At 46.1% G+C, this 71,149-nt stretch overlaps 2 protein-coding genes across 2 annotated transcripts; one reads left to right on the top strand and one right to left on the bottom strand.

Annotated features, from left to right (window-relative positions):
* Window positions 1-8,575: 8,575 nt before the first annotated feature.
* On the bottom strand, window positions 8,576-17,237 carry ZIC5 (Zic family zinc finger 5). The gene is made up of 2 exons (XM_026708384.2): window positions 15,860-17,237; window positions 8,576-11,145 (listed from the first exon to the last, which is right to left on the bottom strand). The coding sequence occupies exons 1-2, from the start codon at window positions 17,232-17,234 to the stop codon at window positions 10,685-10,687; spliced, it is 1,836 nt and encodes a 611-aa protein (XP_026564169.2). The 5' UTR covers window positions 17,235-17,237; the 3' UTR covers window positions 8,576-10,684.
* Window positions 17,238-28,908: 11,671 nt separating this feature from the next.
* ZIC2 (Zic family zinc finger 2) lies at window positions 28,909-34,870 on the top strand. Its single transcript, XM_087938584.1, has 3 exons — window positions 28,909-30,512; window positions 32,592-32,755; window positions 33,313-34,870. Exons 1-3 carry the CDS (start codon window positions 29,447-29,449, stop codon window positions 33,610-33,612), a joined length of 1,530 nt encoding a protein of 509 aa, XP_087794710.1. The 5' UTR covers window positions 28,909-29,446; the 3' UTR covers window positions 33,613-34,870.
* Window positions 34,871-71,149: the final 36,279 nt, after the last annotated feature.

Here is a 71,149-nt window from a genome sequence, read left to right on the forward strand (position 1 = left end):
CTGATTTAACAACCGCAGTGATTCACTTATCAACTGTGGCAAGAAAGGTCTTTAATAAACGGGACCAAATTCACTTAACATATGCCTGGCTTAGCAACAGGAACTTTGGGCTCGCTTGCAGTCTTAAGTTGAGGACTACCTGTAACATATACTTCGGTACCTGATCTAGTTCAGCTATCAAGATCCCTTGGACCGGCCCCGAAAGTGTGAGTGGGGTTTTTTTTAACAACAAAAATGACAAACATAAACATAAAATAACAAACAAAACTTTCTTGCATAAGTGCACCATCATGCCTCCAGTCCCTGTCCTATTGTCCCCATTTATTGGTACCTATTTCCTGTATTCTTACTCATGTTTATACTTATACCTATTATCTTGTAAGCGATTGTCAAATCAAATCAATAAATAAAATAAATTATACAGTGTGTCGGTTGGTACATATTTCTTGTGCACAATATCTATAGTGTTTTCCTCTTAGATTTAAATTTACATTCATATTACATTAATCAACTTTCCATGTCATATATTATTATTACATCATTGTTAGACTTTGATTTCAAATCCGGTGGAAAGTGTGAGTGTGGAACGGGGTATGTGTGGTACGTGCAAGTTCTTGAGAGTAACAGGTGTATGGGCTAAAGAGCAAAACCCAAGGAGTGTAGTAGCGGTAACAATAGCCATTCGGGAGCCATTCTTACTTAAAAGCTGTGGTGAACTTCTTCAAGAGCATTCTGGAGTTGGATCCCGCGGAAAAAGATGCAATTCCTCTGTGGACTTAAACTGGCCAGTAGAATCTAAGGCAGGGTTGGCAGGGAAGACCCCCTAACATGGCAGGACCATTCTCGATCAGCAGCCCAGGATGTGAGTAACTCCAACATGAGTGAGAGACCCTTCAAATTGGGGGTGGACGCTCTCCATCCTCCGGGTGGGAAGGAAAGTGCTTGCCTCGCAGTCCAGTGACCCTCTCGCCCTGATGCGCCCCCAGATGCTCTCCTCCTCCCCCTGCTCCCTCCCTGTCCCGGCTCCCCTCCCCCTCCCTTGTCTCTTCCCCAGCCCCCCATCTGTCCTCAGGAAAGCGGCGCCTGCAAGTCTGAGCTGGAAATTGGTGCACCTCTGAGGCAGCCCCCGCGCCAGTCATTTCTGCGGGCAAGTGAGTAAAGGAGAACAAATCGGGGACAAAGGCGAGCGCTTTCCTTTCAGCCTGGTCGTTAGGGCAACCCCAAGTATGCCGGCCATAATAAGGACCACTTCAAAGGCTTTTCTCCCTCCGCCTCCTTCCTCTTCTCCACCACCGCAGCCGCCTCCCTCTCCTCCTTCTCTCCCCCCCCTCCAAAGAAAAACTTTATGTATGCATTTATTTATTTACCCGTCCCCTTTCTCTCCTCTTCCCTACACTCCTCTTTCCCGCGTTTATGGCGCACCATTCAAGCTGGTTTGTATTAGAGAAACAAAGGACAAACGTGCCTCAATAAAAGTGCCTAAAAAGAGGGAGGGGTGGAGGAGGAGGAGGAGGAAGAGGGGGAGGAAATGTCAGGAGAGGGGTGACTTCCCCCTTACCTTCGGTATTGATTAACCAGGTTTTCTGTTTTTGTTTAATGGATGGGGGCAATTGAGGAGTGAGGGATAAGAACCCGGGGTGAAGAGATGGGCTGGGCCTCTTTTGTGGAGATTGATTTGTTTATAATATACCCTTGATTTTTAGGCCCTTTACCCCGCCCCAGAGCCTGTGTGAGTGGAGCGGGTTAGAGATCCTGTAAAAGCTAAATATTTAAATCCAGGCCAAAAGAGCCTCCTCCACAAGTCTTGGCCCCCTAGAGATTCTCCTCATGCCCAGAGCCCACAAGGCCCCCGCTGGGGTGGAATGAGAGGGTCTCCCCGCTTGTTTTAAAGGACGGTTTTGAACGGGGGAGGCCAAGAAAGAGACCCCTCCTCTCTCTCTCTCTCTCTCACACACACACACACACACACACACACTCACTCACATACACTCTTTCTCTCTCACACACACACACTCACACATACATACACTCTCACACATACTGACTCTCTCTCCCCCTTCTCTTTCTCTCTCTCTCTCTCACACACACACATACTCACACATACATACACTCTCACACACACATACACACACACATATACATACACTCTCTCTCACACACACACACACACACTCACACACAACACACACTCTCTCTCACACACACACTCTCTCCCCTCTTCTCTTTCTCTCTCTCTCTCTCTCTTTCTCTCTCTCTCACACACACATACATACACTCTTTCTCACATACACACACGCACTCATACATACACTCTCTCTCTCTCTCACACACACACACACATTCTTTTTTCTCTCTCACACACACACTCACACATACATACACTCTCTCTCTCTCACACACACACAACACACACTCTCACACATATACACACACACTCTCACTCTCTCTCCCCCTTTCTCTTTCTCTCTCTCTCTCTCTCACACACACACAAACACACATACATACACTCTTTCTCACATACAGACACACTCACACATACATACACTCTCTTTCTCTCTCTCTCTCTCATACACTCACACACACACAATACACACTCTCACACATACACACTCTCACTCTCTCTCCCCTCTTCTCTCTCTCTCTCTCTCTCTCACACACACACACACACACACACACGCACACACGAGAGAGAGAGAGAGATGGAGAGAGAGAATCTGTGCGCGTCGAAGACCCGGCCAGATTTGAGGGAGCGCCAATTGACTTGAGCTAACAGGCCTTGAAACGCGAGGTCACCAAAACCGCCTCTTAATGGGATGTCGCGAATCGGCGCTTCGTCGGAGCAGCGCTGCCACTTTCCACGCCGAAAGAGCCCGCCTTTGAACTTCGCCTGCCCTGAATCCGCACTGGCGCTCCCCACCTCCAAAAAAAGAAAGAGGGGGTGGTTGTTGAGGGTTTCCCTAGGGTCCGTCTGTGGGAGGGGGGGGAGAAGCGCCGAACCCCCTGCTCTCCGAGAGAAACCCCGAGGAAATTGGAAACTGGAGGAGGAGAGAAGGGAAGAATCGGGGCCCTGATGCCCGGCCTGAACATCAGTTAGTTAGTGGGAGGGAGGGCGGCCTATCGATACTGCATATTAACTCTGCCTGCCGAAGCTGAGTTGCTAATGAAATGCACCTGCCTGTCCACAGAAGCGCTCGGTCCCGCGTCCGTCAAGGCCTACATGACACCCCTTCCCCGGATACACTCCGGGATCCGTTTTCTCTTTCTCCAACCTTGAAGTGCACCGGCGTTACAGGCCCCGCGCGCATGCCCAGCCCAGGAATTTGGGAGAACGGACGCTCGCTGGGGAAGATGGGAAGCAACCCAGCCGAAGGCTGCACCTCCACGGGGCTCCTCCGCAGCCCCTTACTGGATCCAAGGGACCGGGTGTTTTAGCCCGGCAGATGGATTCCATTTGTAGGTTTGCGCCGCCGCCTCTCTTCTGCCTGGAGCTCCTAACCCAGCGTAGAACAGGACAAGGCTGCTCCTGGGATTAGAAAAAAGTCTGTCTGCCTATATCTATCTCTCTATCTATCCATCTCTCTATCTATCCATCTCTATTTGTCTGTCTGCCTATATCTATCTATCTATCTATCTATCTATCTATCTATCTATCTATCTATCTATCTATCTATCTATCTATCTTTATCTATCCATCTCTCTATCTATCCATCTCTATTTTTCTGACTATCTATCTATTTATCTATCATCTATCTATCATCTATCTATCTCTATATCTATCTATCTCTCTATCTATCCATCTCTCTATCTATCCATCTCTATTTGTCTGTCTGTCTGCCTGTCTATCTATCTATCTATCTATCTATCTATCTCTATTTTTCTGACTATCTATTTATCTATCATCTATCTATCTCTATATCTATCTATCTCTATCTATCCAGCTCTCTATCTATCCATCTCTATTTGTCTGTCTGTCTGTCTGTCTGTCTATCTATCTATCATCTGTCTATCATCTATCATCTGTCATCTATCTCTCCTCTCTCTCTCTCTCTCTCTCTCTCTCTATCTATCTATCTATCATCTATCTAATATCGATAGATCGATAGATAGACAGACCTATATTATTCCAGAGAGAGAAAGAGAGAGACTATAGAAAAGAAAGAGAGAGTGTGTGTGTGTATGTATGTATGCACGTATCCCCTCATCCACGCCGAGGCTCAACCGCTGCTCCCGCCTTCCTTACGGTTCTCCTCTACCTCGGAGGGAGCGGAATAGCGCCGACCGTGAGCAGGAGAGAGGGACGCCTCTCTGCCCGCCTCTGAAGGTTTGCAGCGCTCTCCGTTGCGCTAGAGGCAGAGAAAGGGGGCGGCGGGGGTGGGGGGACGGGGGGACGGGACCAAAGGTTTGAACCCTGATGCCTTTTTTTGTTTTTAATCGTGGTCCCACTGACTTTGGGGAGTGTGGCCTCTGACGCCCGTCCAAGGACTCTGAAGGGCCCCCTGTGGCGTCAGAGAGACTGTCTAACCAAATCAGTACAAACGGGAGACCCCAATCGCCTCCTAAAAAGACCACCTTGCGATTCTCACCAAGGTGTATCTAGGACGGTGTACACGCACACCTATGCCCCCATGCAGGTCTCCGTCACGTGACCACCTTGCCTTTCTATGGAGGCCCTTCCATAGAATGTGGATAAGACAAGCAACCTGATACCCTGCAGGCGTTTGGGACTACAAAGCCTCTAACGCTAAGCAGGAGCGGGTGGCCTAAAACCTCTCTCTGGCTGAATTCGCCTTGTTTTTCTGGATGAAAGAGGCGGGGGAGGTTCGGCCGAACACATGCATTCAGAATGGTAATGCTAGCATTCTTCTCTTGTATTCACATTAACATTTCCTTCTTTTAATTGTTTTAATCTGCATGCGGGCCCGGACACGGATGCTTTCTTCTTCTTCTTCTTCTTCTTCTTCTTCTTCTTCTTCTTCTTCTTCTTCTTCTTCTTCTTCTTCTTCTTCTTCTTCTTCTTCTTCTTCCTCCTCCTCCTCCTCCTCCACCTTCTTCTTCTTCTTTTTCTTCTTCTTCTTCCTCTTCCTCCTCCTCTTCCTCCTCTTCCCCTTCCCCTCCTCCTCCTCCTCCCGGTCCATCACCTGACAGTTGCAAGAATCTAGTGTCTCCATTGAAGTCATCCGAGATCATTCAAACCTACCGGCGCTGGAGAGAGAGAGAGAGAGAGAGGTTTTCCTAAGGATATAAACAGTTTGTTTTCGGCTGGGGTCCATTCAAACACTTCCAAGCCATCAAATGTTGAAAAAAATAGTATCGGCGAGACGAAGAAGTCTAAGCAGCCGGTTTCTCCCTAACTCCTACACGGGTCTAAGTACCTCCCAATTAGTTCACAAATGCGTATTGCTCGGTGTCGAAATAGACTCGAAATTGTGCAATTCTGTGCACAGTTCCATAGCTGAAGGAGATGTGAACCGTAGTTCGGTATGTCGGGCCTGCACACATGGGAGAAGCGGATCTATTCACACGCTCAAGTCAGCTCTTGTGCCAAGAGTGGCAAGTGGGGCAGAGTTCAACACGGGCTTTGTTCACACAAGCCGCTTAAACCTGTTTCTTCAACTACTAACCACTCCTCCTGCAGCATATACTAAGCGAAATGGTCTGGGTGTGTACACAATACGAAACCACCCGTCCAGGAGATCCAAGCGAAGCCTAACCGGCGTGGTCCGGCGTGGCTACGAACTGGGCTCGGTTGAGGATGTCATTTGGAAAGAACCTGCGGGGGGACGGGGGACGGGACGACGCTCTGTGAAGAGCCCGGCCGGCTCTTAGTGGACGCGGCGACGAAGGAAGGCGTGGTAAGCAGCCTCTTCCCGCCCGGTGCAGAATCCGAATTGGCCGCTTGATTTGCTCGCCACGTTTATGAAATTGACAATTCGGATTCTGCACCGGGCGGGAAGAGGCTGCCTACCACGCCTTCCTTCGTTCCTTCCACAGCCCTTAAGAGCAAAGCCAACCCGCGGGGTTTATTGGCAAACGGGACGGGGGTTTCTAGGCTTCCTTCTGGCTGAAACCGAGCCATCCCGGGAACAGCCCCGGCGCACAAAGCAAGCGCGTTAGAACTCAGTGCCAGCAAAGAGCTGGACGGGGAGGGCGGTTGTGTGCAACCCGCCGGCCTTAAATCTCTCTCTCTCTCTCTCTCTCTCTCTGTCCACACACAGACCCACGCGCGCGCAAGAAAGTATCGCCTTCTCGCCAGTGCATCCTTCTATCTCCCTCTCTCTCTTTCTCGCTCTCCCTCCCTCCCTTCTTTCCTCCCGCTCCCCTTCCCTCTCTCTCTCTCTCCCTTCCTCTTTCTCCTTCCCTTCCTCCTGCTCCCTCCTCTCCCCCTCCCTCCCCTCTATTTCTCCCTCCCCCTGCTTCTCTCTCCCTCCCCCTTCTCTCTCTTTCTCTCTCCTCTCTCTCTCTCTTTCCCCCTATTTCTCTTTCCCTTTCTCCCTCCTTCCCCATCTCTCCTTTCTCTCCTCTCTCTTTCCTCCTGTCTCTTTCTCTTTCCCTCTTTCTCTTTCCCTCTTTCTCCCTCCCTTCCCGTCTCTGTCCCTCCCTCCCTCTCTCCCCCTCCCTCCCTCTCTCCCTGCCTCTTTCTCCCTCTAGCCCTCTTTCTCCTTCCTTCCCCGCCTCTCTCTTTCTCTCCTCTCTCTCTCTTTCAATCTGTCCCTCCCTCACTCTCTCCCCCTCACTCTCTCCCTGCCTCTCTTTCTCCCTCCAGCCCTCTTTCTCCGTCCCTCCCCGCCTCTCTCTCTCTTTCTCTCCTCTCTCTCTCTTTCAATCGCTCTCTCTCTCCTCAGCACCAACGCTTACCGAAGGCATAAATTTTGCGGAAGGCAGGCAGGCAGGCCCACCAAACGAAAACAAAACCAACTACGGGCCTGGCAACGGGCGCGAGGCTCCTTCCCTCCGCCCAGCGTGCCTTCCCTTCCCCTCCCCCGCCGGCAAAGAGACAAAAGTGGATCACGGCTAATTTAAAGGTTGGTTTGTGTGCGAGCGAGCCACGGCTTCTCCCCCGCCGACAAGAGACGGAGGCTTTGAAGGTAGCCAGTTCCTTGTCAATAAGTGCCTTTTGTCTAAGCCATATTCAAATGGGGAAAGCATGGCTCGCCAATCGCCATAGAAAGCTTAACCCACCATGAACATTGTCCAAGCACCAAGTCTTCCGTTCCGGCCAGAATCACTTTGAAGTGGGGCAAGATGAGCTGTAGTCAATTTCAACTCTATAGACTGGTGGGGGGGAGGGCCGTCCCCCCAGCAGAAAACGGGGAGAGAACTTGTTTTAGCTTCCTCATTGTCCGATACCTTTCATCTCTGATATATTTCCCATAAATGATTGGGGTGGGGGGTGGGGACTTTTTCCTCTTCTCCTTTTCACCACAAACTCCTCCTCTCGACTGCAGCCCCTACCAGGATGCCCAGTTCATGCCTTCCCCACCTTTACCTCTTTGCTCCCCGCTTTCTAAAAATAATTCCATGAAATCTCCTTTGCAAACCTCTTTTAATTTCCACCATTTCAACGCCTCGGCTGAAAAAACAAAGTGGGCGGCCCCCTGAGAATTACAGAACCAGAGAGAGTTAGGAAATAAGTTGGGAGAAGCGTTTTTGTGTAAAGCACATTGTAGGGAAAGGGAGATAGGTAAGGTCTAGCCAATCCCTCCTCTTTCCTCAAAATAAAACCTTAAACCAGTCCCCAAACATCTCCAAGAATCTCCGAGTTGTCTCCCATTGTTTAGGAATACCACTATAGTTAGATAGAAACATATTGCAATGCTTTATATAGCAAGTGGCATGTGTTGCTCATATTAGATTTTTCACCCATTCTTTGCTTAGAGCAGTTTGAAAGGTTAGCTCTGAAAGGTTAGCTGGTTAAATAAATTGCACCAAATTGCTTTACAATAGAACACCGCAGACCTTTAAAATAATATTAGTTAGGAACGCTTAAATCCTATTTCATATTTGTCCTTACTTCTTCATCCAAGGTGGGAAAAATATTGAAGAGCAGCTCATATTGTCATCTGCCCTCTTCATCTTTCTTCCAACAATAAAGCACAGATGTGAGATATAAGAAGAATATTTTTATTTCACTTAAACTTTTTTTTACTTATGTATGATCAGGTTAACAAATATGAAGGAGGTACTAAGTGTTATTTTTTTAAAAATGTGATAAAGCCATGGCACAATAAAGAATACTGCATCCCCAAAGATAACCTCAATTATTTGGAAGTATGTCCATTGGAACAAAGTACCTTCTTCCTAGTAATTGTGTACCTCTAAAGATGTCAAGTTTCACATTAAGCAAAACACGAGGGCTGGTAATAGTGCAATTTTTCTTTCCAGAAGGAGGACATGAAAATAAAATGTATAAATTAAAAAATAATGCATTTAAAATCAGCAAGACATTTTCCCCCCAAAATAAAGACTGCCAAAATTGAAATTACCTTGTGAAAGTCCATGCCTTTTTCATTGTATTTTTCTTAGTATCTGAACGGATTGCGAATAAAGAAATGGAAAACAAGAAAACAAGCAAACGTAGTTTAAAAGTGGTTTGTATTCAAGTTCCCTTTATATACTTATGGATATAGACATTAAAATGTCCTTTCCTTTGTATAACAATATGGTGAGGGCATTTAAAAGCTTTCAGATGGACAGTACCATGCACTGGACTAAAAAAACAAATATATCTATAAACTACCGAACACCAACACACTGCACAGCAGACATGCAGAAAGGGTCTGTTTTCACATTACATTATTCATTCAAGTAAGTTTGAAAAATAGGGTGAGGTTTCCTCTGAAACAAACCACAGAATTATAGACAGCTTTCACCAAAAGTATAATAGTCTTCTTTGGTGCGTTCTGTATGCTATAAAAAGGGGGAGGGAAATGCAATGATATCTAAAAATTAAAAAAAATAAATTAATTTAGCTGTACAAAATAAATCACTTCCACATACAATTTATAACAATGACAAGACTACATATTACAATACGGGCACATTTAAAAAAAAAAATTCCCACTCGTTTCTACAAGCCCTGGGAATCGGTAAGCAACCAGTTCCTTATTCAGTGGTCTCTGAGGATACATTAGTGCTCTTTAGAATATCTGTAGGGTGTTTATGACGAACCAACGTTTTGCATTTGAAATGTTTCACTAACCACATCAGAATTTGTCAGTGTTCCATGACCTTTCCCTTGAATAGCCTGGCAGTGAGGCCAAAGGCAATTTATTTTTTCTCCCACCCCATTCCGTTTATCCATTTATGACAATTTACTTTGGTCACTGAATCATTGCATATAATTACAGGTGGTGAAAAATATGAAATTGCTTATAAAACCTTTGTATAAAAAAGGGATGAAAAGCTGGGTCATGTAAAAAATATTCTTTCAGAAAGAAAGATGGTTTCTCCAGCATTATACCTCTTTCAAAAGAAGGGAGAAGTTTGATCCAATGCCTTACTTTGGGCTCCATTTCCAAACATTATTTTTCTCATAAATCTAATATGCTTCAATTCCGTGTGACTGGTTCACAAGTAAGTATACTTAGATTCATGGTCTCAACTAAGAAATAGGCAGGGGTGGATTATTTTTAAAAAGGAGAACTTGTAAAGGAGTCCTGCTAAAAACTAGCTGCCTATAAATAACACCGAAATCAGTGAGAAAGTTGCTTTCAGGTACCTTGAATGCCTAAAATAATAATAAATAATTGCAGCATTTACACTGACACCAGCAGTATTTTATTTATCTCTCTGTCCCAAAGTTAGAGCTCAGTAAAGTTTTAAAAATTAGAATTATTTTTAAAAAATGAACATATGCAAAACTAAAGACCTAAAGATATGGAAACATACTGATGTCCTGAGGCCAGCCAATCGATCAATGCAGATTGTTTATTCTGAAGATAAATATTTAGCATAAAGGAACCAAAAGAGAAAATCCAGCTTTTTGTGAAATCTTATTTAATTGGGATTGTAACACTCACTCCCTTCCCTCAACTGACCTGGAAGTAAGCACTATTTAAAGATCAATCTTCTATGCAAGCAGTCTTAGCATTAACCTTCAAGGAGCAATTATAACTAGGAATAGCCAGAGTTTCAACATTAGTGTTAGTCTGATGCAAACATCAGTTCAAGGATTATATTCATTCGCTCCCTTTTGAGATCTTGGGGGATTCCAAAGGCCATGAACTAAATACAGAGATTATGAATGCAAAAAAATCGTCTGGCAGTTTAACAAATGACAAACGTAGAGCAGAATAAATCTTTCAAAGATTATAACGCTGACTCCTGGCATCAAGAGCATCCATTCACTTATGCTGCATTCATGAACCACATTTCTGGCTTTGTTTTGGAAAACATTTTCATGTCAAGCTGGCTATGCGTACATTGCAAATCAAGCTAGGCCTTGAACCTCTCCTAATTTATCCTTAGACTGGGAAGGGTGGGGGCAGAAAAGTAAATGCCTGTCGGGTTATTCTTGAAATCTAAATTGGTTTAAAAAAAAAAGACTCTTCTTTTTTAATAAAATAAAAAAGATATAAGTCCAATGACTTAAATTAATTACATATACAAACACCATAGGGTTTCATTTAGTTAATAAATAGACCAAGTGAACAAACATGGCACGTGCATATGCCATTCTAGAGTTCTAATGAATAGTCCTTGACTCAGAGTTCCTGTAGGTCTCTTCCTCCTCCTCTTCCTCCTCCTCCTCAGAAGAGGTGGCATTACTGGATGGGGCATGGAGGTGGTTGGCCGCCCCACTGGCCTGGCAAACGTACCATTCGTTGAGGTTGGTGACCTGAGGAGAAAGGCTGGTAGGCTGGCCCCTTCCTGATGAGTCCTGAAGTGGGGAAAGAGGGGCACCCAGAGCTGTCCCCACAGGCTGGTACCCGTGAGATCCTGGGGGAGGAGAAGGTGGTGGGGATTTGCAGTGGATCTTCATGTGTTTTCGCAAAGAGCTTGGGTGGGTGTAGGACTTATCACAGCCTCTGACTTTGCAGAAGTATGGCTTGTCGCTGGTGTGGACATGGGAGTGTTTCTTTCTGTCACTGCTATTGGCAAACTTCCGGTCGCAGCCATCAAACTCGCATTTAAAAGGCTTCTCCCCTGAAAGACAAAAACATCTATCGTTGGTCTCCTTGTGAAAAGAAAGCATGAAAGCCAACCAACCTGCTTGCATTTACAGGTCAAACCAAACACCAGGATAATGGCGTCAAGCTCTAGCAAAGGAGGTTTAAAGCAGCTTGTAAAACAGAGAGGGAGAAAAAATGGAACATTACATTGATATTTCTCCCCCCCCCATCCTTTCTCACCACCCTCCCCCACCCTGCTGCCATGAACACACTTTTTCAGGATCATCATCATCATCATTGCCATCTCTCAATAAGAAGGCCAGCATATCAAGGTTTAGATTTGCTTCAAAGCACAATCCATACCACCCAGGAACGTCTGCTAAACGATGATCCAATACAACACGATTTTCAGATAAAGGCTTCCAGCGTAAGAGAAAAATTGCTCCTCATCTCCCCTTTGAATTCTTATTAAAAATTAAAAATTGGGGGTTAAAAGAGGGAGGGGCTTGTAAAAGCTACCCAGGGAAATTGACCTATCTTCAGGAAAAAAAAATATATTTGGCCATAATTTCTTCAAGAGCAGCTGTTTAAACATAACACTGAGTTTTTTTTTTTTTTTTAAGCCACTAAGTTCTCCGGCCAACTGCATTCTCAGATAGGAAGGGATTCATTTTCCCCCATTGCTTTACCACTTGCCAATGATTGGGGAAACAATCCAATAAAAGAGCAAAGCAAGTATATCCTCATAAAAAGAAGGGATCCACTGCCGAAGAAGGATCTCACCTCCAGCGGAGTGGGTGATGTCAGAAATCTAGAGTGACTCCCTTTCAGAGGGCTTAAATTGCAGCTTAATAATAAGTGCAACTTCAGGCTGTCTGTTCAGACATAATTGTAAGTTTCTCCTGTTTAGAAGGGATAAGATTCTCCTCTAAAAGACAGAAAGCAAAATAATCTGCAGATCTGTTTCTTGATGCAATTGAATTAAATAGATGGATGCCACAAAAGGCTCACTGACCTGCTCTGGAAGGTTAAACATTTTTTGTTGGTGACACTATTATTGTTTTTTTTAAAAAAAAGGAAGCCTCGTTTTGCTATTTTATGGGTAGAACTGAAAATATAATTCTTGCAGCCAGTAATAAGCCAAAGTAGCATCTTTCACCAGGTGGATTTTGCCACAAGAAGGAAGTCCCACCCTTCACTCTGCTTGGGTGAGGATGCCAGCTAGAACTGCGGGATTTTCGCCTATTTACTATTGCAAACAACCACCATCTGCGCTTTCAGGCGCTACATTCCTCGGGGAAACCTTTTTCCAATGCAAATATTTTCCGGCAAGGGGCCGAATTGCAAGCTACGCTGTTTCAGTCCAAGCAGAGCCTCCGAGTTCCAAGGAGAAAAGAGCAAAGGGGGCCTGCATAAGCGCACCAATCGTGCCTACTACCGTCCCTGTCCTATGGATTCCTTTTATTTTTCTTATATGTATCCATTTCAGGTATTCATAACTATGTTTATACTTATGCCTGTTATCTTATAATCGCTTGACAAATAAATAAATAAATAAACAAACAAATAAATAAACAAAAAACAAATCTGGCGCTTTCTCACATTCTCCAACGATGCTACTCTCCTAATATTACTGCACGGTCTGTAGAGGCTTCCCGGGGCCGTGTCAGCCCCTCACCCAGAGGGATTTCGGCAGCGGCCCGGGAAGAACGCAAGTTCGAGCCCAGCCAGTCCTGAAGCCTTCCCTGAAATCGGAGGCGAGGGGCCTCCCACAGGAGCTAAGACATTCCCACATCGAGACTTCCCTCACCCAACCCGCATTCGCGAGAGTTTTCCCTGGCGCATTTGGGTCAGGCTTTCCATCCATCCTGCTTGGGAAGGGGCGGGGGGGGGGAATACGTTGCCTTAGTCACAAGGATCAAATATCCCAACGCGAGACGCCTCTGGGGTTTGCCTTCCTTTCCGGCAAGAGACGCGCCATGGGAGTACCGGGTCGCTGTGGGAAGTTCCCAAATCGCGCCTTGCAGAGGCTCGCTTTTCTCCTTGGGAAACAAACCTACGTTCAAGCCCGGGAAGGATGAAGGGGATGGCCGTTGCAAGGGGAGCCTTGCTTTTCCTGCGCCCTGAGAAATCCAGCTTCCTCCCGCTTTCAGTCAAACGAAGCGACCTTGGGAGCTTGCAAAGCTTGAATGCAACACGTTCAACTTCGCAGCTACTACGATTGTTGGATGAGCAGGCACAAAAACAGCCGGGGAGGTGGTTGAAGCCTGGGAAACAGGCCTCAACAGGAATGCCGATTTACCATCAGCTGAACAAGTACTTAGAAGGCGAGGGCTGGGCAGCAGAAGCAAACCCACAACTTTAAAAGCCAGCCATCCATACATCCCATGAGCATCTGAACAGCCACATACAACAGGCATCATATAAATACACACACAACTGCTTAGAGAGGAGTTCCCTGCAGGTGGGTTCTAGACTCCACAAGCTCGGAAGACAAAACCTCTTGATCCCGGTGACCCACCCACATTTGATCCCCCATTATCTTGGGACACATACATTCGCCTTTATTCGGGAAGCATCTCTTCCTCCTCGGGAGCAACAGCCAGGAAAGGAGAAAAAGCCACTCACCTGGCCCAGCCACGCCTTCTTTCCGCCTAACCCTCAGCGTTGCCTCTTGCCTGAGCCCTTGGAGGAGGCCTACAAACAGCCTTGAGCCCTGCAACCAGAAAGGTATCAACTCCCTCCTTGGAGTCGGGGAACAAGAGAGATCCTAGCTGGCTCTCGCCTTCCGGGAAGGCTGCTCAGAAGAGAAAGAACGCACCCGCCACCAGGGCCCGCAGAGCCGGTCAAGCTCCTCTGCCAGCTGTTCTGTGTCCTCCTCCCTCCGTCCCTTAGACCTGACAGAGCAGGCAGAAGACTAGCAGACCCTTCTGGTTCCCCTACATCAGGGGGTGCCTAAAACTTGGCAACTTTAAGACTTGTGGACTTCAACTCCCAGAATTCTCCGGCTGGAGAATTCTGGGAGTTGAAGTCCACAAGTCTTAAAGTTGCCAAGTTTTAGGGACCCCTGCCCTGCATGCCTGGCGCCCAAAGGATTGCCTCCCCAGCCGGCAGCGAGACCTGGAAAAGCAGCCTTTAAAGGGGAAGAGCCCCCCAAAACTGCAGGTGGGGGGGAGACCAGATACATACACACACACACACACACACACACTTACCTCATGTCTCCCCGGAGCACCAGCAAGAAAAAAAAAGGAGAAACAAAAGAATGTCTGCACTCAAAGAGGGAAGGAAGGGAGAGCAGAATTCATTTATTCTCCGATCTGCGGGACCCACGCAGCTTCTCCTCCCACTCACCCCACCCCACCGCGCGCCTAAAGGGCTCCGAGAAGTCTGCAACAAGAACAGGAGGCAGCTGCGTGCAGCCAGATGGGTTTGGTGGGGGCAGATTCGCCACCTTAAGATAAATAAATAAATCGGGCCGCTCTGGTCGCCTGAGGCCCATTTGCTTTGGCGGCTGAAGAGCGCATTGCACCTCGTCCGCCCTCGCGCGCTCTCTCTTTGCAAGCAAGACGCGATAAATCACAAAAACAATTAGGTGAATTCCCCTCCTGTGCTGCTCACCTTCCCCATAAAACGTCTCTGGTGGATAATATCTGTCTACAGGCCACTATAAATTCCAAGCTGCCTTTTTAAGGAGAATCAAAAAGGCTGCCGCAGATCAAAACCAAGCCGTAAAAGTTAACAGCGCCGTTAAAGCCAATTCCAACTAAAAAGCCTCTCCAAAGCCCGGCCCTGTCCTTAAGCAGCCAAAGGCCCCCCGGGACTGGTCTCACCTTCCATGGGGTTCTTCTCCACTTTGGGGAGATCGTTGTAAACCTTTCCCCTAGGTCAGCATAGATACGGGCCTCTTTTTCTATCAAACGGCTCCAAAACAAACCAGAACCACGAAGGCAACTAGCTATAAGAATTATGCCTACATTTTGAACGTAAGAAAGCAAAATAGAATAGAATAGAATTCTTTTATTGGCCAAGTGTGATTGGACACACAAGGAATTTGTCTTGGTGCAAATGTTCTCAGTGTACATAAAAGATACATTCGTCAAGAGTCAAGAATCATCAGGTACAACACTTAATAATAGTCATAGGGTGCAATAAGCAATCAAATCATACTAGGAAACAGTCAATAGAATTATAGTATAAACAAAACATAGAAACCCAAACCAAGGGCTTACAGCTCCACCAAAGTCGCTTCTCTGGATTTCACGTGAAAGACGTGGCACATTTTCCCCCTCTCTGCACCAAAGAACACGGGGGATGGATGGGTGGGAACCCAACATTAGATTTCAGAAGAGAAAGTTCAGAGTGCGCCGGTTCTTGGGGGACTCCTGGGGTTTTCCCCACTTCCCCAGGCATTGGTGTCTTTCCCAGACCTCCTCAGCGCTCTTCGTCTGCCTGTTGAAGAGTGCTGTGGAGCCGGAAAGCTCGCCAGCTGCCCAAGCCTCACAGCCTGGAGCTCCGAAGCTGCTTTACCGCATCGCCAAGACACGCGGAGATGCGACGTAATAACAGGATCGAGGTATCAGGGGGGCTTCCGCTCGCGGCGGTGTGGAGCCATCGCGCCCAAGAAATCGCTTATTCGTGATAAAAGTCACATGCCTGAACCGACGCCGGGCAAGAGGAAAGGCGGAGAAAAGGGAAGCCGGGCTTGGCGAGGCGGGACCCAGCCCACGAGGGAAGAGGCCACCCACCTGTGTGCGTCCTTTTGTGGATCTTGAGGTTCTCGGAGCGGGCGAAGACCTTGCCGCATCCCGGGAAGGGGCAGGGGAAGGGCTTCTCGCCCGTGTGCACGCGGATGTGGTTGATGAGCTTGTACTTGGCCTTGAAGGGCTTCCCTTGGCGGGGACACTCCTCCCAGAAACACACGTGGCTGCTCTGCTCAGGCCCCCCGACGTGCTCCACCGTGACGTGGTTGACCAGCTCGTGCATGGTGCTGTAGGTCTTGGAGCAGGGTGGAGGGCGGCCGCCGCCCGCCTCGGCCTCCAGCCACTTGCAGATCAGTTCTTGCTTGATGGGCTGCCGCATGTAGCGAAGGAAGGCGGCGGCGGCGGCGGCAGCGCCCGCGTGGGACGGCGGCGGCGGCGGCGGCGACGCGTGATGCGCATGTGCAGGCGGGTGCGAGTGGTGGTGCTGTTGCTGCTGCTGCTGCTGCAAAGCGGCGGCGGCGGCGGCCGCTAAGTTGACCGGATAGCCGTGCGGCGCAGGGCCGTAGGACGCTTCGGAGCCGGCGGGCGAAGGGCGGAAGGGCTCGATGCGGCCGTAAAACTCCGCGGCGGCGGCGGCGGCGGCAGCCACGGCCAACCCCAAGCGCATCTGGCCGTTGAGCGGGTGATGCCCGCCGGAGGTGCCGGCGGGGTGCTCGTGCAGGCCCGGAAAGACGGCGGCATGGAGGTCGCCCCCAGCGCCGTAGGTGCCGGCCGAGGAGATGAACATGGGCGAGCTGGCGGCCGCCGGGGGCTGCTGGAGCTGCGGCGGATCCCCCCGCAAGCCCGGCTCCCGCCGCAGCGCCAGCTCCCTGTCCGCCGCCGGGTAAGGCTGACTAGCCGAGGCGGGAGCCGCGCCGTTGGCGCCAACTCCGCTCCCGGCCGATTGCAAAGAGGCGGCCGCGGCGAAAGTCGCTTCGGGGCTGGCTGGGCTGAGCTGGAGAGCCCCCGCCGCCACGTGTTCGGGCCCGAAGGGGGCGGTAGCAGCCGCGTCCGAAGAGCCCAAGTCCCCCGGGTGCAACGGGTGGAAGCCGCCGCCGCCGCCGCCGCCAAAGGAGTCGGCCAAGCGCAGGCTGGGACTCCTCTTACAACTCAGCGCGGGCTCCATGCCGCCGCCGCCGCCGCCCACTCGCCCATCGAGCCGCACGGGGGTAGCCCGGGCCTGGGCCAGCCCGGCGGGGGCTGAAGCCTTCCTCCCCCTGCCCGCTGCCGCCGCCACCGTCACCAGCGCCGCCGCCTTGCCAAACATGGAGCGATTAAGCGGCTCTTTAACTTCTTTTGTCTCCTCCGCTTCCCAACTCGGCTGCTCATTCCATCCGCTCCCCGCTCTGGCCTCCAGCGATTGGCAGAGCGCTCGGCACATTTGAGCGGCGCGGTTGGGAACCAGAGTTTGGAAATGTGCGCGGGTGGGATTGGAGGGAGAGCGATGATTGGCAGAGGCCAGGGCAGCGCGATTGGCTCCCATTCAGGCCGGGCGCTCAGCGGGAGACCGCCCTCGCGCTCCTGCCTGCGTCCTCCCCCTCCCTCCCCCCCTTTCCCCCCCCTCTTTCCCGCACTTGCTCCACAGCTCCTTCTCCCCCTCCCTCCCTCCCTCCCGAAATGGTTGCCCTCGGCGGAAAAGAGAAAGGGAGAGGAAGAAGGGGGGGAAAGTTCGCGCCTCGTCGCCGAGGAAGCGCCAAGCGAGCGGCGGCCGAGGAGGCCGACTGACTCTTGTCCCGAGTTTCGTGAGGAGGAGCTGTTGGGCTTCCCTGCCACCTGTAGGGCGCCGGGTTGGCAGCTGAGCCAGGCGCTCAATGAACGGCCCTTCCGCCTGCCTGGAGTCCGCAAACTCCGCTCTTGGATCTGGCACCGGCGCCTGGTCTAAAGTCTCGTGTTTACAACAGGTTGTTTTTGACGGAAGGCGCGTGGAGAACGGCGGCGGTTGTAATAGTCCACATTAAGTGCTGCCCCGTTGACACTCCGGCGAGAAGGTCTTATTTATTTCTCCTTGAAGGGCCTGAAGGAAGACCCCCCAATTGCAACGAAGTTTCCCCTAACGAGCCCATCCGGCTGAGACCGTCCGGCCTCGGTTCCAGGGAGAAGTCGTTGCGCCCATCCCTGAGAGAGTGGGCTTCCCCTTCCCCCCACGAGCAGAGATGCAATTTTTCCACGCGGGCACTTTGAAGGTCCCGTGGATACCCGTTTCTTCTTCGACCCTCCTTCAACCCAGGCACTGACCTACTACCGCCAAGGCCGCCTCGCGGCCCCAGAATAGCCGCTGCTTTGCAAGAGAGAGAGAGAGAGAGAGAGAGGCGGCGACGAGGAGAGGGTTGGCGAGCCGCTGTGGAAGACTGCCAGCGTCCCTTTCGTTAGAGAAAGCAAAGCATTCCTTTGCTTTCATCGCTGGGGCAGAAGGAATTCGTTTCCCAGTATTCCGTCTTAAACGGTCGAGTCTGAGAAAAGAAACAGATCCCCCTTATTTAGTTCTTCTCCACATCATCTCCTCCTCTTCCTCTCCTCCCCTCCCTGAATTAATCCCGCAAATGTTAAATCATTACTACCGAACGTCCAAATTGACCTCGTGCCTTTCGGGTCTCTTCCTTCCCTTCCAAACTTTGTTTTATCCAAACCGTTTCCTTAACCCTTCAGAGGGGAAAAAAAAAATAATACCTGAGACCTCAGCGTGGTCTTTTCTCCGCGTAAAGTTTGTCAGGCCCTCCCTTTTCAAGAAGTATATCTGGCCAGCTCAAAATTGTTTTCAGAAGCAGGTGGTGAGGGGGGAAAAAAACAAAAAACCGCAGGAACTCATTCTGGTCAGAAAGAAGGCGAGGAGGGAATGGCGGGCCCCCCAAACCTCTAGCAGCTCCTCCCCCTCCTCTTCCTCCACTTCGTTTTTTCTTACGTTGGTGCAGATAGATTATTATTATTATTATTATTATTTTGTAAATTCGTAGTTCTCATGACATTAGTGGGATTTGTCTCTTGGGGGTGGGTGGGGGTGCGGCTGAAGTGATGGCAAAGCAAGTCTCCACATTTGGGAACGGAGAGGACTTGCTCTTAAAAACAAAAACACACAAAAAAAACCCGGGGTGGATGAGGGATGCAGTATTGCGATTCGGAAACGGAAGAGGAAGGAAAGCGGCCTTTTCACAGTCGGCGTGGGGAACGCGAGGGGCCGCGGGAGCGAGCCTCACAAACGGGGCAGTTGCATTTCCTTTAAGAAAAGTTAGTAGGCTACTTTTAAATAGCGCGCGAAGAGACCGGGCTGGGTTCGCCGCGCGCTTAGGCTGGCTTTTTTATTTTCATTTTTTATTTTGGCGAAGGACCCGTATCTAATTTGCCTCAGGCTGACGCGATGCAGAAAGCGTCCCACGCCAAGTTCAATTCTCCTTGCAGTAAAAATGATCGACTTTCCTTGAGCTTTTAGCCTAGGGAGGGAGGGAGGGAGGAGACCCCTTCTACCAGGAACCGCCCCCACTTTCTCACTTGCCCTCAGGTCGCGAGATAAGGAAGGGCCGCCCGGGTCAGTCATTACAAGCATCTGTTAGGAACTGGCCACCCAGCGAGTAACGCGTGTCCTTCTCATTAAATATCTTCCCGAGCAATATCACCCGCCTTTCTTTCCAGGTAAAAGCAACCAGATCCAAGCAGGGACTCTATTCGCCTAGCAAGCGTGTTTAGGATTCCAAGTGTCGAGAATAGATAACACTTTTCAGTGATTCTTTCACCGTTGTGCTGTTCCATCTTCCAGTTAGGATGGGTGCTTAAGTAGGATCTTAACCGGAATGCTCAAAGTCAAACCTTTTCACGCAAGGGCCCAGGTCAATCGCACCGGCGCACCTGAGTTACAAGTACTGCAGCTGCGCGCAGCCGCCTCGAACCCACGTCCTTCTTCGCCCTCTTGTCCAGCACATCAACCTGATATGGAACTGCCCTCGATTCCCAGCGTCCTAATCCAAATTGCTCTCCCCGATCCATTGCTTCGTTGAGGGAGGGGCGGATGGGAGGTGTGTGTGTGGGGGGGGGTGTCTCCAAACAGTCGATGTTTCAAGGCTGGAAGGAGGGGTGAGGATCGTAACCTTGCCTGTGGGAGTGGTCGTCCGGTTTGGGACAATGTGGACGATAGCCAAAACTTCTTGGTGGGACCGATTGAATGGAAAGCTGCGGTGGAATGACAGACAGGGCACACAAGCTGTTTTTGAAGAGGCCTAATGACCCTGTCAACCCGCGTTCTGCATGCCTTGGGGATGTGAGATTCGCGTCTTGTACACCCAACCCCTGGCCAGGCAACCCAAGGGGCTAAAAAAGCCCATCCTGTGACCCAGACTGTCGTTTTTGTTATCTCGGGCTAAGCAGCAAATTAGGCGGAAGACTGCCCCCACCACCACCATTATCATCATCGTCATAATCATCATCATCATCCCTGTTATTATCTTCATCACCGCCGTGGTCGCTGATGGTTAGTGGACCAAGGAGAGCGTCTCGTCTGAGCAAGATAGTAGTAGCTAGGTAGACCTTATTCCGCAATCCTGGAATGAGAAGTCGGCTAGCTTCTGAATGCAGTAAAGCAGCGAAGGGCCGCGCCGTTATTATGAAGCAATTAGTCTGCAAAATCGGGCCTGTCTGTCCAGGATTCACTCTTCGAAATTGTACAAGGGCGAAACATTCGCGTTTTACTACTGTGGCCCATTCGAACCCTACCAGAGGAAATAGGTGATTTCGGTATTATAAGGGGGTATTTAATTCGGAAACACCTGCTTTTTCCATTGATTTCGCCAAATATAGTATATTCCCCATACCAATTACTGTAATGAGTCGCTTTGCTTTCTCCCTTCCAGTTTGTTTATTTGTTTTGTTTATCTCCCTTTCCCTCCTTCCTATTTCAGTCCACCGGCACGTTTCGTAAATCACCTCTCTAGAGTTCGTGTTTTTGTTTGCTTGCTGTTTAAGGCATTTGTTTGACGGTGGCATTATGCAAATATATGATAATGATCTCGAAACCCATTTGCAAGTAGTTGTCTTTAGTGCACACATGTTATTGATATTCGGGGGTGGGGACGATATTCCAGAATAGAGGGAAAAATGCCTTCTGGGGAATAATTAAAACGAGAGAGCAATTAACAGCTTTTCTCAAGATCCTTTAAAAAGCCCTGCCAGCAGAACAGGCACCACATTCTTCAGGCGCGCGTGCGTACACACTCTCTCTCTAGCTGTGTTAGTCAACACACTGGATGAAGTCAGTTGAAGTTGGGTTAGTTTTCATTTTGATTAAAGCCCTTCCCTCCTTCTTTCCTTCCCTCCTTTCCGTAGCTTGACATGTTCTGTGAACACACCCCAGCCGGTCTCTTTATGTTAAATGTGTTGTGTATGCAGAGCACAAAAAAATAATTCAATAATTGGGTTAAATACGTTGTGCAAATTTAGCATGGGAAACCGCTAGGAGAGCAGAAGAGATACCTACGGAGAGAACTTATTGTGTGGAAAGAACAACTTATTCAGCTACGATTTTTTTTTTAGATCCTGATAATTTTCAAGAAATTCGTACCATTCCTCTCAAATAAAGGAGTCTGGGAAAGATTGATTTTCTCTCCTTTTTTCCACAAGTACCTGTTGGTAAACGTAATGTCCTCACTCCCATCCCTTCTTCCACAGGAACTAGCATCCTGCACCTCTCAAAAGGCACACACCTTTTGTCCCAATGAAACCAGTAAATTAAGTAGCTGTCCCAGCCCATTTCTACACTAGTGATTTTACTGTGACGCCCAGCCGTTGCTATGGCGATCTATCTACCACTAATGAAGACAAGCTTTTCCCTTGCAATAGAAGATGTTATAAACCCCTCTTGTGGATTTTGAGCTTCATGGATTGTTTGGTTCTTGGTTCTGTCCCCTTTTCCCCCAAGCTCCCATTCAAAACATTGTCTGCTACTGAAAATGTAAGGCTTATCTAGACGATTTACAGTCCTGCAAGGTTCATTCAGCAAATTTCCGAGGTGCATTGGAAGGAAAAAGGAGGGAGAACCATTAATCTATGGAATAGCTTGCCTCCCAGAGTTGTGAATACTCCATCACTGGAGGTTTTCAAAAATAGACTGGAGACCCATTTGACCAGGGAAGGATAAGATTTCCTGCCTTGATCAGGATTCAACTAAAGATTTCTGAGGGTCCTTCCAGCCCTTTGATTTTATGTTCTAAAACGGTTACATTTTACTTGATCTTCTGTCACTGAGTTAACGGGTTAAATACATCACTAGAGGGCTTTTTTTTTAAAAAAAAAAACTCTTCAGGGTAGAACAAATGTGGGATATTCAGGTGGGTCCTTCAGCGAGATCAGAAAGCTGTTTCAAATCAATGGCTGGTGTATCCAAGTAATAATCAGTATGCCAAGCAAATAGATTTATTTTCCCAGCGAAAAACCACTGCTTCCTATGCTTTGTCTCAGTTCTGGATCAATTAAGCTGAAGCAAACACACACACACACACCCTTTTTTTTTCTTTTCCTCCTTTCACACAAAGGAACTTGTCTCCACCTCCATTCCAAACGCACACAGGCATACTTACCGAGAGTCTAATTTGTACAGTTGTGGTGGTGGTGGTTATCTGGCATGATCTTGCAGGTTAGATGCCAGTGGCAGACAGCTGCAGGGATTTATCAGAGCAAAGCCGAGCTGGAATGCAGGCAGCGACCCCAAGAAACTGCACTTAGCATTACAATCCTATGCACATCTGTTCAAAGTAAGCAGCGCCTCGAGTTAAAACGGGGGTTTCCTGTTCCATGGTAGTATATGGAATCTATTGGGTCGCACCCCAAAGAACTAATGCGGATGGGCTGTGAGCAAAAATCCTTACTTCATCAGATTTGCCTACTACGGAATTTCCTAAATTTCCTAAATAGATTCGGGAGGGATATGATATATTTATTTACGTGGGAGGAAATTCAAAAAGGTTTTCACTTGAGTAGGTTTTTCAGAATCAATTGAGAAGCTTTAGTTACGTACCCTTGTTTGCAAGTTAAATCCAGTACATATATAATTTTTAAAAAATACTTCCAAATAAACTCCATCAAATTGTGTTGTACATGTTCTATTCTTTTTTCTCAACCCCTTGGGGAGAGGAATACATGGCCTACCACGTACAAACAATATCCGTGTGAGGATATGGTATATATTTAGAGATATCACCCACAACTATTTTTAACATATGGAGTGAAAATAACAATTCTGTTATTCTCTCCCTGCTCTTAGCTCTAATCTGCTTTCCTGATGCCCATCAGAAAATTGAGGATGCTTGTTGGGCTGCAGAAAAGATGAGGGGTGTGTGTGTGAAATAACATACAGAAACTCACTTCAGCTTTGAATACATTGAGTGAGGTTGAGATTTCTGTATTTTCAAAAATGAAGATATGGCCTTAATTTTTTCCCCCCAAATATGGTGGTAAACATGGTGGCTGCCATTTTAGGTAATATTGCTTTACAGTGAAGCTAATTTAATTGGACTTAATTCTGAACGAGCTGATTGAAAAAATACCTTGAAGCTTTCTACAATATTTTAAAATAGGTGTGTGTGACTGCTCAAAAGTAACTGTATAGAATTCAGTGAGACTTAGCCATAGTTCAGTGAGATTGCAGCCAAAAAGTTAAATTCTTGCAGCATCCTCTCAGATTAGCAGCCAATATATTTTCCCCAATTAAAAGGAACATGATAACTTTTTAAAATAGGGAAATTATAACTGAGTTATTAAATGTATGGGATTACAGAATAAATACAATCTAGTTCTCTATATTTATATCATCTATCGCCTCAATCCAAACCAACTTTAGGCAACTAGAGATCAATTTAGCCATCTGAAACTAAACTGTCACATTCAAAGGGATACAGAAACGACATCAACATTTATAATAGCTTCCTGTCTGTCTGTACCCCTCTGTATCTCTGTTTCTAATATAGTCTCTTGTTTGGTGTGTATGTCAATGTGCATTTTACTTTTAGAAGGGCAAATGTTGTCAAAATTAAATGGTTGTCTCTGGTGATAATAGAGGTGCATTTCCTGCCCAGTCCCTTATTTTTCAAAAACCGATTTGAAGAAGCTTTTTTGAGATAAATCAAGCAGTGACATTTTGACGTCTTCCCTAAATGTAAGCAATATGGTTCCCGCATGCTTCCCTTCCTTATGAATGGCAGCAGAAAGGATCTGACCCAGCTGTAGCGAGGGAAGGAAAAGGATCCCCAAGCTGCCACTTGTTCTGCATTCCCAGAACAAGGCCAGCTGGCCAGCCCCACAGCTGGAGGGAGGCCACCAAAAGCAGGCCAAGACATGCCAAGGAAAACCTCTGTGCCTCTCTCATGCGTCTATAAAAAAGATCTGATTTTTGTAACCAAACAAGGTTCAGTCCTTGCATGGATTGCACTTCCACTCAAAGTGATGGATTCCATCCACGTTTTGCCTCTTCCTCTGTCGACATTTGACAAACAGACCCATGCAGCTTAGGTGGGTTTCAAGCAGTTCAGTACCTGGGCCTCTGGACCCCCTCTCTGACCCTCTTTCTCTTTCCCAAAAGCTTTGTGCTCCAAAGGGCCACAGTCTCTAGGCAAAGGTGAAGGATAAATATTCCTTGGATTGAAGTGGGGAGGTGAAACTGGCCTCTTCTTTGACCTGCTGGCTATTGTAAGCCTGGTTTTCAGCACAGCCTTTCAAAAGTTACACACCTTTGGCTGAGAATGCCATGATATAGAAGAGATTCTCCCAGAATGCTAACCAAAAAACAGTGTGTGTGTGTGTGTGGGGGGGGGGAGATCACAGTGGTTGTGATCCTGGCCACTCCAAAGGGTAGATTACAGAAGGATACTGCCCTCTGTAGATCCTTCTCTCTTCTGGTCTTCAAAAGTCAGAGGTTGAAGGGCCTAGAAATGGTTGGTCTTGAGTTTGGGAACCTCCTGTTGATGAGCCTGTTGAATTTGCAAGTGCCTGTGATACAATCCTAGGCAAGCAGACCTGAAGAAATTGATCTGTGTGTGTGTGTGTGTGTAGGAGGGGAGATCCTCCTCTACCAATTCATAGTAATTTGGAATGACTTTACAGGCTGAATTTATAATCTAAAAATGGAATGTTACCAGGAAATCTTATTCGTCCCCCTCTTTTCCCTTCCTCAAAATTCTGCTCCCACCACAATTTAAAACAAACGCACTGCACAAATAATGCAAACTCCAAACACTTTTATTAGGAAACCAATCTAATCAAATCAAGGAAAAAACAAATCCAGCATGGGCGCTCAACACATTATCTGACAGATTCAGATCTTAAGAATGGAATTTTTTTTTTAAAAAAAAGTTTGGGTTTCAATGGGAAACAAACCAGCCTAATAACAATAGACAGGCCATGTTAATCTGAGGCACATTCAATTGGGATGGGGAGGAGCCCCTAAGGAACATGGAATTAATTCCCAGGCAAGCAGCATTCAGTTTTAAGATACTTTATCTTTGGCTGAGTGGTGCCTATTGGAAAACATTTAAGAATACATTCCACACACTACCTTTTAATTTTTAATTCAGGCTGCAGGTTTACATTTGCAAATTCAGGGAAAACGGGGAGGCGGGAGAAGCATAGGCAGGTTTGGGAAGAATCAAGAAGAAAAAAGGTTTACAGCAAAGCAGAAGTTGGATTCTCCACACTTTGTTTTTTATTTATATATATATTTCTGTGCAGTGATATATCTATATATCTACATGCAGGAGCCTATCCTTTGGCCCAAGAAAATCTGTTCCCGCGTCAAAGGAAGCGAGGAGCTTCTGCAGAGACCCTCCGAGAGGCAAAGGGGTCTCGCGGGGTTCCCTTCCTATGATTCCAGGCGTCAATTTCAAGGAACAGGCATCTCAAAGTGGCGAGTTATGGGAGATACTAAGACCACAAAATATATCAAACCTTCTCATTCTGTGGGGGGTGGGTGGGGGGGAGGCAGAAACGGGAAAAGAATTAAACTTACAAGTCAGGGACGTGTTTTCCCAAGAGTTGCTGTGCCTCGGACTTCACTTTTCCAAGGAACTTTGCCTGCTGGCTTCTTTCTCTCCTGGTAAAGGCGGCGCTCTGAAGGCTGCACTTCGGCCAATGGCCCGTGAAAGAGACGGCAAGCTTGTTTCTAGGAGCTTCTCTCACTCCCCCCTTTCCTGGTCACCCCCGTGACATGGTTTGTTGGGGGGGGGGAGGAGAAGGTTTGGAGACAAATAAAGCGGGAGGGGGAGCAGCAGAAAGAAGGCCGGCGATCAAGCTTTGAACTTTCTGGAGGGAGAGGAGAAGCGAAGTTTGGAAGTAGAGCGCAGAGTTTGAGTCGAGGGAGTTTGCTGCTGGAAGGAACTATTCTATCCAGACACCCACCGTCCTGGACAATCAAGAGGGAGGGAGGGAGGGAGGGAGAGTAACCTTCACAACCCTTGTGGGCGCACTCCCTTCCCTTCTCGGGACAAAACAGAGGGAACCAGACGCCGTTTCCTCCTTCCCTTCCCTAACGCCGGGTGGACTGGATCCTCGAGCGGACGAATTCAGGCCGCGCACAACTGCGCCGCGGTCAAGTTCGCCGAGTACCTGGAGCTCGGAAGAGGCCGAGACCGGCTTCCCCGCTGCCTCCGCCGCCGCCACCTCTGGCCCGGATTGGTTTGCCCGCCGCCCAAGCTCCCGATTCCAAAAAAGGACGGAAGGGCGAGCCTCCGCAATACAGCCTGGCCAGATCAATAAACGAGAGGGCGCGTCTCTCGGGGTTGCCTTCTCCGCCCTCCTCCTTCCTCCACCTCCTGCCGCCAGCCGGTCAGAGAAGCGGAGGCGCTGGGCAGCTAGTGTGGCCCGGGGAACGAGGTAAAAGCCAGTGAAAGAAAGGGTCGAGGCGCCCGCTTTGCCCTCCCGAGGCGGGGAAGCAGCTGAGGGGCAGCGCTTGGTCTTCAAAGCCCTTTTCGGCTGTCAAAAAACGTAGCCTCGGCTCAGGGCGAAGAACCAACCCGGTGTCCGGGTTTACTTCTGGGTAGTTGGGGTAAAACACTTTTTTAATTTCATAATTAATTTCTGCGTGTGATTGTGTGTGTGTGGGCGGGGGCGGGCGGGCGAAATAAAGCATAAATAAAACAAAAGGATTTGTCCAAAAGTACTGTTAAATCCATGCAATATATTTTAAGTATTTACCGCCTAACTAATCTTCCTTCCAAAACCTGTTTAGAAACAGACTCATGCTAAATAATAATAATAATAATAATAATAATAATAATAATAATAATAATAATAATAATAATAATAATAATAATAATATGAACATAAGAATTGTAGAATTGTAGTTTCCTAAAATAAGTAGAATTTCAAATGAAGGACAGATTCCCGATTTTTCTAGAGCCGCACAAGCGGGTGATTTGTTTTCTAAATGCAAGAAAGAAGATGGCGCCATTACTTCTTGTTACTGTTGTTATTTCAGGATTGCCATTTTGTGGGGTCAATGTACGCAAATTAACAGAACCCAGTTACGGTCCTGGTCGGAGCTAATATTGGGGAATTTACACAGGATGTTTCGGTCGATTTTCAATCCTCAAGAACCAGCAGCCGAGTCTGACCCCTCTCGTCCCATCTCGCTCCTTTCACGCGCGCGCGCACACACACACGCACGCGCACACACGGATCTCTCAGCGCCAGGTTGCAGGGCCTGCCCGTCTCTCCGCGTTGCCCTTCCCCGACGTGCGCCTGGCTGCCTTGCCCACTCTTGGCCACCCCCAACCGGCCCTTCCTTGACACAAGGCACAGACATCTCTATTTGCACCCGTGTCTTCCGCGCAGCCCATCTCCTAGGAAGGGAGGGGCGGAGGTTTAGGAACCCCCGTCGGTTTCGACCAAGCCGTAGTAGGGCACCTTCCGAAGGGACAACCGCTGCCTGCCTCTTCCCGCCGAGCCATTTCCTACTAGCGGGCTTTTCCTTCGTTCCGTCGGAGCCCTCTCCGTAGCCAGCCGCTTCCCCAACCTTCTGCCACACCCCTTGAAAGTTCAGGGTGACGGGGTTCCTCTCCCCTCCAGGGAGACCGAAGTCCCCGGGGAGGTTCTGCTTCTTTGCTCCCTTCTCCGCAACCCAAGCTGCGGCCGGCGCTGGCTGCGGTCAGCGGGCTCCGATCCCCTCCTCCCCCTCCCCGCCAGCTTGTTCCCTCTGATCCAAAGGTTGCCGCTTTCTCGCCTTGGCTCGGAGGGAGGAGGTGCCCACCGGGTCTTGAAGAGCGCTGCCCGCTACCCGGGGCGAGAGAGAGGGGGGGGGAGAGAGAGAGAGGCGGATCGGAGCCAGGGACTCTGGAGTGGCGCTTAGCCCATGGGGGGGGGGAGCTCGGATTGATGGGCCGGAGCGACCAATGAGAGGGCGCCTGGAGAATGGCCTGGCTGCTGTTAAAGGGGCGGCGGGAGAGGAGCTGCCAGTCCAGCCTAGCGGCTAAGCGGGAGAGGCTGGGAGGGGGCGCGGGTGGAGAGCGGGAGATAAAAACCAGCCACCGCAGCGGCGCCCGCCTCAACAAGGAAACGAGGAGGAGAGGCGAAGGGAAGACCAAGGGAGGACGCGCCCGCCCGCCCCCCCGTCCGCGCGCGCCAAAGAGAGGAGGAGGAGGAGGAGAAAGGACCGGCTCTCCCCGCTCCCCCTCGCGGTTGGAGCTTGTTCATGGCGGGCGCTAGCCATGCCTGAGTGGGACCCGCGCCCGGCCTGAGGGGCGCACCTTGGGCACTTCCCACACCGCCTGCCTTTATTGTCTTCCGGACTGCCTTCTTTTCTCCTTTGCTTTTTTTTTTCTTCTTCTTTCTCTTTCTTTTCTTTCAATCCCCCTCACCGCCCTCCCTCCCTCCGCCCCCTCCCACCCTTCCCAACTTAAAGTGAGCGGTTGGGTGGTTTGTCGAGAGAGAGAGAGAGAGAGAGAAAAGGCGCCGGTTTCCTTCCTCGCTGAGGGAGCCGCTGCAAGTTTGGAGCTCGTCAGGCCAAGCGAATGGCGGGCAGCAGCGGCGAAAGAGAAGGAGGGCAGTGATCCCAAACAGGACCGGGGAGCGGGGCTGAGCGGGGAGGGGTGGAGAAGTGCGACTGAGGAAGGACGGCGTGTTTGTTTTCGGAAAGCGCGTGGCGTGTAAGGGAAAAAGCCGCCGCTCTCGTCCGCCCGCGCGTGCGCGCACTCCTTCTTTCCCCCCCCCACCCCCCGTGTACGTGCGTGCGCGCGAGAGCGAGCGCGCGGCTCTCCCTATATAGCTGCTCGCTTGTGTGTGCGAGAGGCTGTTGGTGTGGCGGTGGCGCTGACATCTCTTCGCCGGGGGTTTGTGCCTTGTGTTTTTATTTTCCCAGGGAAAAGCGAGACCTCCCCTCCCTCCCCTCCCCCCCACCGCTCTCTCTCTCTCGCTCTCTCTCTCCTCCTTCCTCTCTCCCCGGACTGCTCTTTGCCTTCGTCCCTTCAGGGCTGCCCTTCCCGCCCGCCCCCGCCTCAGCCGTTCAATACCCTTTCGGGTGGCCGCCTGCGTCTGGACTCGCCTCGGCAGCGCCGTTCGTTCTTTCGCTCCGGCGGCGGCGGCGGCGGCAGCAGCCCAGAGCCCCGGACCTTGGAGGGGGGTTCGAGCGGCATGCTGCTGGATGCGGGGCCGCAGTTCCCCACGCTGGGAGTGGGCACGTTCGCCCGGCACCCGCCCCCGTCGGCGGCGGAGATGCAAGAGCGCGAACTGAGCCTGCAGAACAGCTTCGTGGACTCGGCGGCGGCGGCGGCGGCGGCTCACCTGGGGGCCTTCAAGCTCAACGCGGCGGCGGCGGCGGCGGCGGCGGCTCACGAGCTCTCCCCGGGGCAAGGCTCGGCTTTCAGCTCGCAGGCGCCGGCTTACCCGCACGCCGCCCATGTCGGCTCCTACTCCGGGCCGCCTTTCAACTCCCCGCGGGACTTCTTGTTTCGGAGCCGAGGCTTTGGGGAGCCGGCGGCGGGCGGCGGCGGGCAGCACGGGCTCTTCGGGGCGGCGGCGGCGGCGGCGGCCACCGGCAGCCTCCATCACCCGCATGCGGAGCCGCAGAGCCACCTGCTCTTCCCGGGCATCGGAGACCAGCATGGCGCTCCCGGTTCCCCCAACGTCCTCAACGGGCAAATGCGCTTGGGCTTACCCGGAGAAGTCTTCGGTCGGTCGGATCAGTACCGGCAGGTGTCCAGCCCCCGAACTGACCCTTACTCGGCGGCCCAGCTGCACGGCCAATACGGCCCCATGAATATGAACATGGGCATGAACATGGCGGCCCACCACGCTCACCACCCGCACGCCCACCACCATCACCACCACCACCACCACCACCCCGGGGCCTTCTTCCGCTACATGCGCCAGCAGTGCATCAAGCAGGAGCTGATCTGCAAGTGGATCGACCCGGAGCAGCTCAGCAGCCCCAAAAAGAGTTGCAATAAAACTTTCAGCACCATGCACGAGCTGGTCACCCACGTCTCCGTCGAGCACGTCGGGGGCCCCGAGCAGAGCAACCACATCTGCTTCTGGGAGGAGTGTCCGCGCGAAGGGAAGCCCTTCAAGGCCAAGTACAAGCTGGTCAACCACATCCGCGTGCACACGGGCGAGAAGCCCTTCCCCTGCCCCTTCCCGGGATGCGGCAAGGTCTTCGCCCGCTCCGAGAACCTCAAGATCCACAAAAGGACGCACACAGGTCAGTCGGAGCGGGCGGGGAGGGGCCGCGGGGAGGGCAGGTCGGGCTTTTCCAAACAAAAAAACACACCTCTCTCCTTTCCGGCTCAAACTCAAAGAGAAAGGTTTGTTTTCTTCCTTCGCTGCGCTTCGCTCCTCCGTCTACGAGGACCACGGCTGGCAAACCCTTCCGATTAGTTTATCCCTGTGTTTTGTTTTGTGTTTTTTCCCAATAGTATGTGTGGAGTTTTAATTTGGGGCAATTTTTTTTTTTGTAAAAAAAGGACTATTTTGAAAGGTCCCCGCGAGTCTCGCTATTAAGTTTCGCACGTTCTCTATCGGAGTAAAAACCCAACGCGAGTTTAAGTAAATCTAGCGAGGAAGCAGGTACTTTTCCCCCTTGGAAGACCGAAGCACCGGCCGAGGCTTAGAGCTGAAAATGCGGCCGGGGTGTAAGGCGGCAAAAGCGAGCTGTAGCCCTTTCCGTCCTTTCTGAGCGTCACAACAAAGGGAAACTCGGAGATTTCGAGGATGAGTAGCACAATAACCACACAATTCCGAGGACCCCTGACTTAGAAATCGATCCGATTTATTTCTGGATAAATAGGGATATAAATCTGGAAAGTTGCCGAAATTACGCGCGTTAACTGCTTTTAGAAGGAATAAGATACGGCGCTGTAAACAGGAGCGTGAGGGAACTGAAAGTAGATTTGCTTTTCTTCTCTGTTTTTGAGCGAGGCTTTCGCAGAGCTACGCTGTTGCTTTTCACTTCATGTTAAGGGGATGAGAAATAACACTTTCTCATTTGGGAAGCCGCAGCCGCAGCCGCTGAAGCGTTTTTTTTTGCATTATCTTGTTTATATTATGCAACAACTGCCGGAAAAAATTAACGTTCAGGCTTAGAATCCTCTCAGGGGCCAAAATGACCCGCGATTTTGCAGCTAAATCCAAGCGATTAAATTTTAAAAGAGCGTCAGTTTCCAAGGGTTTTTCTCCCGGTCACATTTGAGCCTTTGAGACTTTCTTTTTCTTTTGGCTTCCTCTCTTCTTTTCAAGTCAAATATTTGAGCGATTTCCGGACATCAGTATTAACTAAGAGACTCTCTGGGCCTTTCTGGTTGTGTTGTTGACATGTTAAGGAGGAACGGAGGTGCCAGACAGGTTTTAACGAGGTTTAACAAACCCGAGGCATTTGATTTGCAGGGAGATGACCGGGATTTGGCAACCTAAAGGTTTTGCCTTTAAGGAACAATTTGCGTACTAATGGGATTTCTTGTAAAATTGCCCATCTCTCCCACCTCCAATTTAGCGGGAGGGGAGCGGAGGTTGTGGTATTTGAATTCTCACACCTACAAATTACTCGGAAATCTGGCAACAGGGTGAAAAAAGTCGAAGAATATTCCAAGGAAAGATTTTGGAGGTAGTCCTTTCCCACATATTTTACCCCGCCCTCACCCCTTCCTACCCACTGCCACCCAACACCCCAAGCACATCTACCAGGATTAACTTCCAGCGTCCTTCCATTAACGCAAAAATAATAATATTTTTTTAAAAAAAATACAATACTTTTTCAGATCTTGGTTCACGCCGTGCTGGATAGTTTTATTAAATCTGGATTGAGCTGGGAAGCTAATTTTGCTTCTAAGCTGTATCCTGAAATAGAAACAGGGCCGCGTCTTCTTGCTTTCAGCCGGGAATTTAGGATTTGAAACAACAGCCACAGGTTATCTTTCACACTCGTGATCACTCTCCGTCTGTTTATGTCTGCCTAGAAAACCAAGTTTGCAGCTCCTGGAACTTTCTCAGATCCCTGGATTGTCCATGTTTTACCTAAGTCCCGCCATACTGCACTGCCTTCTTTTACCCTTCTCAGCGCAAGAAAGTATCTGGGATTTTCAAACTAAAGTGCTTGGAAATAAGGTGGCATTTGATAATAATACCTTCCTTTAGGCCAGGCCTATTCTGCTTTCTCTGCAGCCACTCACTCACCCCAGGTCTTTCTGTTCCTGAAAAAGGACTCCTTCAATAAGCGGTGGGCTGATTTTTTATTTTTTATTTTTGCAGCAATTTACCCCACCACTGTTGTCGTTCCTTCTTGCAGGGGAGAAGCCCTTCCAGTGTGAGTTCGAAGGCTGTGACAGGCGCTTTGCCAACAGCAGCGACCGGAAGAAGCACATGCACGTCCACACTTCGGACAAACCCTACTTGTGCAAAATGTGTGACAAATCTTACACCCACCCCAGCTCTCTGCGGAAACACATGAAGGTAACCCCATTGGCGCTGGCCTGGGAAGGGGATTAGGAGAAACCAGAGAGGGAGAGAGCTAGTAGGAGAGAGGGAGAGAGAGAGGCCTGGGCTCATGGGAAGCCGGAGCCCCCCTTGAAATGAGGGTTTTCGCCTGGGGCAGAGGGAGCCCTGGAGTTGAATCAGAAAGGCCTGTGCGCTTCTGTGTTGTGATTTATATCAACTAAAGTTTCGTACAGGATGGGGCTGGGGTTCTCTGTGATGTCTAGGAGGATGGAAATTAACCACCTCCCTTTTAAGGAGGACTTTGGTGAGGACTCACAGCTTTAGCTCTGGGGAAGCTTTCTTTCCCTTCATTTATAAGGGAGAAAAATACTATTAATTATTAACGTAATAAAAATAGCACCAGTTGAACAGGGCATGGACACGACCCTCCATTTTAAAAAGGTAGTTTTGGGTTCAGCTGTGATCGCTTCCATCAAACATCTTTGGGAAGGACTCGATAGGTGGGTGAAAAAAATGCCAAATCCAATGTAAAACATCTAATAATAGCAATATTGTTTCCCTTTGCCTTATAGGTTCATGAATCTTCCCCACAAGGCTCTGACTCCTCGCCTGCTGCCAGCTCTGGCTACGAATCCTCCACCCCACCCGGGTTGGTGTCCCCCAGCACAGAGACCCAAAGTACGGCAGCTTCCAACTTGTCTCCGGCAGCTGCTGCGGCCGCTGCTGCAGCCGCCGCGGTGGCGGCATCTGCAGTTCATCGGAGCGGTAGCAGCAGTGGAACGGGTGGCTCCGGGGGCGGCAGCAGCAGTGGCGGCGGCGGCGGCGGGAGCCACAGTAGCCTCACCTCCAATTTCAACGAGTGGTACGTCTGAGGATGCCCAGGGCTGCTGCCACTCATCTTGGATCCCTGGGGGCCAAGCAGTTGGAGTCCAAGTCTGTTTTGCAACTCTCTGTTTTATCTCTAATTTACTCTTTTTTCTCCTTTTGCTTGAATTCAAAACATTCCAAACGAGAAAGATTGAGAGAGAGAGAGAGAGAGAGAAAGAGAGAGAGAGAAATGCAGAGAGGGCTCTTTAAGGAAAAAAGGAAGAATAAGAAGAGGAGAGGAAGGAGAAGGAAGTCTTCAAAGCAGCAAAGGGTTCTCCCCACCCAGAGACAGCCGCTGCCTCCACACTTGCAAATATTCCTTTTGCAGAGATTTGTCCCTCTGGGCCTCCAAGCGCCTTTTGTGAACAAAGATCATTGTGAACAAAGATCAGAGTTCGTCCATCTCTCCCAGTGTACATAGAGGAATCCAAGGTGGTAATCAACCTTTTCTTATTGTATAGAAATCGGTCCACTTTGTGAGCTATGGATTGCTTTTCCTTTCACCCAGAGCTCTTTCTGCCTCTTGAGCATCCTTCTCTTCTCTTCTCTTCTCTTCTCTTCTCTTCTCTTCTCTTCTCTTCTCTTCTCTTCTCTTCTCTCCTCTCCTCTCCTCTCCTCTCCTCTCCTCTCCTCTCCTCTCCTCTCCATCTCTCCCTTGTTCTTGAATTCACCAATTTTAAAGGGGGAGAAGGGAAAAACATGAAAGCAAATGGTTTTTTTCCCCCTGTAATTGTGGTATTGAATATTGTGTTCCCTTTAAAAGAGGCAACTTTGATTGTAAACTTCACTGAAATATAGATCTGAAAGATTTTTTTAAAAAGTGCCAAAGTCTCTATGTTGTTTTCAAAACGACCCAGATAAATTTCCCCCTTCTCCCAACACTTGTGAATGTATTTTCTGTTAGCTGGGTTTACATGTGATGTTTTAGTGCTTTTTGCTAGTTCCTGTTTGGAAATTTGTGGAAGGTTGGGGGTAGGGAAAATAAAGGTAGTGCTGTTAGGGTTTTTTTTTCCCATAATAACACCCTTCCTTGTGTAAATACCTATTGCCATATTTATCCATTTGTAATTAAATTATGGTATTAACTTGCTACAGAGGAAACAGTATTTATAAAAAAATGTTTCTTAACTATAAATATGTACAATTGTGAGCATAAACTGTTTCAGAATTTTTTTATTTGGAGGTTTATGTGGTTTCATCATTTCTTGTGATTTTTTGAGAGTAATGCATACAGAAATATAAATAAAATGTGTTGAAACTGCAGTCCATGATATTTTTAATCCACATATATCTTTCTCCTTATCCCAATAAATCCATACTTGGTTAGAGTGAAGCTATTAAAAGTTGATTTTTAAAACCAGTTAAAACCATCCATAATTATATAAATTATACTAAAGAAATACTACTAGTTTCTTTTTTAATGTTAAAACTCATTTTACATTTCAAAAGCTCACACAGCACAACCCCTCCCCAGAACTGCAGGCTGAACTTGCTATATGTGCATTTACTTGAGATGAAGGGGCACAATGAGCCTCACTACTCAGTAAACACACATATAGGATTGCCTTGCTCCAAACTTGGAGAAAGGCCCTTCTGCCCCGTCTGAATGCCAGCTCAGCAGAAGACTTAACAAGGGTTTCATTTCTCCCCCTTTGGAAATAAAAAAAATTAAAAGGAACAGAAGTTTGAAGAATGGCCTGTACCTTTTAATTGAAATCCTTCATTTGTTTGAGTTTTATATTTCTCTGGGCCCAAACTAACAATATCTGAACTCTTGGTTTATATTCATGCATTTATTCTCTCTAAGAATACCCCTAACTTTTTTGAAGTGGTGGGTTTTCTCTGTTGCTTTTTATATTTTTATATGATTAATGTTTAATGAAGCTAATTAGTTGGGCTGTTGGTTAATATTTAAAAGGAGAGTCATCCATTCTCAGTAAAATCGAAGCCTTCTTACATAATCCCAATAATAATTTCTTTCTCTTTTATTATTCTTATTTTAAATGACCTCCTGGCTGAAAGTCAATATTTATTCTCGCTGGGGATATTGTGCACAATTGACTGCAGGAGCACCTGTTTAGCTATAAGGGCCAAGAAGAATACTGACGGTATACAGTTTATGAATTACCATACCGGAGGAGCATCTCTAACCCCCTCCCACGTTATCACTATAAAGAATAAAATCCTCTTCTACCTGAGTGGAAATTTAAAGATGCCTTCCCTCTCCCCTTTAAAAAATATATATCTTAAATTCACTTAGGATACTAGGTAAGCTTTGGTGAGGCTTGGATACATTGGGTCCTCCGAGATCTGAACGCCAAATCCTCACTCAGGAAAGCCTCCCCCCCCCCCCGCCCCTCTTTCGAAGAATCTGGAGTGAAATCGGGCTTGACAGCTTGCAATCTTCGAAGGCCCGGCCTTTCCCCTCCCCAAAACCTCCCCGCCTGGACACCGAAAGCAAGCGCACCGTTCCTTCCCTTTTCTTAAGCCCTGGCCGACTTCCGCGATCCTTGGCAGGCGGTGACACAATTTCTGCACGCTGCCCAAGCAACCCGCAGAAAGATTTTTCTTTTCTTTTTTTCCTTCCTTCCTTTCTGGTCCTCCGCTCCAGGTTGCTGGCAAAGGCGACCTCTCAGCCTGTGTGGCAAGGAAGAGGAGAATCCTAAGGCGGGTCGATTTGCTGGAGTAGAAAGGCTCGCTTACTTCCCCTTTACTCCCGTGTGGGCTTTCTCTCCACCACCCCCCCCCCCGCTCCCCCAAAAAGCAAGATATTATCCGGGTGCTTTGCGGTCGAGGGTGAAACCCAACTGTCCGGAGTGGAGAGTGGGAGACAATCCACGCTCTCCTTCCCTTGCCTCCCTCCAGCTGAGGTTGCCACCCGACTTTCATTCTTCCCGTTGAATCGGGGCTTCTGCTCTCAGGCGCTGGATCCATTTCTTCCCATTCATTCATTCACTCACTCATTCATTCATTCATGAGTGTGCAATGCAAAAAAAAACAAAAAAGGACATTGAAGCAATCAAATGACATTTTGACGGTGTCATTTGATGGTGGCTCTCAATATTAAGAGACCCACCGTCTTCCTCTTCCTCCTTTCTTAGTTTTATTCAAACCAGGAGCGCAGGACGCTGATCCCCTAAGGAGAAGAGCCGGTGCCCGCTTGTTGCAAAACGGCCTACTACGCAGAAGCCGGGCGAGCCAGAGCTGAAGCCGGCTGGTTTGCACTTCGACTGCTTCAGCTAAACCAGGCCTGGGGGTTCCCAAAGCCGAGCCGGCTTAAGGGAGGCGAAAATCCCCCCCTCCGGCCCGCATTCCGGCGGATCCCCACCTACCACCACCCCGCGAAAGGCGGACTGGGCGAGAGTCCTTGTTCCGGGCGATGGCCGTGGGCAGCGAGACGCCCGGGCACCGTCCCTGCTCGTCCCGGCTCTCCTCTCCAGGGAGCCCCAGCCGACGGAGGGATCCTTTTCCCCGAGCCCGGATGCCGGTTGGAAGATCGGTTACTCCTGCAGGCGATGGAGAAGCTGCCTGGAGCAAAGGCCGCAGAGCTTCTACTCCGGGCGCAGCCCCCGCTTTGCAGGAAGCCCCCTTTTCCTCCTCCGTGTCCTTCCCTCCGCCCCGCGGGAGGGGAAGGGAGAGAGGGGAGTCCCGTCCGCCCCTTCCCTCGTGGGCCCCCATTCATCCCGCAGGACAAGCCTTGAACTTGAACTTGAGCTGACCTTGCCCGCTCCGGCATCCGCTTTCCCAAGCCGGCCAAAGAAAGAAGGTGCGGTAGAAAAAGAGAAGGCGGAGATGGCGGAGGCCGAGATCTCAGGCCCCACGTTTTCCTACCGGGAATGTCTCTTGGAAGAGTCCAGAGACGCCTTCGGGGCCTGGTCAGCCGCGGCCTGAACAATGCCGGGAGGGAACACCGGCTTAGTGGGTATAATAGAGGCGTTGTAAAGAATAGAGCGCGAATGACCTTCTAGGCAAGGCTTGAAAGACTGGGGTCTCCAATACACACACATACACACACACACACACACACACACACACACCCACGCACACACACACACACACACACACACACACACACACACACACACACCATCCCGAGCTTGGGGAATTTTATCCGCATCTGAGCTGGCCAAGCTAAAGCCAACGCCTTCAGATCTAAAGCCACCGTCTAAAATGGCCGTGAGTCCTTCTCCGAAGCTGCCATCGCCCAGATTAACTCAAGAGAGCTGCGTTGGCAGTTACTCCCAGGACAAAACTGGCGTGCGGTTCTGGGATCGGAGTGAAATGGCAGCGCCCGGCAACTTCCCAAGAGGAGCTGAGAGACCTGTGGATGAAAAACCACTTCGCTTGTTAGTCCCGGGTGTGTCTTTCTCGTTGGTCCATGATTTGGCTAAGGTCTTTGTCCCCTTTTGCTATCCTTCTTTCTTTTAAATTATTTGATCATAGTGGTTGGCGAAGGTACTTAACTTTTCAGCAGTTCATTGTAGGGATTCTTTAGGGATATGGTCCTCTGTTGTACTGATCAAGGAGGAAGCAGTAGCAAATAGTATGCAGGTATTTGGTTAGGCGTTTCCAAGCTGGAGAGTTTTATCCTCTGTCACAGGAAGCCAAAAAAACAAATCGTGGGTCATTTAATCAATAGCGTCTTATTTAATCAATAGCGTCAACTTTCCCTGGCTCCTGATATCAGTAATTTAAACCGATTTTGTATGGCTACGCAACAGAGGCCGTCACAAAAAACAAATCGCGAGTAAAAAAAAAAAAAGTAGCCCGAACATTCAGGTATAACTCATAACTTTCCTTGAGTTTTGAGTGATGTTTTTCGCATTTTTCCATTCTTCTTCATCGCCCCCCCCCCCCACCGCCCCAATCCATAGAGTCTTTTCTGGAGCTGTGGGTCATCTGCTTGTCGGCAAGGGAGGGAGATGTGTGATTTTTCCCTTGCTCAATTGGCCAGTCGCACTTCTAAAACTAAAAAACAAACAAAACACCTTGAATTGGAGATCAAAGAACTGCCTGTAAAAAGGCCGCTTGTTTAACCTCAGCGGGTTTGCCTTAAAACTAACTCCTTTCCCCTCGCAGATTTATCCTTGCAGGTTCATCCAGAAGGGAGCCTTGGTCTCCGAGTGGGCTGCAGAGCTGCGGCTCGAGAGGTCCTGCCGGAAAGATCCTTCTCCCCGGGAGAAGAATCGAGCATCCATTTCAAGGACGCCTGGACGCGAGTCCACTCATACCCGCCACCCTCTTCTTAAGCACGCTTACTTTGCAAAGCAGAGCAGCGAAGGGCCGCCGAGGAAACGCGCTTTGGGCCCTTGACCTCTCCTTTCAAGCCAAAAATCTTTCAAAGGGGTGTGTGGTTCTAAGGGCAGGAATGGGGCGCGTGGGACGGGGGGGCGGGGGAGAAGAGAAAAAGCATGGATTCCTCTCCGTGGCTCAGCGCTTTGGCTCGTCGGGGTTGCCCAAGCAGAGACCAGAGGCGCTTCCCTAGAGCGCGATCCGGCCGGCCTTAAAGCCTGTGTAGAAAGCCCGCGTCTTCGCGGTTGCAAGAAGAGGGCTTAGCAACTTTTGCGCCCCGACGTCCCTGCTTCGCTTCTTTTGGACGGCGTCCCTTTCCGCAGAAAGGGAACGGGAGCAGCGGGCCGCCACGAAATGCACCTCTGCTCTTTCGAAAGCTCCGACAGGGCGTAATGGTCGATCTGCCCCCCACGGATCGCCTCGACACAGCCAAGCAGGGTCGTGTGTGTGTGTGTGTGTGTGTGTGTGTGTGTGTGTGTGTGTGAAACTTTGAAGAGGGCAGACAGCACCAAGAAGGCGCATTTCCCACCTCAGAGAGAGAAGAAGAGAAAGGAAGGAAGGAGGAAGGAGGAAGGAAGGAAGGAAGGAAGGAAGGAAGGAAGGAAGGAAGGAAGGAAGGAAGGAAGAAGGAAGGAAAGGAAGGAAGGAAAGAAGGAAGGGAAGGAAAGGAAGGAAGGAAGGAAAGAAAGAAAGAAAGAAAGAAAGAAAGAAAGAAAGAAAGAAAGAAAGAAAGAAAGAAAGAAAGAAAGAAAGAAAGAAAGGCTTAAGTCTGATTCATAAAGAGGGGTCCACAATTCGACCCCATAACGTCACCCACCCACCCAGCTAAACTTCTCGTCTTGAAGGCGGCAAGATTGGTTTCCGGGGATACTGAACTACAAGACCCCGTTTGGCACATACGAGCCACTCCGGGGTATTCTGCGAAAATGAAACTCCCGCAAGAGCTGGGAGAGCCCCCACCCCACCCCCCTTGCCCCACTGCTTAGATCCCCTTTGAAGTCCTCCAGCCGCCGATGCTCCAAGGCGGGCGGTTTTAACCTGTTTTTTTTTTTTTTCCTGACCGCCGCCTAAAAGTTCTTGACCACCACGGGAAGGTGCCTGGGGGGCGAGACGGAGCTTCTTTTGGCTTGGCAAGGTCTCGGTTTGCAGAACAGGAAAGCGGGGGAGAGGGTGGAGGAGGGGGTTGAAAAGGGTGAAATTTTCATCTCCGTCTGAAAGAAAGGGCAGCTTTGCAGAGCCAGCCTGTGTAGAGCCGAAGGTTCCGTCCCAAGAGCCCCCTCCTTTCTCCCTCCCCCCCCCCACTTTCCTCGCAAGCAGCCACAGGGGAAGGGAAGGAGGCTAAAGGGCGAGTGTGTGCGCTTGGCGAGGCTTCAAAGACTTCCGAAGTCTAGGGAGGAAAAGCAATCCGCCGAAACAAGCCTCGCTGGCCCCAGGACATCCTTTGGCGGATTTTTTTTTTTTTGCGGGGGGAGGCTGGGAACGGTACGGGACTGGCTGCCACCGGCATCTCTGGGCCCCCTGACCGGCCACAACGATAGAATAGAACAGAATTCTTGATTGGCCCAAGTGTGATTGGACACACAAGGAATTTGTCTTGATGCAAATGCTCTCAGTGTACATAAAAGAAAAGATACATTCGTCAAGAGTCCAGAATCATCAGGTACAACACTTAATAATAGCCATAAGCCCTGGTGCTTATGGGGAGGTTCATCCTCCTCGCCCCCCCCCAAAAAAATAACTGTTGGGCAAATGGGCTCAGCTCAAAGTGCTGGGCCAAAGGAGAGAGACAATACACAGTCCTTGTAGCGGGTAGGGCGGTGTGTATTTCCATCCATTTACTGGTATTTCATCCCGCTCTATAATTATGCGGATTGTCTCTTAAAAGGGGGTTTGTGGGGGGGGGGGAGGAAGGAATTGCACGCCTCCTTGTTTCCACAGACACTGGTTATGGTTGGTTCTAACTCCGTCCCTTGGAAGTCGGTGGGTTAGCCTGGAAGACAGGCGGGCATTCCAACTTGCTTGCACACAAGCAAATTATACAAACGATCCTTGTTGCGGATACATCATCAGAGCAAGGCTGGCTTGAGATCCTCACGGCGATCTCTACTGATGCTGGATCTTCGCGGGCGCGCAAATCTTTCATCAGCCACCGTCCGCTTAATGATTTATTACGCACCGTTCGAGCATCGCTGCGACACAGCTACGAAGAGAAAGCTCTTTTATGGCCACAGCAATGATTGCATGATGCTCTTGTGGTCCTCCAGCAGCTGGTCCCACACTAGGGATTTCTTAAGCGTCATTGCTGTGCAAGGAGAAGCCCCTCTACCTTCTGAACGTAGCAACGATTGGCTGGCTTTGACACTTAGAAGTCACTAGTGGAGACCTGTCCAGTGACACCAAAAAGCAATGGCTTAGTCTGAAAGCGCGAGTAGAGCAAGGCCATCAAGGAACGAGGGAGCCTCTTTTTGGGGGGCGGGGGGGTAAAGATTACCCTGGTTCAGTTCCTGTATTTCAGAAAGTCCTACACAACGTTGGTCTTTTATAACATCACTGTGCCGCCTCTGGAGCGACGATGCACAATTTGTCAACAAGACGACAAGCACATCCACGAAGCAATTTACTCCTTAGAGGTGAAGTCCTATCCAGGAATGGTATCACTTTGGGACCAACCCTACCGTCAGAGCAACTCGTGCCTAGCTTTATGGCAGGGTGGATTTTGCCACACTGTAAGATGCTGTCGATCATTTCATGACCATACCTAGAGGGTCCATAGACTGGTCAAAGAAGGCAGCTTCGCCACAGCCTCGGAGATATTTTGGGTCGAAGCTTCATTGCTAAGGAAGGGGTGTTCTTGAAAGGAGTACGAGGGTGTGTGTTTGTGTAGGCGGGTCTGTAAGTACACCTATCTATGCATCTGAACCTCCTGCCTTCTTCTTAGAGAAGGCCAGTCTTCTGTTAGTAGGTCCCCTTCCTAGTTTCTGCGCCTCAGTTGCAGAAGGTCCCACAGACATAGCGCAGGGGTCTCCAACCTTGTCCACTTTAAGCCAAGCGGACTTCAACCCCCAGAAGTTCAAGTTTGACAGATCCCTGCCATAGAGTGAAGTTTCCAAAGTCAGATCCTCCTCACCGACCGACCGGTTTGGTTTTGATAAAAGAAAAAGAAAGGAAAACCCATCCCTTGGCTGTTTTCTTGGGTCTTTCCCTCCCCTGCCTCTTCCCCTACTTCCTTTGGGGAGGGAAGCGAGCAAGCACCGGGCGAGCGCAACGAGGAAGTCCATTTCGAAATCGACCCCAGGCCCACCTCCAAAAGATCGCCCAAAGGCTGAAGAAGGGAGTTAGGGGCTTAGGGACTTCTGCCCTCACTGTGAGTTGTGTTGGTGTGTGTGTGTGTGTGTGTGTGTGTGTGTGTGTGTGCACGAAGGGAGGCTCAGCCAATTTCACTTTACACACGTTGTACGCTGACAATAAAGGTAATAATAAAGGGGCGCCCTGAAGGAAGGGAAGGCTCCCTGGGGCATTTGGGGGTCACTCTCCAACTTCTTTCTCAACCCCCGGAACTGCTGCTTGAAAGACAAGAGCTGCCTCTTCCCCCCTCTGAAGACCGCAGGCGACCAAGCAAGCTTCCTTTAGCCCGTCCCGGTCTGACGGGGTCCCGCAAAGAAGGGGGTGCTCCCAGGGAGCCCTAAAAAAAAATCCCCCTTTTCCAGCCCCCGATCGGAAACCAGATCACCTCTCCGGCCTCTTTCAAGCGTGAGGCCGGTCGCAGCCGATCAAACTCTCGTCCGAGGACCGGGAGCTGAAGTCCTACCTAAAGCAGATTCTGCGGAGACTTCTCCGAGTATCTTCGCTAGGCGTTGCAAATTATGGCTGGGTAGGTAGGTCAACTCCCAGAATCTCATTGCCCCGCTTACGGCCAAGGAATCTTTCCTGGCTTATAGCTCTGCATCCAAGTCAGCCGGGTCGATCTTGGATGCTTGGACGCGTTTGGCGGTGTCATTTGCACAAATCTTTACTCAAGGCAGTGAATAGAATAGAGTAGAGTAGCGTAGAATAGAATAGAATAGAATAGAATAGAATAGAATAGAATAGAATAGAATAGAATTCTTTATTGGCCAAGTGTGATTGGACACACAAGGAATTTGCTTTGGTGCATAAGCTCTCAGTGTACATAAAAGGAAAGATACAAAAGCTCTAAGGGTTTGGGGTTATTGACTCAATGTATCCTTTGGTTGACAGCGTTCCTGTAAGTCGCAAGATGGTTTGTGGGAACAACAACAACAGCAGCAGCAGCAGCAGCAGCAGCAGCAGCAACGGAACTCCATAGCCCAAGAGTTATTTTTTATTGATCTCTGCCCCAAAACAAGTCCTGGCGTTAAGTCCTGGATTCTCACGCGGCAGAACCGGCAGTCTTCGGGAGGCGAAACGTTGGAAAGGCAGCGAAGCAATTGCCGGTTGCCGTCCAAAGGGGGCGGCGACGGGGATGAATACAACCACTAGACCAGGGGTCTCCAACCTTGGCAACTTTAAGCCTGGAAGACTTCAACTCCCAGAATTGAACTGGGGAAGTCCTCCAGGCTTAAAGTTGCCATGGTTGCAGACCCCTGCACTAGACAGAATTTAAGTTGGGGCAGATGATGATGATGATGATGATGATGATGATGATGATTATTATTATAGAAAGACTGATGGAAGGAGAGATCGTAGGAAAGCAAGCAGGCCAGCAGAAAAGGGGTTTCTTTTCTCCTTCCCTTGCTTGTTCTGATTGTTCTGCCCTTTTCCCATGGCTCACCGGTTAGCCCATTTTGGAGTGGAGGGGTGCCTTTTCCCTCACCGGCACCAGCCCCCCCCGCTATCCTTAGGGCATATCCAGGAAGGGGGAATCTCAGGGCAAATGCTGCGAGGCCCCCAGACCCAAAGGTTCAGCTTTGATGCTGGGTCTGAATTCGGACAGGTGCTTGTTTAGTGGCCATTCAAAGTTACAACGGCACTGAAAAAAAGTGACTTACGGCCCTTTTTCACCCTTACGACCTTGGTAGCAACCCTATGATCATGGGATCAACATTTAGATGTTTGGCAAGTGATTCATGCTTACGACCATGGCTGCGTCCCAAAGACAGGTGATCCCCTTTTGCGACCATTTGACCAGCAAAAATCAATGGGGAAGCCAGATTCACTCAACGACTGTCACACTGGCTAATGAACTGCCATGGCTAATGAACTGTCGCGACTCACTTCACACCCGTGGCAAGAAGGGTCGTAAAATGGGTCAATGCTCAAGTAACAAACGTCTGGCTTAACAACGGAGGTTTGGGGTTCAATTGTGATCCTTAAATTGAGGACTACCTGGACTGTAAGAAACAGACTCGGGTGCCTGCCTAGACCAGAGCTTACCTCCGGCTCCTTCCACGGCCACCCGACTTCCAGTCGTCTGTTTGCGACTAGATAAGAGCGGCCAGTCCCTGTTGAGGCTGAGCCCCGCAGCGCGTTTCTCCCCAGCTATCGCTTCCTCCTAGCCTGGGATTCTCCGGCGCCGCCACTTCGTGCTTTAGTAGGCAAACGAGGCCCGGATCTCAAAGCTGAGAGGACGTGGGGCCGGCCCAATGCAACTCGCTCCCTGAAAGGGGGAAGGGAGGCGGACAGCCGAAAAGGTGCAGCGGTGTGGAAAGGTGTCCCGGGAGCAGGTAAGAAGGCAGCTCAGGGTTTCCAAAGGAAAAGGAGGCGGTTTGACGGCAACCCTAAAACAGCGCAGGGCAAAGCAATAAAGGGGACCGAGCTTGACGCGCGCAGGAAGAAGGTACAAGAAGGATCGATTCTGCCTGAATCCACCCTTCACCGCAGAGACTTTGGTGGGGGGCAGCCGTGGGCAGCAACTTCAAAGCCGGCCGCTGCATTTTGCCCTTGCGAGGGGCTCTCACCGCAGACAGAAAGGAAAATGGAACAGCTTTGGCACTCGGAGCAATGGTTTTAGGTGGTGGTTTTGCTGAACTGTTGTTCTCCTTGTGGGGGGAAAAAAAATCCAAAAAACCCAAAGCCTCTCAACCACGCCCTTCACCCCCCCCTCAACTTTTTCTAACGGGCAGAGAGACAGAGACGGCCGCGGTCCTGAAATCCTCGATGCTGAGATTTAAAAGAAAAAAACTGGAATAAAGGGCGGGTCAAGTTCCCAGTTTTTCTAACTGTGTAAAACTGTCCAGTCCATCTCTTCGGCTTCCCGCTCTCTTCCCCGACCCCCCCTCCTTCTCTTTTTAACCTTGGAAGGGTAGCTGGAGGCTCCCAGAGTGGTGTCCGAGGCAGTGAAGAAAATCCTGGGTTTGGTTTGAATCCGCCGGCAGATCCAGCTCCTCCTTGGCTTCCTTTCCCTCCACCCCCCCTGAAAAAGTCGCCTTCTCTCTTCGACCTGCTCTCCTTCCGAGATCGGAAACGGCGGCATCCTTTCATTTTTCTGCCGTCCTCCAAACTGGAGGGTGGAAGCGGGAAGGGAGGCGGGTGGGGCGAAGCAGGGGACCATCCGAAAAGAGCCTTCCAAATTCAGCGAGCAGGACAGACGGGGGCGCAAACTGGGCACAAGCCCGCTCAAAAAGCGCCGTTCCAAGATTTTATTTTATTTTATTTTATTTCCAGAAATTTTTATTGCTGGGCAATCTGGATACCTGGAGAGGCAGATGGCGATTCCTGCCAGCCCTACCTGGAGAACGGGACACGGCCAGCCTTGCCCGGAGTCTTGGGGTGCTGAAAACCTCCGGGTCTTGGGGACAGACGGGGGTCTTTAGCCTCGCCTCGCCTGGCCTTCTCTGCTGGCTTACGTTTTTTTTCAGAGAGGTCAAGGCAACTTGTTCCTGAAGGATGACCTGCAGACGAGATTCCCCTGAAAGCAGTCGGCCCACTCAATGTGACCAAGTCAAACTTGGTGTATGTGAGAGAGAGAAGAGAGGGGAGAGAGGGGGAGAGAGAGGGGAGGGGGGGGGAGAGAGAAAGAGGGGAAAGGGGAGAGGGAGAGGAGAGGAGAGAGGAGAGAGAGGGGGGAGAGAGGAGGGAGAGAAAGAGAGAGAGGGAGAGGGAGAGAGAGAGGGAGAGAGGAGAGAAAGAAGAGGGGAGGAAAGAGAGGGAGGAGGGAGAGGGAGAGGAGAGAGAGAGGGAGAGAGGGAGAGGGAGGGAAGAGGGAGGGAGAGAGAGGAAAGAGGGAGGAGAGGGAGAAAGGGAGGGAGGGGAGAGAAAGGGGGAGGGAGGGAGGGAGAGAGAGAGAGAGAAAGAAAGAGGGGGAGAGAGAAAGAGAGAGGGAGAGAGAGGGAGAGGGAGAGGAGAAGGAGAGAGAGGGAGAGAGAGGGAGAGAAAGGGGAGGGAAGGAGGGAGGGGAGAGAGAGAGAAAGAGAGGGAGAGAGAGGGGGAGAAAGGGGGAGGGAGGGGAGAGAAAGGGGGAGGGAGGGGAGAGAGAGAGAGAAAGAAAGAGGGGTGGAGAGAGAGAAAGAGAAGGAGAGAGAGGGAGAGGGAGAGGGAGAGGGAGAGAGGGGAGAGAGAAAGGGGGAGGGAGAGGAGAGGAGAGAGAAGGGAGGGAGAGAGGGAGAGGGGGAGAGAGAGAGAGAGAGAGAGAGAGAGGAGAGGGGAGAGGAGAGAGAGGGAGAGGGAGAGAAGGGAGGGAAGGGAGGAGAGGGAGAGAGAGAAAGGGGGAGGGGAGAGAGAGAGAGAGAGAAAGAAAGAGGGGTGGAGAGAGAAAGAGAAGGGAGAGAGAGGGAGAGGGAGAGAGGGGGAGAGAGAGAGAGAGAGAGAGGGAGAGAGTTCACTAACTTCACTCCTGTTGGAGTTCAACTCCCCTGGATCACCTTATTGTAGGTGATGGGAAATATAGCCCAACAAATCTGCCAAGTTGAGAATAGTTGCTTTTGAAAAAAAATGGCAAAATCCACCTAAGTAAATCAATGCCCCTACAGTATGGAATGCTATCCAACAATTTACCAAAGGCAGCCTTGAGGCCAAATAGTACAGCACATGTACTGTGCTTCCTGAAGCCATATTTATGGGCTTTTTCTCACTGACATATCTGATTTATTCTCATTCACTTCCCAATGTTCCTTTTCTGTGTGACGGTGAAGTTGATGCAGGTAGATCATTCCCAGACTCTGACTAGGATAGCAGCAAATACAAGGGGGGGAAGATGGCTTTTATTGCAGAAGGGTGGACCGGAACTGCTTCCCTGCTTCTGATAATAATAAGGTCCCCTCTTTTCCTCCCCAGTGCCATTCTGAAGGGATGATGGAAGAGGGGTATACTGGGGAATCATTCCTGCCTTTATGAAAGTTACTTCCCTGATGACTAGCCCATGTTCTCCAGCATTGACACTTGTATTCGAAGTCTTCTAGTCTCACCATCATTTCCAGGAAGCTGTAATGAGGACAAGCTTATTGTTACCACAAGGAGGAGTGGCAAGTGGCTGCCTTAGAGGAGGCAGTGCGTGGTCAACAGAATCCAGACAAATGAAACCAATCTCCTTCAAGGCTTTCCTACTTCAAGGCCACTTCACTTCCTTTGGACCAGCAGTCTAGAATTGGGAAACCAATGTGTTTATTCCCCAAAGCTTTGGCGCCACTTGGAAAGTAATCTCACTTCCTTGAGAAAAAAAAAATGTGGCTTTGGCCTGTTTCTTCTAAGTCAGTATCAACGTGCCAGGTCCGGTGGTGCATTTTTTCAAGAGTCAAATATTGTTCCTTTTGCCTCCAACTGAACTCTCTTACAGGTGCTTGACCCACAGGAATGTCTCACCTGGTGTCACAGGCAGCTCTCCTAAATTCAGTGCCCCCCGTGGTGTGTGTGTGTGTGTGTGTTCAATATAAGGTGAAGAGGCAAAATTTACAGATCTGAAATGGGAAGGAATGACATCATTTTTGTGGAGCTCAGAGAAGGCAGGCTGTCCTTTGGACACACAGGGACGCCATTCAGAAAGATACCAGTCAATTTGGATTCACTAGCTGAAGAAGCTGATCTGAGAGTAATTCTTCAATAAACGATTTACTACAAGGTAGACTTTCAGGCACCACCTGAGAATTCGAGAATCATCCTCGTTTTTAAGACAAAAGAGGCAACGCAGACGTTTTGATGGTGGACATTTGCTTTTTCCGGATAGGTGAGTTGGACTTTTTAAGGAGCCGCGTCGTGAGTCTCTTGCATTGAAGGAAAGTTGAAGGTGGTTCTCTAATGGCTGGATCTCTCGCCTAGGATTCCCGGGCAGGCGGCAAGAGGATCCCTTTCACTGGTCACTTTAGGATCAACTAGACGCCTCTGCCACGTGGATCCCCAGTTGGAGTAATCCTAAGCCGAAATTGGAAGCCGAAACCCTTCCAATGGAGGCTTGGAGAGCTCGCTGTCTTCCAGGCCGGCCTCGTGCCATTATTTTCCTTGGCGGAGATTTCTTGGAAGGCAGGAGTCCTCAATCTTATCCCGCTCCCTCCCTTCCTTCCCTCCCCAGCCTCTCTATCTTGGCAGGTCGAGAGGTATTTGTCTGTCAAATCGGCCTGGCTTTAGCCAAAAGAGAGTGGGAAAACTTGGAGAGAACTAGGAAGAAGAAAAAAAAAATACTTGGCCTTTCTCGTCAGCTTCGAAATCTCCCAGCTTTCTTCTGCCCCGATCGCAGAACAACCTTCCAGCAGCGATCCTCCAACGCTAAGGAGTTAGGGTTTCCGGACCAAGGCGGCTAAGGATCGCGCCATGCTTTAGGAAGGCACGATTCAGTGCAAACCAAGGGCCCTCACCGGCTTCACTCGAGGTGCCCCTCTGCGCCCGATCCCAAACCCTGGCCTTGAGGAATTGGACGGCGGTGAACTTGTTGCAAACGCGGTGTTGTTTTTTTCAGGCGGGGTTCTCCTTTGACTTCATCCATCAGGGGGACCACTAAGAAATCTCCAGTCTGGAAAATGCGACGCATCGGGATGGCTTCTTTAAAAGGGTGACTGTGTGTGTGTGTGTGTGTGTGTGTGTGTGTGTGTGAGAGAGAGAGAGAGAGAGAGAAAGGTTCGAGTTGTCGACCAGAAACCAGAAAGGAAGTCGCGGCTTCCCCGTTTCCCTTTCTTCTCTTATCCCTTTCCTTTCGGTTGCAAAAACCACATTTTCCAGAAGGCGGATTCCATTACAAGGGAAAACAAAGCGGCGGTTTTCGCCTTCGGTGGTCCCTTTTTTTTTACGAGCGGAGACTCGCTTTGCAGCATCCCTTGGGAAAACAGCCCTCCCTCCTTGCCCCGTTTTAATTTTGCACGGTCGCTCGAAGCTAGTCTGTTGGTCCCGAACCAGTTAGGGACCCTCGCGATATCCTAACGCTCTCGGTCGGTTTCTTTTGAAACGCTGCCGACCCTTCGAGGTTGTGGTTCTCTTCCAAGAAAATCAAGGCGAACCGTCGCAAGGTTGCCTACCCTTCGTGGGTGTGTGTGGGTGGGTGGGTGTGCGCGCCCGCGCAATTCTCCTGCATTTGGAAAACCTCTAAACGGGGCTCTCAGAAAGTAGAGCTGGCGGGCAGAAAGTTTCAGGGGATTTCCTGATGATCGTTTCCTGGGCAGCATCTTGATTTATCCCTTGGCCTGTTAGGATCTCATTCTGGGCCGCCTGGAGACTTCGGCTGGACCGAAGTTCCCGGGGAAGAGTGCGTGCAAAGATGTCGTCTCAAGACTCCCCCTCCCTCCTTCCCCCCCCTCTCTTTCTTTTGGATCTCACTGGCGTCAGGGAGCCACCCCACCCCACGCAAACCCGTTTCCCTGGTACCTAGGAAAATTCCCTCCCCGCTCCATCCCATTCTGAGGGCATCGGCCTGGATCAGTGGTGGGATTCAAAAATTTTTTATCCCCGGTTCTGTGGGCGTGACTTGGTGGGCGTGGCATGGCCTGGTGGGTGTGGCTTGGTGGGCGTGTCAGGGAAAGGATACTGTAAAAAATCTCCATTTCCATCCCACTTCAGGGGAAGGATACTGTAAAATCCCCATTCTCTCTCCATCCCACTGACCTGCTTTCCAGCTCCGTTCTCCTGTGCAGGGCAACAAAAGAAGACCCAGCTGATCAGCGGGGATCTGGGAGGCAGAGAATAGATGGGAACAGTGCCAGTTAGAGGTGGTATTTGCCAGTTCTCCAAACTACTCAAAATTTCCGCTACTGGTTCTCCAGAACTGGTCAGAACCTGCTGAATACCACCACTGGCCTGGATCCTTCCTTGCCCTGCCCTGGTTCGATTCCCCAGCGTGGAACCACCCCTCCCCCCACTCCCGCCAGGCCTGCTTTCTGCCAAAGCCGCAGACGTCCCGAGTTGGGGGGGGGCATCCAAGCCTTCAGCCTCCTTGGCACCCCAAGCTCCCTCCGTGGGGTTGGCTTCATTGCCAAGGTTGCCTCTATTGTCCCGCCGAGGTCCATTGTGGGCCGGGCGGAGCTTTTTCCCCCCTCTTCTCCCGGCTCTTGAACAGTCCGTTGCGCAAACACAACAGGCAAGGAGCGCCAGCTGCCAGGAGAAGCAGAGGGAGCGGGCCAGCTCTATAATGGGATGGGGTTTGAATGGTTTGGATTCGCAGGGGTCTCCAACCTTGGCAACTTTAAGGCTTTGTGGACTTCAGCTCCCAGAATTCCTCAGCCAGCTTTGCTGGCTGAGGAATTCTGGGAGTTGAAGTCCACAAGCTCTTAAAGTTGCCAAGGTTGGAGACCCCTGGAATGTGTGTGTGTGTGTGTGTGTGTGTGTGTGTGTGTGTGTGTGTAAGCCCAGTCCGGGTGCGGTCTGAACTTCAAGTGGCCTCCCATTGAGGAACGACCTGGAGAAGAGGAGGAGGAGGAGGAGGAGGAGGTCGGCTTCAACGGGTCAAGGAAAGCGGGGATTGGATCAGGAAAGCGACCGCTTTGCTCCACCGGGACCGGGGTGGGTGGGTTCTGTGCCCGGACCGGACGCCTTTTGCAAAAAAAAAAAATGGCAAAGGGCGAACTGATCGTGAAAGAGTTTTTTTGTAGCTGCTCCTTCGAAAGAAAGGAGCGACTGTGCATGCCCTGAATATTAAAGGGGGCTGTTCACACGTGATATCGCAGCCGGATACCTATGACCCTCGTCCTCTCCCCCCGACTTTCGTGCGTGTGAACGGCGTTCGTGCTAGAGGAAGAGCGAAGAAGAACGGTGGTTAAAATAAGAGGCGCTCGAGACTCCTTTGAAAGCCGAACTGGCCCAGCTAAAAAAGCTATTTTTTACGAGAAGATGTCGATTCCTAAAGACACGAATAGCCCCTTGCAGGTCCCTGGGCGAGAACTGTTTGCCTTCTCTTCTTCTGGGGTAGTTTCCCCCTCCTTCCCATTTATCTTATGGTCCCAGGACTTCTTGCTCCCCGCTGTCCACCATATCAACTGGGCCCCCTCCTGGTTTGGCTTTCTAAGGGAAAAAACCACGCTGGTTTTGTGAATACATTTTCTAGACCAGGAAGCTCCAACCTTGGCAACTTGAAGACTTGTGGACTTTTAACTCCCAGAATTCTTCAGCCAGCTATGCTTTAAAGCAGGGGTCTCCAACCTTGGCAACTTTAAGCCTGGAGGACTTCAACTCCCAGAATTCCCCAGCCAGCTATGCTTTAAGGCAGGGGTCTTTGCTGGCTGGGGAATTCTGGGAGTTGAAGTCCTCCAGGCTTAAAGTTGCCAAGGTTGGAGCTTCCTGGTCTAGAATGCATTTCAAGCTAAAAAAAATCATCTTTTTTGTCTTTTGAAGGAAAGGCTCGAGGGCGAAGGAGCACTGTGAAAATATCCCAGGGAGTGGCACTCAGGAGAAGGTTCCCATCCCAAGTCCTTTAGACTGAGATCAAGGCAGAAGCTTGAACAATCTGGATTTTGGGAAACCGACCGTCTGAAGCGCTGTTATGGGGTCAATTCCCCTCCACTCTTGCATTTCTTAGAGAAACGCCCTTTCTGGGAATGACCGAGCAGGCAGGCTCTTTCAGAAGGGAAAGAGCTACACATAGGATGTAGGTAGTAGGTAGGTTTACAAAAGCCGCGATTCCAGGTAAGGGCATTTCGGAGAGACTAAACGCCCGAGGCTCCCAAAAAGCCAAACCTCCGGACCAACCGCCTTGGGAAGGTCGGATAAATTTTTCGTTTACAAAGAAACGCAAAATCCTTTTTTTAACTCTTGACTCTCAACAAGCGCTTCAGCCTAAACTTCTTCCTCGGAGCTTTGGATTTTCTCTCCGCCCATCCAAGATTGCGCCAAGGCCTGTTTCGGACGGGTTCCGCGAAAGACCTCTGAAAAACCCCAACCCAGAGCCCTGTTCGATTACTACCAGCCACAAAACCCGCAACTGATTTGCAAACCGGCTGGAAACGCAATGATGGGGTGGGGGGAGAATAGCGTTGAGAGAACATTTTCCTCCCTCCCCCCCTCCCCCCCACCGGCCTTTCCAGGACAGCCTCCAAGCCTCCAATCCGCGCAGTAGAGCAGCGACTACTCCCAGTCGCCGCCGGTGCGCCCTTGGCGGACTCGATCCTGCGTAATCAGGCGGCCTCCGGTTTGTTGCGCTCAGGAGGACGCTGGTCCGGCGCACGGTTTACCTGAGTGGAAAAAGCAGCTCCAGTACGCAATAGGAGAAGCTGAAGAGGCAGTTCCGTTTGCTGCTTGTCTTCCGAGATCTACAGGAGACGAGAAGGCGTGCAATAAAAAGGACGGGGTCGTCTGAAAATTGTGTGTGGATAGTCTGCCAGAATAATTTGGCTGAAGCAAGGTCAACTTTTTCAAATCTTGTGTTTTAGGGGTCATGGGACACATTTATTTTACTTGAGGGCATTGCCCTAACTAGGAGGGAGATATATATATAAACTTAAGATATATATATATATATATATATACACATACACACACACACACACACATATATACATATAGATAGATAGATAGATAGATAGATAGATAGATAGATAGATAGATAGATATAGATATAGATATAGATATAGATATATGAACAGATGAACACAATACAGAAGCCTGATGATGGCAGATGAGATTCTGCCGAAACGTTGCTACAACTTTAAAACCACAACTACAATGACGTGGGAAAATACTATAACAAAGCTGAATGCCATATATATATATATATATATATATATATATATATATATATATATATATTCACTAAATTTTAAAATGCTATCTATTAATGTGTTAATTACTCTCTCTAGAAGGCTGATGATAATCTACAAACCCTCTTTTTCATCAGCTAACAAATCTTGTTATATTTTCCCCCATTCTTTTCTTTTTTTAATTGTTATTTCTGGTACAGCTAAAAAAAAAAAGCACCATGAATCATGTACGCATATGTCTGTCTGTCTGTTTCACGATCTATTTTATCTTCAGAATTAAACAAGGAGGTGAAGTTCTTGCTTCTTAAAGCCACAGTGAATGCTTTGTTTATTCATGTCAGAAACATCACAAATAAAGCATACTATATGACATAAAATTTCACATATAAAATACAAGATTAAAATGGTGCACAAGTTAAACAGATCTTGCCCAGAAACTAGCAACATTAATTGCATTCTATCATGCTACCATGCGCCATGAGCTCTTCAAGAGTACGCTGATCAGGACACAAAGGGCAAATATATGTGTTGTTGTCTGCATGTTACAAACCAGAGGTCTCCAAACTTGGCAACTTTAAGACTTGTGGACTTCAACTTCCAGAATTCCTCAGCCAGCAAAGTAAAGCTGGCTGAGGAATTCTGGGAGTTGAAGTCCACAAGTCTTAAAGTTGCCAAGTTTGGAGACCTCTGTCACAAAGAATTGCAAAGGGCAGAAGCCACCAGATATTCCCATTTGTTCAGAGCGTCTTTGGATCTTGTTGTACCTGTGCAGTCTATTCAATGGTCTCCATACTTCCCAGCTTTCACCAGAGCCAGGTGCCCATTCCTCTGTTGGTGCCATCCAGTGTTGCAAGTTCTTTGTAGCTTTCCATAGGGTCTCTCCGCTTTCAAATTCTTTGAAGTAAGTCTTCTGTTGACCTAAGAGTACTACTCCTAAGGAAGCTTTTCCTGAATTTTAATCTCTGATGAGTTGGTTGTAGGCCATAAAGAGGGTGTTGTCTAAATATAGATGATTTAAGCCTCTCTCTCTCTCTACATGCTGATGCTTCTCTGTGAACAACAAACAGGGCAACGAAACTGAGGTGAAAGATCTTATCTAGAGTGGCAGGTAATAATAATGCCATTAAAAATAGTAAAACTGCCTTTGATTAACTGTCCTAATTCACGTAATTTACCCAACATCTGTTCAGTGAAATGATAGTCCAAGAAAAGTCGTGCTCGCTAATTCCTTGCTTTAACCTTCCCCAAAGAAGGTTAATCTCTGAGTGGAAATAGAACAATACTATTTATTAAAATAATCAGTGCTGTTATATCACTGAGAGCAACCTGTGAACATTTTCTTGGATATTTAAATATAAAGGCAGAAACTTCAGAATATTTTCCTGAATCTAACATCAGGAAGTGTCAGATATTCAATATAAAATGGGGAATTGGAATTCAAAATATAAGTTCCTCAACTATCAGAAGAAGAAAATATGGAAACAGAAATCACCTCACTTGTGGAAGTTCTATATATTTAATGTGGTAAGATAATCTATATACAGTAATATATTTATTATTATATATACCGGTAATTATATAATTACTAATCATATACAGTTAATTTTATGTATGGTTATTTTTTTTAACTTCTTGAAAGAGTTAAAATTAGAACTGGCCCTAAATATAATAAATGTGCTGTCCCAGCCCGTCTATGGGAATTGGATAATTACTTAGGAATTATGAGCTGTCCCCTTAAGGGAATGCATCATGGTAAATGTAGTTAAAGGTATCCTGGGAAATCTAGTTCATGTCATGTGGCCACATCTGTAATCCTGATTGGTCACTAATTGACCCTTGAGGGGTTGGGGGAGGCTTCCCTCCATTCTTGCCTGGACTCATGAACTGATAGCAGTTTTTCTACTGGTACGAGATGGGTTAGGAGATAACCATCTTTCATCTACAAGGCAGATATACAAAGGATTGGTCATAAAAGAAGAACTTTGTCACAAACGTGAGTTATGAGGATGCTTGATGAACCAATAAATGCTCTTTGTTATGGACGTCTTGTTGAGTTATCTCTCTGCATCTGTACAGTTTATGAATCCACCTCTGTACAAGATACAGAAAAGTAAAAGATGGTTATCTCCTAACCCATGTCATAAAAATAAATTTTGAAACAAAATTATTCTTATCACTGACCATTTTTTAAGAAGAGAAGGAAAAATGATTGCATAAACTAATTTTAAACTTCATTCAGACTTCTATTGTACCAGAGTATGATGGTGGCCAGATTCTTTTATGGGGTCAGATCTTTAAAAGTATTATTATTTATATAGTTATTTATTATCTTGACTGTGTAAGGGTGCCATTTACTAAATTGATTTACTATTATTGGATGCAGTATTTACTTTCCTAAATGTTTCTCTTTTTGGGTATCTTGTTTTTAATACAGTTTCCTTCCTAAGAAAACTGTCTTTAAGCCATAATCCCAGGCCAATAGAAAGTTGAGTTTCTATTATATGAGTGGACAACTGAATGCTGAAGTTCTGGTAATTTTCCCTTTCTGCTTATAAGCAATCAGTGGCATTTGATATATATCAAGAGCCAGATAACAGAATACATAGACACTAATCCAATCTCCCCTGACTATTTTAGTATTCAAGCTGGCTGGAGCTATGCAACTGATAAAACAAACTGTTACTATACTTTGCCAGTAAACACAATGCTTTAAGATACAACTTGGGTTTAACAGCATAATTTCAGGTATGAAATCTAGCATCATTGGAAGTTCTTTTATAGATTATTGATTTGTTTAGACCAAAATTTCATTCCTAACCAGCAACAGATTCAGGCTGAGTTCATGCAAACCACCTGTTTCCTGATCTTTTTTAACTGGAGCTCCTTGGATCAGTCACAGCCACAGCTGCTAACAGCCACAGTTAGATCTCTTCCGCATAAGAAAATGGTTGGCTGTTTCATTCATAGCTCTACCACTTTTCTATTAATGTTGAATAATAAAATAAAACAATTAGTCCTGTTAATGTCAATGGGACCGTAATGGGTTGAACTCTGCTTGAATTTTAAAAATGTAAACAATCTTTTCTTCTTCTAACATGTAAATCATGCTGGCAGCAATTCCATGATAATTCCTTTTTTCCCATTTGCATGTTGATTTTATTTCACAACTGAGAGAATGTATATTGATTAGGTCAAAAATAAAGAAAAACAAACATTAAAAAGACAGTAAGTAAAGGTAGACAAGTAAATAACAGTAGTAACCTTTTTAAAATGTTTATGTTCAACCTCCAGAATTAAGTAATATTAAAGGATCCTCATACTTCAATTTTCTTTAATTTTTGTTTACCCAGATTATGTTTTCTAAAGCACTGGGGGAACTCCCACACAGGAAACAGTTCTTAGAAGAGTAAATATCTCTGCTGAGTGTTCCACAAAGACGCTATTGTGTAGTCACTCTGTGCAGACAATGATACTAACAACACAAACAGTTTTGTTGAAAGAATTGGCATCCACTACATCCAGCTATGTATATGCTAAAGTACTGTATTTCAACCAAAACCTGTGGAAGGATTAAGCTTGCTAATTAAATACCTGTGTAGAATGACATACAATTTTACTAGGTGTATAGCCATGTTATATACAAATAGATGGCAAGGCTTTGCTATAAAAGATTTTGACAGGGAACTATTATGATACTATACTATTAAATATTTGCACTACATGGTGGAAGCGGACATTCCAGTGATTGCCCCTCCCAAGATTCCTTTTTTAAATGATCAGGTAAATCTCATCATTTTCTTTCAGGCAAAAGAAAGAAAGCATTTGGAGATAAGAACTGAACAAGTGCTTTTTTTCAGGCAGAGACAACTTGGTCGCCTCTAGATTTCTAGATCTACATCTCCCACAATCCTTTGCTATGAGATGGACCTAATGGGAGCTAAAGCTTAAAGCATCTGGATTCTGGAAGGCAGAATGCTAACCTTTGTCCTAACACATCCATGACTATATTGGCTGTGGAATATCTATGCTTTGAATTAGGGCAGAAACTTGTCCTCCGTGTGTATAATTCCCACAAACTCTCATGATTATTCATGCTGACTAGACTTCTGGACACCAATGATCCATAACATACAGAGGGCTACAAGTTCTTCACCTATACCGCAGACAGCACCTTGAAATATAAGCCATTTCCAATAGAAATGTCTTTGAACTGGGGAGCCTGTCTATCTCTAATCCAATAAGTGGAAGTGGCAATTGCCAACCTTCTAAAACTTTTAAAAAGTTTGAAAGGCCAAATTATCTAAATGTTGGTAGAGCCATGATGAGAAATTGAAATAGCAAGCGATAAAGGCTCTGATGCAATGGGCATTACAAGGACATTCTGTAAAGTCTTTGATGGGATTTCTTTTTCATAGTCTCAATCAAGACAACTGTTCAGTTTGAAAGATCAATTTAGTCTTTCTTTTTGGCAAATGCAACATCAACTAGGTTACTCAGCACAGTGAACGTTCTTTTCCTAGCTTGTTATTCTTGGCAATGGGTTTGACTTGTAACAGAAACAAAAGATTAGAAATAGAAGTTGGAGAACAGTTTGATATCAGTTACTGGAATTTCTGGTCTCACATTGATGTATTGCTTAATTTTAGAAACTTACTGTATATGGAGCCAGAGTATTGTTCCACCTAGCTTAGAACTATTGACTCCCAACCCTGATATAAGCCACTTTAAACATGTCAGATTTAGCTAAGTTACGTGTCTCTTAGATAACGGTTATACTAAGATTTCAACATATTATATAGATATCAAATAAATGTACAGACCTTCCTGAAATAGGAGATTCGAAATAAGTTTTCTTTCTTGAGCTCATGTTTGAAGTGTGAAATGAAATAGGAGATTCAAAATAAGTTTTCTTTCTTGAGGTCATGTTTGAAGTGTGATTCTTTTTCTTCTTTAATAGAGAGGGCATAACAGCATTCTCGTTAAAGACTTCCATATATGGGTGCGGAGGGCAGTTTAATCTTTCCTTTTGCTGCTGATAATCTGTGAGTCTATATAACATCTAACAAAAGAAAATAAAATTTCACTTATATGCTCCGAGGAATCTAGTTTTACCTTTGAGGGCTTCCATCATCATCAGCCATTTAGTCGTGTCTGATCTTCGGCCACTCTATGGAACAGCGCTCTCCATGCCTTCTGTCTCACACCGCCTCCTTCAGATTTGCCATGTTCATCCCAGTGTTTTCCACTATAGTGTCCAGCCAACAGGTATTAGAGCAGTCCCTTCTCCTTTTTCCGATGATCCCTCCCAGCATGATTGACTTTTCAAGTGAGTCCCCTTGCATGACACGGACAAAGTATGACACCCTTTGTTTGGTGATCTTGGTTTCAAGTGATATTTTTGATGTGATCCAGCCTACAACTTCTTTGTTTGTGATTTTTTTAGGTCCGTGGGATGCATAATAGTCATCTCCAGCACCATAATTTAAAAGTATCCACTTTTCTCCTGTCTGCCTTTTTCAGAGTCCACGATGGCTTCCAACTAAGTTCAAATCCTGACAGTAGAAAGTTGTAATTCATGTGAAAACAAAGGTTCAAGTTGCAGACAATCCTTCTTTAAGTGTAGAGTCACCTCTTCATGTATATCAACAGAGAAAGCAGACGTGAGAAAGAGCTGCTCAACCATTCCTTTTATACTAAACTGAACATCTGAACGTAAGGTTGGACAGGCTCACTGATAAGCATTAAATATGGGCCACTCCACTGACATCAGATCCATGTGATAAATACAAGGAGATGTTGTGAGGGAGAACAGCTGTAGAACAGCATTAACATGGCTAATATTTTTAGTTTAATTTATCTTAGAGGGATGTTGTAAGAATTAGTTTGAAAGAAATAACAAATAATTAGTATACCTTTAATTTCATTTATTTCAAGTTTAACATTAATGTTGTATTGCTGTTATTTTTATATTTTTTCATCCTCCAGTTTCATATGCAAAACTCATAATTTGCTACAAATTTCTGTTTCACAATAACAGAATGGAATGGTGCTCCTTTGTTGCCTGGTCAGGCCATATTGGAATGGGTTAAAAGAAAGATTTCTGTGGAAAAAAGTTATCCCATGCTCATTTGATATAAATATATATCAAAACTCTAGCAATTTTTTTTTGTTTCATAATGCTCTTGCTGTTCCACACTGTGCTCCCACTGTTTCCAATGTACCCAGACAAAAAAATCATAATTCCAGAATCGCTTTCCAAGGAAAAAGGATTGGGATGGCAAATTCCATAAGTAGAGCAAAATAAGATTCAGGAAAGTAGATATTTTCTAAATAAACTGATGGTTTAGAACATGCTTAATCCAGGAATTTGTTTTCATGACCAGAATTGAAGGGTGAATGGAAATACTTTCAGAGACATACTGGTACATCCCATTTCAGTTGTGCTCCAAGATTTCTTAATGCTGGTGGCCTAAAAAGCACATATCATAGTTAAATCACTGAGAATTGTAAGCATGATAATCTACAGTCCTTGGTGAAGATGAGAAAAGGTATTTTTCACTAACAACTAAGACTGTATATCTGCCAGTGTGACATTTTCCATACTGCCATCTGTTATGCTAGCACTGAGTAGGTTTTCTGGTAGACCTCTAGATAACATATAGTAAATCAGTGTTTTGACTTCCCAATTATTTTTAAATGATATCAACAAAGATCTTGTCTCTTATGAGAACATAAATGATTTTATGAGATAGAATATCTGGGTGAATTCAAATTATTCCTGCTGCTTTATGCAAAATCTACAAGTGCTTCTCTAACATTCCTGAGTTTTTACGGATATACTAACCATACATCAAAAACAAATCAGAAACAACCAACATACTATCACATGGAATTACCATAGCACACAAACAAACTAAAGGTCTCCAAAACATATTAAGTGACCCGAAAGGCTCAGGAGTCCAAGAAAAAGTCATCCACATTACAACATACAGTCTAAGGACTGTAATAGACACTATGTAGAGCAGACAGATAGCAGAGTGCATCCATGAACATCAACTAGCTGTCAGAAGACACAACTCCTTAACCTCACAGCTCATGAGCAGACTCAACCAAAATTTCAATTGGGAAAGTGGAAGCATCCCAAATCAAGCTAAATCCAAAACTGCTAAGGAATGTCTGGAAGCTTGACTTTCAGACAAATCAACCATCAATAGATGCCTAAAATATACATATTTTTACACACCATTCAAAAGAGAGAATAAACATGCTAAGAAGAAAACAAAAAGACCAGGACATATTCTCTGCAGCAGGCAACGTCCAGTTAAGCAGGGATTAACACCAGGCAAACAGTCTCCAGTCAATAAGAGAGCAATAACCTAATCAAAAAACTACTAAGGCCTCCTTGCTGATGGATGATAGATCACGACTCTCTGTGGCTATGATCCGTGCTCTTTCGTTGGAGAGCCCCGATCATTATGATTAGGGGCTGAAGCTGCCTTGGAGAGGCGGTGGAGTAAGGGGAAGCCGCAAGCCAGGTTGAGGGGAGCCACATCTCCCCTCCTGGGCTTGGTCTTCCCCCCCACAAAGACGACTGCAGCGGTGGTTTAAAATGGCCACCCCGAAGAGGAGGACTCAGCTGGATTAAGCTTTGTGCAGGAGGGAAGAAAGAGGTGGATAACATCTGAACCGGGACAACTGGGCAATACAACTAAACAAAAGTACCCCGGGATTAAGGTAACATGGAATTTTTAAGAAAAGAAAAGTGAGCAGTGAAATTACAAAGGGACAGGAAAAAACATAAAAAATATTTTTTAAAGCTAAGCGGGGCTTTGAACCAGGAAAGGAAGAAGCGGGAACTAAAGATTTAACTAAATTGGACTAAAATATTTTGGCAATAAACAGGCATAAAATAAAACTGGACTTAAGATTGTCAATAAATAATAATAATAAAGTTTACAAATTGGAGACTGGACTGTGCTGGAATATTGAGGTTCGAAAAACCCTAAACAAAAAAATAGGGGGGAAAGGTGAAGACTTTGTATAATGGACAGTGCCACCTTTTGACAAAAACTTGAGCTCAAACAAAACAGAAAGCATCCTGTTTCTGAATGAACTTGTGTGGATATAACACTAAAGAAATATTGAAACAAAGTAAGAATCTTAGAAAGTGAAAGCAGAACCAGAATAAAGAAAAAAGCAAGGAAAGATTGACTGTGGGATTGAATGATGTTTTTGGTATAGACCCTGGGCTGGAATAATTGAGAACTTTAGAAAATTGAAAGAAGAAATAAGGAAAGTAAAAGTAGTTTTTTGTGGACTTTAATGATCATAAAATACAAGAGTGTGTAATGATGATATCTCTTCAGGAATTAAAAATGGAACTTAAAAATATGAGAGAATTACTACAGGAAAGAGGTGAATCACTTTGCTCTGTGTTAGAAAAAAATGGAAATGGTGATTGAAGAACAAGAAGAAAGATTTTCAGAGGAGGAGGAGTCGACTCAAGGAGAAGACATTTTAAATAGACAATTAACACAAAGAACACTACAAAGAAGTGGGGAAAGAAGGAAGGTTTAAAAGTTTAGATTTAAGAAGGCAATCAAAAGGGGGAATACCTGTGAAGTCAGGAAAGGCAGAAAGACCCAGCAGAAAAGGGGAAAGGAAGATATTAAGAAAGAGAGGGATATAAACTATAATGAGAAAAGATATGGGGAAAAGGGGGAGGAGAAGCAGTAAGAAACAGGTGAATGAAATAAAGAAATACGGAAATAGTAAAACGTTGAAAAGAAATTGTTTTTTCAGAGATAATGGTTGATGAATTAAAAGGGATTCTGCAGGGTGACGGGGGTTATAAGAATATTTCTGCAATTAAAAATATTTAGAAAATAGGGTAATATAGATACTGATAACTTTTATTAAAAATTAAGGGGGGGAAATATGCTGCGGAATCCAAATGAAAGGATGTAATGATTATTATTGTACCTTCTTAAAAATAATGGTTTATTGGGAATCAAGATGAGGGAATAAAGGTATATTTTAATCAATGAGGTGTCACACTCAAAGCTGTAAAAGTGGGGAAACCTATACTTGTTTTTTTTTTCTTTAGTGTTAAAATTTGTATTAATCTAGAATTTATAAGAAGAATGGAAAGGAAATATGACAGATTAAAGAACCAACTAAATTAGTTAATATAGACTATTAAATCAAGGAGAGATATTGGTAATCTTTTTTATTATTATCAGTATTATTATTATCATCATCATTATTATTAGGCAAACACATATTGTTTATCTATTTTTAAAATAAATATTAAACGATTATATTTGAAATCACTGAAATGAAACAAAAAGATGTTTCGATTGAGATTAATGAAAGAGGCTAGAATTAATGTGTTTGTTTCTCTCCTTACTGAAAATTTGGAAGGGAAAGGTAATAATAGAATTAAGTATGCATATATTAATGTATAATTGCTGTCATATTTGTGTGTAAAGGTGATGACCCGGAAATATGTTGTCCACTAAAAAGAGATTTTTGCTTTTAATGTGAAAAACTGAATAAAAATTGTTAAAAAAAAAAAAGAACTACTAAGAAGACAACCAAAACAGATAGAACAACTGTTTGTACATAAACAGGGACCAAACCCCAATGCGTTCACACTGATGATATTTCTCAATTGGTAAAGAAATGTCTGCAAGCAAAGACCTAAGCTCAGAATGAACTCTTGCTTCACAATTTGATCTGAGCTACATACATTCTTTTCTGTTAGCATGTATCATATTCAAAGTATTTTTTTTAATGCCAAGTGAGGTTCTGGAATATTTCAAAGATACAACACAGCTTTGATGAAATTCTGCAAGAGCTTTAAGTACAGGAATAGAGTACTGAATCATTTCTCTTTATTGCAAACTTTCAGTAGAAAGAATATTATTTTGTTTGATTTGTCACTCAATTCCTGGATCTTTGACTAAGGACAAGCAAGTCACATTGGAAGTGCCTTTTGCCCTGCAGCTGAACCACTGGTCCAGATGGAGGTCATGCAGGAGTCAGATTGTGACCGTTTTGAGAGCATCTGTGCCTGAGTGGACAGAGGCAAGACTGCTTCAATGTGAACTTGGGACCATTTAGACCAGAGATATCTATGCCTAGAGAGGAGGACCCAATGAAAAGTCCCTTTATTCCATTCTTATTTTTCACACCCTTAAGGGCCAGGCAGTTCTCTGAAAGACAATGAGAATACTAATATAGATCAAGAGCCACATTAGTCTGTAAGGACAGAAAACTTTTTAAGTGTCACCAGAAAGGGATTAACTGGCTTCTTTGGCATGAGCTACCATTGGCAGCAGCCTATTTCATAAAACGCTCAAAGCTGACACTTTACCAGATGGAGAATAATATAAGTATGATGTCTTTCCGATTCATTTGCTGAAGCATGAATGCTAACAAGGGCTTCTAATCAATTAAATAATTGTACTTAATTAATAATGTTTTTAACTAATTAAGAAATTGCATTTAAATATGTTTGTATACGAACAAATCTCAAAACAGTTTCTTTTGCTTGGAAATGAAGCAAAACATAACAAAAGCTAGCTCTATTTTTATAGACTTTTAAATATAGGTTCTTTTCTATTCCTCATGTGACATTATTCATGAAACAAAATGGCCCTTAGCCTTCAGCTTCAGCAATTATAACTGATTACTCAGATTGAACTGATTACTTTGCCAATTAAAGATTAATGCCTTTATGTTTGCAAGTATTAAAGCATAACAAGTGGCACTTATATAGACAGCAGGAAGGAAGAAGAGACAAAGACTGAGATCTTTTGTGCCAATAATGAATGAAATATTTAATTTCGCGTACTGTTTCTGTTAGTGATTAGAAATTTAATCATCTGCAAATATGTCCTACCATATACAGTATGGGCTGCAAATGTCCAGACAAACACTCAATGGTTTGACAGAGGAATCCCTGCCTCTTTGTTACTACATAGTGGTAGTCCAGATTTCTGTAGCTAAGGTAGGGATAGAAAATGGTACCTATTTAGACCAGCATATATGCTTGTGATTAATATAAATGGAAAGAGCCAGCGCTCTGCTGCATGCTTACAAAGATATACTAGGTAAAATGCACATTGGGCACACTGATGTAACTGCTGACATAGCTTGTTTTGACCTCTTGTTAGAGCAGTGTTTTGGGGACTCTTGGGGATATCCCCCACAACACTTTCAGGGGTCCTCAAAATTAAAATTATTTGCCAGCCTCTGTTGAAATATAATACAATATTGAAATCCCACCAAACAATTTGAGAAGTGATAGTAGCAATGTGTGTGTCAATTTTCACTTTTAATAGCATAAATGTTTATAAATGTAACAAATACAAAAAAAAAACTCTTTTGGGATCCTCTGACATTTTTAAGAATAGGAAGGGCTCCAGAGAGAAAAACGTTGGAATAGACCAAAAGGTAAAGCTGCGGCAGACATTCCTTAAAGGACTGTGTACATTGTTACTGAAATGTAGTTTTTTTTCTTCTATCACAGGGGTGTCAAACTCGTGTTGTCATGGCAGCATCGTGTGATGTATCGGGACTTTTCCCTCCTTCGCTAAACTGGGTGGGGGCGGGGCCATCCCGTGATGTATCCAGCTCGTGGGCCGCGAGTTTGACACCCTTGTTCTATCATGTTAAATTGTTAATGTTTAGCATCCTACTTGGACATCATTTTCTGTATGTTTTAAGGATAAATACATTAATTTTGTCACAACAGTTTTGGAAAAAGATGAAAACGCAGGAGTATGAAACATTCAAGGGAAAAATTTGCCAAGGTTTTTTTTTTTTTTTGGGGATACCCTAAATCGAGTTTCAGTGTTTTGCAAATGTGACATTGTAAGTGAAGTAATCCCAGAAGAGTTCCCAATTTTGCTGCCAAAAAAAGTACCTTTGCTTCATCCATTCACTGCAGAGTGTGACTCTAGTGCTTCAGGTCTGGGCCCGAAGTCTCTTTGATTAACATTCTAGAGCGGATCTCCTAACTAGTCATTAGATGGTTCACTGATCCTTAACTGCAGATCACTCTCTTATTTGGACTGCATTTCCCTTAGGTTTCAAAATAATTAGTCTCATGGCTATGGATGGGATTTCCTGTCAAGTGATACGAATATTGATGGAGCACCTCAGCCTATACTGATTAGCCATTTATTTATGCTACATACACCTTTTTATTTCGTATTTAGAGAATCAATATTACCTCCCTCAATTCAGCTTCTATGGTTAAAATATTCAGGCAAATCAGAAGCCAAATGAACAACTTGGTTCGCCTTATAGCTTTCAACTAAATAAGATTTGCTCAATTGCCCTCCCAACCATAAATATTTATATAATATACTATCTCCTATTAGAACAACAAAGAAATTTTAGATTATAGCTCTGGCTACTTAAACAGGAATTGATCTACCTGCTTTCTTTCCTTTGGTTATTGTTTTGTTACTTAAACTATGGTACAGATAGTCTTAGTAGCCACTATACTGTAAATCTGTTTCTCGTTACCTATTTAAATACTGGTGTTTTTGGATATATAGTACTATATTGTTATTTCAATCAGTACTCCACAACCATATTTGAAATTTGGACAAAGCTATTATCTGGAACTGTAGGCGTCATACTGTAGATAGCTTAATATAATAGTAACTGGGTATCTGCATATATCACAACATGCTGTGATTTGTTTTCAACCTGGTTTGATGAAGAAGTGAATTGTGAGAACGTATCAGGTCCCTGAAAGAATTCAGGATTTTCATGTGGCTGCCGGTTGTGATAACAGTAGATATGGCTAAAATGTTTCTCAGGAAAGTTAGTCCATCTCTAAATTTCACAGCCCTCTCACTTCAAAATAGAAAAATATTTATTCCTCAACTTTTATCTTTCATTGGCTTGGCAAGCATTTCCCCCCAGTTTTAGACATCTAACGTCCAATTCTTAACTTCCCCATAGCCCTCAGGAAACAAGGCTTGCATTGATGCTCACAATTCTTCACAAATTAAATTTCACTCCCCTTTACCTTTCTTTTTCATCTAATTTCTACAACATGTCCTGCCCCAATACATCTGAATTGAAGTATCATGGCTTCATTGTAACTACACCAGAAGCATCATAGCCATTTTCAGATGGATTGACATGACAACCAAGTCTAACAGAATATCCATCCCTGAACAGTATTTAACATATTTCTATTTTTTTAAAGGTTCATGTTACAGTTTATAATGTATGTGAAATTAAGTTAGTTGAGACTGATCACAGTGTCTCTGACTTTTTCTTTCTTCTAAAGTCCAGTCAGTGATTTAGGTGTTTTAGCTGGTAAGGGAGCTGAAATCTGTAGCCCCCTTGGACTTAGTTATGACATACAGCCAGGCCTTGTACTTTGGGTGATTTTGTCCCAGTAATCTAGCACAATGAAATCACTTATTTCTAAAATACTGTGGAATACAATCCTTTATACTTTGACTTCAAATGTTGGTCCATTCTCAAGGAGGTTGGCCATTGCTGTTATAAAAAGTATTGAAATATATTTATTGGATGCAATATTTGTTTCATTTTAGCTTCATCAGTTAGCAGGAATTATGGTTTAATAACACTCTTTTCCAGAATTTTAATCTATAGTGATTCTATCCTATGATTATTTTTTTCAGATACTTGACATTTTACTGTAGATCACCTGGGTTCTACAATAAAGTTACTGTTACCGGCTGTCATTGTTCCAGATGTTTGATATGTTTCTTTCTATATTCACTTTTAATAGCAAGCACTCTAATCCACCTTGGCTGTAGACAGCTAAATTTGCATATTTGTTTATTCTGTCACCCTTTGAATGTCCTTTTTGTGTTTGTCTTCCATCTGACATTTTAATTGCTTGTGTTGCTTTTCATCAGTTCCATGGGTGTTTTGTCAGTTTCTAGAAAATTCTTGTTCTGAGTGCTTGACATCTAAACAAGTGGGACTGAAACAGGCTAACCAGGATTGGGGTTGTACTAAATATAATATTCTAAGATGTAATCCATTAGCAAATTTATTCCTAAATTAGTAATTTTTCAAACATTAAACATCGAATTATGAAATACCAACAATGGTTTTCCTTTTGTTTTAATTAAAACCACAAAAATTAATTTCTGTACATATTGAAGTAAAGTATATCTAACTAGATAGCATATATAGTATAGCATTTCTTAAAATGAAAGATTTAAAAATGAATGTACTAACTTATGACCTACATTTAACTGTACCATCTTCACCTGTCAAAATACTTCAAACATTTTTTATTTATTTATTTTATTTGGTTTGTCAATTGCTTACAAGATAATAGGTATAAGTAAAAACATAGTTATGAATACATGGATACATATAAGAAAAATAAAATAAAAATAAAAGAAACAATAGGATAGGGATGGTAGGCATGTTGGTGCACTTATGCACGTCCCCTACAGACCTCTTAGGAAAGGGGTGAGGTCAATAGTAGAAAGTCTAAGGTTAAAGTTTTTGGGGTTTGGGGAAGAAACCACAGAGTCAGGTAGAGTATTCCAGACATTGACCACTCTGTTGCTGAAGTGGTATTTCCTGCAATCAAGTTTGGTGCGATTAACCTTGAGTTTGTATCTATTGTTTGCTCTTGTATTGTTATGGTTGAAGCTGAAGTATTCATTGACAGGTAGGACATTGCAATGTATGATTTTATATACTATACTTAGATCGGACCAAAGGTGGCGTAGTTCTAGGTTTTCTAGGTCTAGAATTTCAAGTCTGGTGGCATAAGGTATTCTGCAACGAGTAGAGGAGTGGAGAATTCTTCTTGTGAAATATTTCTGGACTTTCTCAATATGTAATTTGAAGCTCTTCCTGTACGTATGGCTTTTGCTTAAATAGCAGGTGGCAGATTCCAGAGGACTTTTGCAAAGATTCAGTGTAATTACCAATTATATCTTTTCCTGAATTGGGAAGTTTTGTGCCTGTTATCTTGCATTCAGGCTGTTGCAATGCACTGTACATATGTGGCTGCCCTTGCAAATAACTTGTATGCTATACCTGGTTCAGGATGTGACAGTGTAGGTGTTTATGGGAACAATTTACTTGTGAAAGATATTTATCAATCCTTAATTGGTAGTTTATCTTATCTTAATAATTGGTAAAGGCCAGATATAGCATATAGTGTTAACCAATTAGCCAGGTTTAATGCTGAGCCTAGTAAGGCACTGGCAAGCTGCTAAGCGTGTATTGAGATATCTTAAACAAACGATGCATTATGCATTATATTTGGAGCCTAAGGATGAACTAAGTTTAACTGCATATGCCGATGCAAGTTTCACTACAGACGTACCTACACATAAATCAATGTCAGGTACTGTAGTGTTATTAGGAAAGGTGTTAATTGGATGGCGGTCTATTCAACAAGAACATCTAAGCTTATCAACAATGGAGGCTGAATTCTCATGTTTGTCTCTATTATGTACGGACTTAGTATGTATAAACAATTATTAATAGACATGGGAATTAATATAAATGAACCTATTGCTGTACATGAAGACAACCAATCAGCAATTCAGATGGCTTCCTGTAAAGACAAGATCAAAACACACTGATCTAAGATATCTAAATGTGAGACAATGTGTTCAAAGTAAAATGATTACACTGGAGTACTGTATGTCACAGAATAACATTGCAGATCATTTTATGAAAGCCCAAGGCACTGTAAAACATAAGGTTTGCTGTGCGGAATATGGATTTAAACTGTAAAGTTTTATATATTGTCCTACCCAAAGGGGAGAGTGTTAGGAATGATAGTCACCTAACAGGATAGTAATTTAATACTGTATCTTTAAGAGAATGCTGTAATTGTGATTGGTTGAGGTTCCTCCAATGGCCATAAGATGGAGCCAGAAACCTGGTTTCTTTCTCTTTGCATTTCCTGTTTTGCCGTATTGCCTGATTGTTGTTCTACTTGGATTGCTGTGAGTCTTGCAACTGTTAGCAAACTCCGTTTACTGAACTTTGTTTATGATACTTGACTTTGTTTTTGGATTATCCCTGGATTGATATTAACTGATTTAACCATGTATGATTTGGACTGTTTGTTGGACTTTGTTTACCCATTTACTCGAAGTAAAACCTACATTTTACTGTTCAGTGTATCTGTATGCTGGTTGTGTGTTATTCAACATCACTCTCACTACATTTCCCTGAGTGCACTCATTCTCCTAACAAGGAATACCTCAACAATGATCGTGGATTTAAAATTTTGTCTATCATGAACTCTACTGGCTGATGTTAAACTATGTTCCTTTCTCAGACTAATCAGAGTAATTAGATACAAATTTATTACATGATAACATGGACAGGAGAAAGATGCATCACTCTGAACAGCTTGGAAAGAAGGTAAAATAAAATACATAATACATAAATCCAGAAAAATATCTCCTTCACATGCTAATAAAGCACTAAAGGCCACTGCAACTAACATTTCAAATCTAAATTGACTGTTAAAATAAATTTGGGTAGCTACATTTCAACATATTCGCATGGACAAACCTTAATTCATATCAGATATTTATGTTACATACTTTGAAGAGTATCCAGAAGCTGGTGCAAAATGCAGGGGCACAGGCAGTTATGTGTATTCTAAAATAGCATATAGTATGCTTCTGCTCCACAAGCTGCATTGGTTGCCAGTCTGCTTCCCAGTCCAATTCAAAATGGTGGCTTTGATCTTTAAAGCCCTTCATGGTGTGGGATCAAGTTATCTGAGGGATTGCCTCTCTCCAGTTACACCAGCTTGTCCCATCAGATCTAGCAAGAGAGAGACTGTGGGTCCTGTCTCTCAGGGAAGTACACTTGGCACTTTAAATAGGGATTACAACATGACTATTCACATAAGATCCAAACTTTTCTTCAACCAATTTCATTTTTGTAGCAATAATTAATCCTCTACACAAAGACAATGTAATTATACAAAGTATTTTACTTCATTCAGATAAAGTCTCATTTTAATGAATGGTTTAAATTCTGCCTCAATAAATTACCACCACTGGTTTATTGCTGGGCTTTTTTGTTGAAGGGAAGAGAATATTGGATTTTAATCAAATGAAATTGTCTCACCTCCCCTGAAGGAAGCTTGGGTCTGGGATAAGTGTCCACCTCATAAATAAGATTATCTAAATGCCCAAACTTAAGGGATGGTTACCTTCCCTTTTGTATGAGAAAATTAAGTGGTATCTAGATTCTTTTTTTAAGATACAGAAGTTAGTTCCTTGCAGCTGTATGCATGTAGCTGGTGCAAAGCTTTGTGTACCTAATGTGCTGAATTCAACAAATGTTTTTCCCCCTGCTAGTTTGCTTGCAACTCTCTAGATTGTTCTACAAAGCACTATGATGTATGCAATATAAAAGCTTTTCTGCATTTTATTACACATTATCCAACTGATACTTTACAATGTTGATTCCTGCCTATACTTGTATACACATTTGCATCTGTATTAATTGTTTAAAGGATAAAGGAAGGATCTTAAGGAAAGAAAAAAAGACAAGTTTAGAATACAATTTTTAAAAAATCACAAATTGGCAAGCTTTTTGATCAGTTTGAAATATGGAAAACGCCATGTTACTTAGCGGGATTTTATATTCCTCAACTGAAGAGAAGCCAGAGCTTTTGTAAAGAAAACCTTTCATCTTAAACATGCAGCACCCCCTCACAACATAATTACCCTAATTTGTATTCTGCTCCAGAAATAGAACTTTTCTTCTTAAACAAATTAAGTAACGATCGCCAAGCTTACATGACCAGCATTTTTTGAAGTATGCTTTTATCAGTATAGTATCAGTCTCTAGTTTCGTTATTCTTTAGAATATGTACTGTATTTTCCATTTCCCCCCCCTCTCATTAGCATGATTTTTTTTTAAAATGTGAATATTTAAACACATTGGATCTACTTTTCTTGGTTAAATATGTAGTTTTCTGTTTATTAGAAAGCATATCTGGCTTTGTTCATTCCACTAAAATTGGTTTCATTAAAAATAATTGCTTAATATAACCTACAGTATTATATCTCCTAATCAGTGATTTATAGTGTTTCCCAACTACTTTGTTCCAGTACAAGTGTCCTGGACTTACAACAGTTTGAACTTATGACCAATTTTCATACTTACGACCATTGCA

The sequence above is a fragment of the Pseudonaja textilis genome, chromosome 8, assembly GCF_049901715.1.
Source record: "Pseudonaja textilis isolate UNSWEBS1 chromosome 8, rPseTex1.2, whole genome shotgun sequence".
In the NCBI taxonomy this organism is placed as follows: Eukaryota; Metazoa; Chordata; class Lepidosauria; order Squamata; family Elapidae; genus Pseudonaja; species Pseudonaja textilis.

Excerpts from the sequence above, each read along its gene's own strand:
- ZIC2 (XM_087938584.1), top strand. The coding sequence starts at position 29,447 with ATGCTGCTGGATGCGGGGCCGCAGTTCCCCACGCTGGGAGTGGGCACG. Across the intron at positions 30,513-32,591 it reads CCACAAAAGGACGCACACAG|GGGAGAAGCCCTTCCAGTGT; the intron begins GTCAGTCGGAGC and ends TCCTTCTTGCAG. Across the intron at positions 32,756-33,312 it reads CTCTGCGGAAACACATGAAG|GTTCATGAATCTTCCCCACA; the intron begins GTAACCCCATTG and ends TTTGCCTTATAG.
- ZIC5 (XM_026708384.2), bottom strand. The coding sequence starts at position 17,234 with ATGTGCCGAGCGCTCTGCCAATCGCTGGAGGCCAGAGCGGGGAGCGGA. Across the intron at positions 11,146-15,859 it reads CCACAAAAGGACGCACACAG|GGGAGAAGCCTTTTAAATGC; the intron begins GTGGGTGGCCTC and ends TTTGTCTTTCAG.